This window comes from Oncorhynchus kisutch, linkage group LG28, assembly GCF_002021735.2.
Source record: "Oncorhynchus kisutch isolate 150728-3 linkage group LG28, Okis_V2, whole genome shotgun sequence".
Taxonomy (NCBI): Eukaryota; Metazoa; Chordata; class Actinopteri; order Salmoniformes; family Salmonidae; genus Oncorhynchus; species Oncorhynchus kisutch.
In genome coordinates, this window is record NC_034201.2 from 24,412,464 (window position 1) to 24,484,552 (window position 72,089).

Sequence of the window (72,089 nt, forward strand, 5' to 3'; positions counted from 1 at the left end):
CACAAGCTTCCCACATTAAGTTGGGTGAATTTTGGCCCCTTCCTCCCGACAGAGCTGGTGTAACTGAGTCAGGTTTGAAGCCTCCTTGCTCACACACGCTTTTTCAGTTCTGCCCACAAATTTTCTATAGGATTGAGGCCTGGGCTTTGTGATGGCCACTCAAATACCTTGACTTTGTTGTCCTTAAGCCATTTTGCCACAACTTTGGAGGTATGCTTGGGATCATTGTACATTTGGAAGACCCATTTGCGACCAAGCTTTAACTTCCTGACTGATGTCTTGAGATGTTGCTTCAATATATCCACATAACTGTCCCTCTTCATGATGCCATCTATTTTGTGAAGTGCACCAGTTTCCCAAGCTGTTTAAAGGCACAGTCAACTTAGTGTATGTGTAACTGCATTCTTCACAGTACCGTGTGGCAACAAACACTCACACGGAAACAAACACCCACCAACCAAAAGTGAAACCCAGGCTATCTAAGTATCATTCTCAATCAGAGACAACTAACGACACCTGCCTCTGAATGAGAACCATACTAGGCCGAACACAAAAACCAACATAGAAAAACAAACAGACTGCCCACCCCAACTCACGCCCTGACCATACTAAAACAAAGAATAAAATAACAGAACTATGGTCAGAATGTGACAGTATGAATACTTCTGACCCACTGGAATTGTGATACAGTGAATTATAAGTGAAATAATCTGTCTGTAAACAATTGTTGGAAAAATTACTTGTGTCATGCACAAAGTAGATGCCCTAACCGACTTGCCAAAACTACAGTTTGTGGAGTGGTTGAAAAACGAGTTTTAAGGACTCCAACCTTAGTGTATGTAAACTTCCGACTTCAACATCATATAATTTGGCCTCTCTAGCCTCTTTCTACACTTGGCATCCATCAAATGCTGCGCTGTGTGTGTGTTTACACAGATTCTGTAACTCCACAAGAATCTATTTTTTATTGATTTATTTTTATTTTTATTACCAACGTATAAAAGTCTGTATACATACAATAAGTACATAGATAGACAATAGTAACATATGCTAGGGGGTAGAACAAATTACAGATTACACAACGACTTTAAAAGAAACACACATATTGATTGTTTTAACAGCTTTCTTATTGGAATAATGTAGAATGGTCTTAATGTACTGCTCAAATTCCTTATAGAAAACACGGAAGAGTGTTTTTTTATTAGTGAATTTACATTTATGAATATGAAATTTTCCCATTAGCACAATTAGATTTATGAGGTAGAATTGTTTTTCTTTATCTTTATTATGGTTAAGGAAACCGAGCAGCACATTCTTCCATAGCAAACAAAAGTCATCAAGAATATTAACAATTATAAAACTGTGACTACCTTTCCATAATTGTTTTACATGTAGACAATGCCAAAATAAATGTGAAACTGTTTCTGGATGCTCAACACAAAAAGTACAATCAATGTTAATGTATTTTTTCTTCAGATAATGATTCGCAGGGTAATACTTATGGATCATTCTGAAATAGACCTCTTTGACCTTGTTAACAAGCAAATATTTGTGTGGTAATAACCAGACTTTTTTCCAACAGATATTAGTGACCAATGTATTCCAGTAACTTGTGACATGGGAGCAAGGAGAAACATATTTTTCCTATTGGAGAGTCAACTGGATATAGCGAGGGTAGGTCAAGAAGGTGAGGTCTGGCTACACCTCTAAATAACATGAGAGTTCCAGATGGAATAGCATCAAAGACTATGGCGAACTCTCTAGGTGTTACATTAATATTGTAACGAGATAAAAATTCCTCATAATTGAGTAACAGTCCTTCTGCATTAAAAAGTTGACTCACGAGCAGGATATTATAATTGAACCAGTTCTTAAAAAATAAAGACTTGTTTCTATACACAATGTCCTTATTGTTCCAAATGAAATACATATGCAGGGAAAAATTAACGACCACGCTATGAATACTTGTCTATGAAAAGCAGATCATTTTGCAGGAATCTTATCAATGTTATAGTTACAGAGTGACATGAAATTGAGGCCACCAAAACGGGAGAAGATATAATGAGGGATAAAATTCCAAATTGAAGTTGGATTCTTTAAAAAATGTTAAGCCCAATTTATCTTAAAAGTATTATTCAAAGTAGGAAAATCAAAAAAATTGAGACCACCATATTCATATGAGTTCATAACGACAGATTTCCTAATATAATGTGTACGATTTTTCCAGATGAAGTTGAACTCCACAAGAATCTCCCAAAGAATTTTGAAATTAAGTTTGCATTTACAATCGACCACTCCCCTTAGCAGTCGTCACTTCCGGTTATCGTTGCTTGAGCAGTTCGAGTCTTCCAATAATAGCTCCACTGCGGCATTGAGTTATCAGTTGTTAGTTTAGTATTACATTTTACAATCGGGCTATAGACCCGTCTAATGCCTCATGAATCGTCACTGCAGTAAAAATAAAAAGTGGGGAGAGCACGTGAATCAGATTTTTTTTTTGTGCATAAATAATAACTTTTTTTTTTTCAGGCCGTCTAATAATTTGTCTAGGTAAAAATGTATTTGAACGCGGATTTCACGATCGGTCATAATGGCAGCCTACATTTTGGTCTTTACATGGGAGATCTTTAAGAATTTTGAACGACGAACCGTTTGGGAACCACATATACTGGCTCTTTTACGTGAACTGCCAAATTATGTCATAATTTTGAATAACTAATTGAATGTGAATAATAATGTTGATCCATATTTGAGTTAAAGGGTCGTGGTTATGGTGAAGACAAAACTAAAACTATCCTGCTATGTCAGAATACATCAATAGTTGACGTGCGGGTGGGGTTAGAATCGACGCAGCTCAACCTTCGGGGCGGAGAGCGGGAGCGAACGACCGTACCGAGAGTCATCAGGATTAAAATATTCTGCCTTGGGGGTGGGGGGGGTGGGGGAGGACATACTATTGGCAAGCCGGCGACGAGATTGGGCCTGTGGTGCCTGCAACCCAGCAAAACATGGAGCTCGAGAATATCGTGGCCAACACCGTCCTGTTGAAAGCAAGAGAAGGTAAGAGATGTCGGAGCGCAGGGACGGATGACAAGCTTGACAGCTCCTCTCTCTTCACCGCCAGAACTAGCTCAGAACCTGGGGATTCCCCCAGGAAGCGCAGGCCATAGAGATAGGAGCTGGATGATTGCTGCACCTCTTTATTATTTGCAAAGCGTTAAGATAACTATATTAACATCCCATATGCTCTCTAAATACATAATATTTACTCGAGCTTAACCTTGGACATTGGTAGACTACAGAAAAGATGCGACTGTCAATCAAATTGCGTGACATTAGATTTTCCGGCATTCTATTCTACAGCATCCTTCTGTCGTTGTCGAAACTGCATGTTGAACAGAATTCCGTATTCAATTTGCAATGAAGAGCTAGCAACAAACATGCAAAATTAACGCCAGTAGACATTAATTTGTGGACCTTTAGTTGGCAATGACAGCGTATGTCAGTGCGCTCCATGTTAGCGGATTGTAGTGATGTTGGAAGGGTGTCAACATTAGGCCTATGTCAATTTGTGAAATAACAACATAAAGATGATCACTGAGTAAGCAGCGCTATAGACTCTAGCTGGTGTATCTAGCTGTTGCAGATAATGTAACTAGCCGAGATATTTGTTTCTAATTACTGTAGACCGATAATGTATCCATCGGAAACACAAATGACATCACGGTATATATCATCTTATCCCCCAGTCACAGATGATCTGATAGTGGTCCTACTATCAGATACATTGGAAGCAATGGCAGTAATGAACTAACTACAATAAAAGTCGCCTATCATGGGGGACAAAAGTAAGACATTTAATCCATCTTTTTGTTATACCTCTTTCATACTAAATCAATTAGTGCTAACACAATGAACAAAGGTCTTGTTTTAAAACTCTGGAATGTTTTTCCTGTTTACAGACTCATTCCATTCACAGGGTGGTTGACCCCAGTCTGATGAACCCCACTCTGGCCATATCAGTCACATGGCATATTTTGGACATATACAGTAAAAGAGAATAGTATAGAACAACTTCTATTTTTCCCAGAGGGAACATCGGTATCACCATCAAATAACATCATACTGATCTGTTAATTCATGTATATTTCCAATCAACCAATCAGATGTTTATTTGTGAAATGCGTTGTAATGGAAAACTAACCAAAACCATTGTACTGTATGTCAGAGGTAGCCTACAGCAAAACACAGTGTTCAAAATTGTATTGTCATCTCTGCTAGGATCAATACTGTACTCTCTATCTAGTCTCAGTGTAGGGTCTCTGTTTTTTTGATAGAGGAGAAGTATTGAATCTGCCATAGACATTACACAGACTTCTGTTTTCACGTCTCCTCTCTCTGGTCACATTGTTTGCCATTGAAATCCACATTAAATACCACTGTGAAGTGTTATTATATTTGGATGTAGGATATGTCAACCCTAAATTCAATTTACAATCTCTTCCGGGTGCCAGTCTTATTACATTTATCAGGCACAAAAGAGGCTGTGTTTTGCAGGAAAATGTGAAAAAAGGAACCAATTAATTGTAAATGATCAAATAATATATCTGAGAGACCAAACCCTACTCGGTAGCCAGGTGAAGTGGTATGATCAAATCCACATAATAATAGTCTACTTATTACTGCAAATCAGTGTTCTAGTAGAAGCACCTCTAATTTGTTTCCACTCTTATTGTTGTTGGTGGTAATAACACTGTAATTCTGTTATTATCAAATAGTAATAATGCATTAATACTTTCTCTCACAAACAACAGTTCAAGATGGAAAACGGTAGTAAAATTATTAGTAAAATTATACTTTCAGGAATATGTTTTTATATATTTTTTTATTTTTATGTTTAGCTCAAATAATATAATTTAAAAGTATGCATTAAAGGTGTTTGTAATGGAATGCATGTGGCAAAAACAAATCTAGACATTAATAAATTATGTTCTATAGCTTCCAAAGTATTTTTTAGTGTGGGATTGTCAAGATTGAGGCACAGTGGCTTCAACACAAGTTAGTCTTCTACTACAAGTTCTATGTACAAGTATGACAAATGACCAATGATATATATATATATATATATATATATATATATATATATATATATATATATATCTCATTGGTAATTTGTCATACTTGTACATCTCTTTGCCAGGCATAAACAATGTGCTCAGTGTCTCATTTGCATCTTGTTCGCTTCCCATTGTGATAAAACATTGTTAGCCAGACATACTGTCAATATGTTCACTTCCAACCACTATTTGAATAGCAAATGTTACTGGGCATGGCATCCAGTTCATGCACATGACACTTAAAGAGTTGGTTTCACCACCCAACCAAGATGGGGAACTTCACAGCGTAGGTAGCAGGCCTAGACCTATTTTGCTTGCCAATTTGTTTGTTGACGTACTGTAACTATACTGAACAAAAATATCAATGCAACATCTAAGGTGTTGGTCCCATGTTTCATGAGCTGAAATAAAAGATCCCAGAAATGTTCCATACACACAAAAAGCTTATTTCTCTAAAAATGCTGTGCACAAATTTGTTTATATCCCTGTTAGTGAGCATTTCTCCTTTACCAAGATAATCCATCCACCTGACAGGTGTGGCATATGAAGATGCTGAATAAACAGCATGATCATTACACAGGTGGATCTTGTGCTGGGGACAATAAAAGGCCACTTTAAAATGTACAGTTTTGTCACACAACACAATGCCACAGATGTCTCAAGTTTTGAGGGAGTGTGCAATTGGCATGCTGACTGCAGGAATGTCCACCAGAGCTGTTGCCAGAGAATTTAATGTTAATTTTGCTACCATATACCGCCTCCAACGTTATTTTAGAGAATTTGGCAGTACGACAAACTGCCCTCACAACCGCAGACCACGTGTAACCATGCCAGCCCAGGACCTCCACATCCGGCTTCTTCACCTGCGGGATCGTCTGAGACCAGCCACCAGGACAGCTGATGAAACTGTGGGTTTACACTAGAGGTCGACCGATTATGATTTTTAAATACCGATTATTGGAGGACCCCAAAAAAAAGCCGATACCGATTAATCGGACGATTTTTATTGTTTATTTATTGTAATAATGACAATTACAACAATACTGAATGAACACTTATTTTTACTTAATATAATACATCAATAAAAATCTATTTAGCCTCAAATAAGTAATGAAATAAATAAATAATGCAAAAACAAATTGTTGGAGAAGTAAAAGTGCAATATGTGCCATGTAAAAAAGCTAACGTTTGAGTTCCTTGCTCAGAACATGAGAACATATGACAGCTGGTGGTTCCTTTTACCATGAGACTTCAATATTCCAAGGTAAGAGGTTTTAGGTTGTAGTTAATATTGTATTTATAGGACTATTTCTCTCTATACCATTTGTATTTCATATACCTTTGACTATTGGATGTTCTTATAGGCACTATAGTATTGCCAGTAACAGTATAGCTTCCGTCCCTCTCCTCGCCCCTACCTGGGCTCGGACCAGGAACACATCGACAACAGCCACACTCGAAGCAGCGTTACCCATCGCTCCACAAAAGCCGCGGCCCTTGAATAACTACTCCAAGTCTCAGAGTGAGTGACGTTTGAAACGCTATTAGCGCGCACCCCGCTAACTAGCTAGCCATTTCACATCGGTTACACCAGCCATTAGGCTGATAGGCTTGAAGTCATAAACAGCGCTGTGCTTGCGAAGAGCTGCTGGCAAAGCGCATGAAAGTGCTGTTTGAATGAATGCTTACGAGCCTGCTGCTGCCTACCTTCGCTCAGTCAGACTGCGCTATCAAATCGTAGACTTAATTATAACATAACACACAGAAACACGAGCCTTTGGTCATTAATATGGTCGAATCCGGAAACTATAATTTCGAAAACAAAACGTTTATTATTTCAGTGAAATACGGAACCGTTCCGTATTTTATCTAATGGGTGGCATCCCTAAGTCTAAATATTCTTGTTACATTGCACAACCTTCAATGTTATGTCATAATTACGTAAAATTCTGGCAAATTAGTTCGCAATGAGCCAGGCTGCCCAAACTGTTGCATATACCTGTCACGCCTTGGTCTTAGTATTTTGTGTTTTCTTTAATTATTTGTTCAGGCCAGAGTGTGACATGGGTTTGTGTGTTGTGTTTCGTATTGGGGTTTGTAGTATTTGGGATCGCGGCTGATTAGGGGTGTTGTATAGGCTTGGCTGCCTGAGGCGATTCTCAATCAGCAGTCAGGTGCTTCTCGTTGCCTCTGATTGGGAACCGTATTTAGGTAGCCTGAGTTTCGCTTTGTCTTTCGTGGGTGATTGTTCCTGTCTCTGTGTAGTGTTCACCAGATAGGCTGTATTAGGTTTCACGTTCCATTTGTAGTTTTTTTTGTATTTATCGTTATTTCATGTACCGTCACTTTTTTCATTAAAGACATGAGTAACCACCACGCTGCATTTCGGTCCGACTCTCTTTCTACAAACGAAGAACGCCGTTACAATACCCTGACTCTGCGTGCAATGAACGCAAGAGAAGTGACACAATTTCATCTGGTTAATATTGCCTGCTAACCTGGATTTCTTTTAGCTAAATATGCAGGTTTAAAAATATATACTTCTGTGTATTGAATTTAAGAAAGGCATTGGTGTTTATGGTTAGGTACAGTCGTCCAATGATTGTGCTTTTTTCGCAAATGCGCTTTTGTTAAATCATCCCCCAGCGTTGCATCGATTATATGCAACGCAGGACACGCTAGATAAACTGGTAATATCATCAACCATGTGTAGTTATAACTAGTGATTATGATTGATTGATTGTTTTTTATAAGATAAGTTTAATGCTAGCTAGCAACTTACCTTGGCTTCTACTGCATTCGCGTAACATGCAGTCTCCTCGTGGAGTACAATGAGAGGCAGGTGGTTAGAGCGTTGGACTAGTTAACTCTAAGGTTGCGAGATTGAAACCCCCCGAGCTGACAAGGTGAAAATCTGTCGTTCTGCCCCTAAACAAGGCAGTTAACTCACCGTTCCTAGGCCATCATTGAAAATGAGAATGGGTTCTTAACGGACTTGCCTAGTTAAATAAAGATATATAAATATATATATATATTTTTAAATATATATATATTTTTTTACCAATTTACGATTGTAATCGGCCCTAATTAATCGGCCATTCCGATTAATCGGTCGACCTCTAGTTTACACTGTCATAAACCATCTCAGAGAAGTTCATCTGCATGCTCGTAGTCCTCACCAGGGTCTTGACCTGACTGCATTTCAGCGTCATAACCGACTTCGGTGGGCAAATGCTCCCCTTCGATGGCCACCATTATTAAAATTCTAATGGTGGCGGATTGTGCTATTATGTGTTTTTTTCCCACGTTATTTGTAACTTATTTTGTACATAATGTTTCTGCAACCATATTATAAGGCAAAAATTGCTTCTGGATATCAGGACAGCGATCACTCACCTCGGATAAGACAAAGATTTTTTCTTCAACAAGCAGGAGGCACAGGACACTCTCTAAACACCCGACAGGGCCAACATCCCCGTTATTTGCAAGAGGAAGAAACGCAGGTACAGGGGACACAGAGCAGGATGCCTCGTGAGGACACGCAAAAGGCGAGTGGGAAAGCTGCCGTTACCGTCAATATTACTCGCCGACATGCAATCATTGGACAATAAATTAGACGGGGTCCGATCACGAATATTCTACCAACGGGACATCAAAAACTGTACTATCCTATGTTTCACGGAATCGTGGCAGAATGACAACATGGATATTCAGATGCGGGGGCGGTCTGTGCATATTTTGTAAACAACAGCTGGTGCACGAAATCTAAGGAAGTCTGTAGATTTTGCTCGCCAGAAGTATAGTATATTGTGATAAATTGCAGCCCACACTACTTGCTTAGAGAGTTTTCAGCTATACTTTTGCATATTTAGTTAATATTGCCTGAAGTCCATTGCTTCCTAACAAAGACTGTAAATAATTTGCCAGAATTGTACATAATTACGACATAACATTGAAGGTTGTACAATGTAACAGCAATATTTAGACTTATGGATGCCACCCGTTAGATAAAATAAGGAACGGTTCCGTATTTCACTGAAAGAATAAACGTTTTGTTTTCTAAATAATAGTTTCTGGATTCAACCATATCAATGACCAAAGGCTCATATTTCTGTGTGTTATTATGTTATAATTAAGTCTATGATTTGATATTTGATAGAGCAGTCTGACTGAGCGACGGTAGGCAGCAGCAGGCTCGTAAGCATTCATTCAAACAGCACTTTCGTGCGTTTGCCAGCAGCTCTTCGCAATGCTTCAAGCATTGAGCTGTTTATGACTTCAAGCCTATCAACTCCCGAGATTAGGATGGTGTAACTGATGTGAAATGGCTAGCTAGTTAGCGGGTTGCGCACGAATAGCGTTTCAATCGGTGACGTCACTCACTCTGAGACTTGGAGTAGTTGTTCCCTTGCTCTGCAAGGGCCGCGGCTTTTGTGGCGCGATGGGTAACGATGCTTCGAGGGTGGCTGTTGTCAATGTGTTCCTAGTTCGAGCCCAGGTAGGGGCGAGGAGAGGGACAGAAGCTATACTGTTACACTGGCAATACTATAGTGCCTATAAGAACATCCAATAGTCAAATGTATATGAAATACAAATGGTATAGAGAGAAATAGTCCTATAATTCCTATAATAACTACAACCTAAAACATCTTACCTTGGAATTTTGAAGACTCATGTTAAATGGAACCACCAGCTTTCATATGTTCTCATGTTCTGAGCAAGGAACTGAAACTTTAGCTTTCTTACATAGCACATATTTCACTTTTACTTTCTTCTCCAACACTTTGTTTTTGCATTATTTAAACCAAATTGAACATGTTTCATTATTTATTTGAGGCTAAATTGATTTTATTGATGTATTATATTAAGTTAAAATAAGTGTTCATTCAGCATTGTCGTAATTGTCATTATTACAAATAAATAAATATAAATCCGCCGATTAATCGGTATCAGCTTTTTTTGATCCTCCAATAACTGGTATCGGTATTGGCGTTGAAAAATCATAATCGGTCGACCTCTAGTCCAAACACACCAAGACAGCTGTGAAGAGGGCACGACAAAGCCTATTCCCCTCAGGAAACTAAAAAGATTTGGCGTGTGTCCTGAGATCCTCAAAAGGTTCTACTGCTGCAACATCGAGAACATGGTTGCATCACTGCCTGGTACGGCAATTGCTCGACCTCTGACCGCAAGGCACTACAGAGGGTAGTGTGTACGGCCCAGTACATCACTGGGGCTAAGCTACCTGCCATCCAGGACCTCTACACCAGGCGGTGTCAGAGGAAGGCCCTAAAAATTGTCAAACACCCCAGCCACCTCAGTCATAGACTGTTCTCTCTACTACCGCTCTCTTTTTACTGTTGTTTTTATTTCTTTACCTACCTATTGTTCACTTAATACTTTTTTTGCACTATTGGTTAGGGCCTGTAAATAAGCATTTCACTGTAAGGTCTACACCTGTTGTATTCGGCGCATGTGACAAATAAACTTTGATTTGATTAGCACACTGGAGAAGTGTGGTCTTCACAGATGAATCCTGGTTTCAAATTTACTGGGCAGATGGCAGACAGTGTGAATGGTGTCGTGTGTGCGAGTGGTTTGCTGATGTTAACATTGTGAACAGAGTGCCCCATGGTGGCGGTGGGGTTAATGTATGGGCAGGCATAAGCTATGGACAACAAACACAATCGCATTTTATCGGTGGCAATTTGAATGCACAGAAATACCATTATGAGATCCTGAGGCCCAAGGGTGCGTTCTCAGTCCCCTCCTCTGCTCCCTGTTCACCCAATACTGTGTTGCCACACATCTCCAACTCAGTCATTAAGTTTGCAGATGACACAACAATGGTAGGCCTGATTACCATCAACGACGAGACAGCCCACAGCAGTGTTTCCCAAACTCGGTCCTGGGGACCCCAAGGGGAGCACGTTATGTATAGCACTACACAGTTGATTCAAATAATAAACTCATCGTTAAGCTTTGATTGTTTGAATCAGCTGTGTAGTGCAATGGCAAAAAACAAAACGTGCACCCCATGTGATCCCCAGGACTGGGTTTGGGAAACTTGCCTACAAGGAGGGGGTGAGGGCCCTTGCAGAGTGGTGCCAGGAAAATAACCTTTCCCTCAACGTCAAAAACAAAATGAAGGAGCCAATTGTGGACTTCAGGAGACAGCAGAAGGAGCACGCCCCCATCCACACGCAGTGGAGAAGGTGAAAATCTTCAAATTCTTCGGAGTGCACATTACTGACAACCTGAAATGGTCCATCCACACAGAAAGTGTGGCGAAAAAGGCACAACAGTGCCTCTTCATCCTCAGGAGGTTTGGCCTCTAAAGCCCTCCAGGACATCTACAGCACACAGTGTCACAGGAAGGCTAAAAAGATCATCAAAGACCTCAGCCACCCAAGCCACAGCCTGTTCATCCCACTGCCATCTAGAAAGCGGAGACAGTATAGGTGTATCAAAGCTGGAACCGAGACACTGAAAAACAGTGTCTATCTCCAGGCCATCAGACTGTTAAATAGTCACCACTAGCTGGCCTCCGCTCAGTGCCCTGCCCTGAACTTTAGTCACTGTTACAAGCCGGCTACCACCCGGTTACTCAACCCTGCACCTTAGACACTGCTGTCCTATGTACATTATCATTGAACACTGTTCACTTTAATAATGTTTACATACTGTTTTATCCACTTCATATCAGTCACCTTTATTTAACCAGGCAGGCTAGTTGAGAACAAGTTCTCATTTGCAACTGCGACCTGGCCAAGATAAAGCGTAGCAATTCGACACAATACAACAACACAGAGTTACACATGGAATAAACAAAACATACAGTCAATAATACAGTAGAACCAAAGAAAACAAATAGTCTATATACAGTGAGTGCAAATGAGGTAAGTTTAGGAAATAAATAGGCCATGGTGGCGAAGTAATTACAATATAGCAATTAAACACTGGAATGGTAGATCGGCAGAAGGTGAATGTGCAGGTAAAGATACTGGGGTGCAATGGAGCAAAATAAATAAATACCAGTATGGGGATGAGGTAGGTAGATAGATGGGCTGTTTACAGATGGGCTATGTACAGGTGCAGTGATCTGTAAGCTGCTCTGACAGCTGGTGCTTAAAGCTAGTGAGGGAGATGTGAGTCTCCAGCTTCAGAGATTTTTGCAGTTCGTTCCAGTCATGGGCAGCAGAGAACTGGAAGGAAAGGCAACCAAAGGAGGAATTGGCTCTGGGGGTGAACAGTGAGATATACCTGCTGGAGTGCGTGCTACGAGTGGGTGCTGCTATGGTGACCAGTGAGCTGAGATCAGGCAGGGCTTTACCTAGCAGAGACTTGTAGATAACCTGTAGCCAGTGGGTTTGGCGACGAGTATGAAGCGAGGGCCAACCAACGAGAGCAATGGTGGGTAGTGTATGGGGCTTTGGTGACAAAAGTAGTTCCTTTCTTTAAATTCTTTGGATTTATGTGTATTGTTTTGTATTGTTAGATATTACTGCACTGTTGGAGCTAGGAACATAAGCATTTCTCTAAACCCACGATAACAAATGCATAATATGTGTACACGACCAATACAATTTGATTTAAAGAGGTAGACTAAAATACAGTATGGCTACAAATATGGCTTTTTCTATGTCTACAACCTCTTGGTCTTCTTGACAAACATATTAATCACCCTGACCCTCTTCTTTATCTTGACGAATTTACAAGAGCACTTTTGTGTTTTTAGGGACCGTATGTATCTTTATGGGCCACTCAAGGCTACTTAGTGTTTTCCCATGTGTTATATTTTTCCTTTGTTTGATTAATCAACCACTGTTCTTTTGCAGGAGGTGGTGGAAACAGAAAAGGAAAAAGCAAGAAATGGAAACAGATGCTTCAGTTTCCCCACATCAGCCTGTGTGAGGAGCTCCGGGAAACTACAGGTACGTTTCCTCTCCTCTCCTCTACTTGCTAGCCCATTGATAGTGTGGCAGACCAGGGGGTTTGGTTAAGGCGTGTACATAGATCAGACACGGACAGAGTATGATTAGCTCGGTTTCAAGGGTGTTTTATTAAATATTACATCAAAAAGAAAAGAACAGGTCACCCCCATGAGACCCTCTCCGGGTTACCGTCTCCTGGGCTCCGGGTCTTCCTGTATCCTGTCGGGCACACAAACTCAACTCCCTCGGCTTAGCTCGGGTAACCGTATTCAACCACATGGAAGTCACCTCATTTCCCCTAGTCCTCTCCCTGTGTCCTGCCCTTCTGGCAGCTTTATGGGCCTCACACAGCTGGTGAGCAAGCCGCCCTTGATTACTCACCAGCTCCCAATCAGCCCCAATTAGTCCTGTCCGGAGAGCCCGGCGAGACCTGGCACGTCCAGCAGATGGAGCCTATAGCCGGCTATAGTATCCTGCCAGTCCCAGGAAGGACTTGACCTGTGTCTTGGTGCGTGGAACGGGCCAGTCACGTACCGCATGAACCTCCTGGGGCTTGACGTCCCCCCGTCCGATCAAATACCACAGGTACTCCACCTCCTCGAACCCTAGCTTGCATTTCTTGGGGTTTGCGGTCAACCCGGCTTGTCTGAGCGCATCCAGCAAGGCCTGGAGGCGCTTCAGGTGCTCTTCTCAACCTTGGCTGTGGATGATGATATGCCGCTACGTACTGCTGGTGGGGTCGAAGCACTCTGTTCATCAGCCGTCGGAATGTGAGCCAGTGGAGGTTCATGCGTGGAGACCGAACGGGAGCACCCGGTACTGATACAACCCGTCTGGTGTCGAAAACGCCATCTTTTCCCGGGAGGAGGCTGCCAACGGTACCTGCCAATAATCTTTGGTCAGGTCAAGGGTGCTGATGTACCGGGCCTTTCCCAATCAGTCGATGAGCTCGTCCACCCTCGGCATGGGATATGCCTCGAACAAGCTGATGTCGTTCACCCCCCAGAAATCGTTACAGAAGCGGAGGCTACAGTCCGGTTTGGGCACCAACACGATGGGGCTGCCCCATGCACTGTTGGACTCTTCCACGACCCCCATCCTCAGCATAGCCTCCACTTCCTGTTTCACAGCCTCCTTCAGGCCTCCGGAATCAAATATGGCCTCTTTTATACTGTCGCCAGTCACTCAACCCCCGGAAGTAGCTGTCCATCCACCGCTACCACTTCGGCGGCGGCAGCGTTCAAATTCGGATCCTCCCACTGGGCCATCCCGAATTGCCTCCTCAGTTGGCCCCCCACGGGGGTCTCGACTGGCCCCTCGAAATCGAGGAATGGGAGACTGGGCTCCTCTTCCAGGGGTTCCCCAGGGGGTCTAGGTTCTGGCTCCCCCTCCGACTCCGGACCCGTAGAGTCAGGTTGGTTAACCGGCGGCTTCCGGGCCGCACAGGCGATGGGTTGTCTCTTCTTCGGCTGGCTCATACTTTCTTCCTCAACTCGTGCCCCCATAGGGCTGCGAACAGTGGACAATCCCGTCACACTAGGAGAGGTACCGGCAGCTCTGGTACTGCACCCACCATCATTTGACAGCTCCCTTGTGGCATCACGATGTTGGTCCATACGATGGGATACCGTTTTGTGTCACCGTGAACAGAGGAAATGGACATCTCCCTACCCCGTTCGGTCTCCTGGTTCAGCAGGCTCTTGGTTACGAGCGTAACCATGCTTCCGGAGTCTAATAGCTCATCCGTGTCGTGTCTGTCAACCTTCACCGGGACCATGGGTGCAGTTGACTCGTGGTGCGCCCAACAGGAGGTGACATAGACCTACCTCACCTGCGGGGCTAGCTGATGGCATCAACTTCTCTCGAGCCGGGCAATTTCAGGCAATGTGCCCCCGGGCGCCACACTCAAAACACCCCCTTTGGTCTCCCTCTACCTGGGGTCGTCGGTGTCGGGTCGGCCCTACAACCGCCATCTCTCCACGGGTTTGCGGTCCTTTGGCTCTGCCTACTGTCGGTTCGGGGTACACTGCGGTGGGACTGTCCTTCCGTCCCTTTGGACGGGTAGCCGACTCATCTCGGCTCCCACACATCAGTGCTTGAGCTTCTCCACTGCTTTCAGGAGGCCCTCCAAGGTCTGGGGTGCGCATAAACTCACTGCCCTCTTCATGTCTTCATGTCATGCCATGCCCTGGTGACGCGCAGTAGGTCGCTCATCTGGGCTCGGGGGGAGGTGTCGGGTACGAACCTCCAGTCGTGGAACCGTTGAGCCCGATGGGCCAGGCTGTATCCGTAGCGGCTGAGTATCTCCCGTTTGAGTCCGTCGTAGTTATCCACCCGTTCGTCGTTCAGGTTCCAATACGCCTTTTGGGCATTCCCAGAGAGGAACAGGGCCAGCAGACTTGCCCACTGCAGCCTTGGCCATCCTTCCCGCAGTGGTGTGACCACCATTTGCCTCATGCAGCGCAACACATCTCCTTCACGTAGAGTTGATCAGGCTGTTGATTGTGACATGTGGAATGTTGTCCCACTCTTCAATGGCTATGCGAAGTTGCTGGGTATTGGCGGGAATTGGAACACGCTGTCATACACACCAATCGAGAGCATCCCAAACTTGCTCAATGGGAGACATGTCTGGTGAGTGTGCAGGCCATGGAAGAACTGCAACATTTTCAGCTTCTAGAATTGTGTACAAATCCTTGCGACATGGGGCTGTGCATTATCATTCTAAAACAAGAGGTGATGGCGGAGGATGAAAGGCACGCCAGTAGGCCTCAGGATCTCGTCACGGTATCTCTGTGCATACAAATTGCCATCGATAAATTGCAATTTTGTTCCTTGCCCGTAGCTTATGCCTGCCCATACCATAACCCCACCACCACCATGGGACTCACTGTTCACAGCATTGACATCAGCAAACCACTCGCCCAAACAACGCCATACACGTGGTCTGCGTTTGTGAGGCCTGTGGAACATTCAGCCAAGTTCTCTAAAAAGACATTGGAGGCGGCTTATGGTAAAGAAATGCAACAGCTCTGGTGGACATTCCTGCAGTCAGTATGCAACTGAAATGACTGCAACACTTAACAAAGAGCTGCACTTAGTTTCAGAATGGGTGGCAAGGAATAAGTTAGTCCTAAATGTTTCAAAAAACTGAACGCATTGGTATTTGGGACAAATAATTCACTAAACCTCAACTAAATCTTGTAATGAATGTGGAAATTGAGCAAGTTGAGTTGACTAAACTGTTTGGGGTAACCCTGGATTGTAAACTGTCATGGTCAAAACATATTGATTTAACAGTAGCTAAGATGGGGAGAAGTATGTCCATAGTAAAGCGCTGCTCTACCTTCTTAACAACACTATCAACAAGCCAGGTCCTACAGGCCCTTTTGTATTATTTTGCATTATAGATGTGGACTTCCTGACGGGCTGCCCCCAGGTGGTAAGGGTAGGGAACAATACATCCGCTACACTGATCCTTAACACAGGGGCCCCTCAGGGTGCGTGCTCAGTCCCCTCCTATACTCCCTGTTCACTCATGACTGCATGGCACGACTCCAACACCATCAAGTTTGCCAATCACACAACAGTGGTAGACCTGATCACCGACAATGATGAGACAGCCTATAGGGAGGAGGTCAGAGACCTGGTCGTGTGGTGCCAGGACAACAACCTCTCCCTCAACGTGATCAAGACAAAGGAGATGATTGTGGACTACAGGAAAAGGAGGACCGAGCACGCCCCCATTCTCAGTGACAGGGCTGTAGTGGAACCGGTTGAGAGCTTCAAGTTCCTTGGTCTCCACATTACCAACAAACTATCATGTTCCGAACACACTAAGACAGTAGTGAAGAGGGCACGACAAAGCCTATTCCCCCTCAGGTGACTGAATTGATTTGGCATGGGTCCTCAGATCCTCAAAAGGTTCTACAGCTGCACCATCGAGAGCATCCTGACTGGTTGCATCACTGCCTGGTATGGCAACTGCTTGGCCTCCATCCATGACCTCTATAACAGGTGGTGTCAGAGGAAGGCCCTAAAAATTGTCAAAGACTCCAGCCACCCTAGTCATAGACTGTTCTCTCTGCTACCACACGGCAAACAGTACCGGAGTGCCAAGTCGAGGTCCTTAACAGCTTCTACCCCCAAGCCATAAGACTCCTGAACAGCTAATCAAAGGGCTACCCAGATATCTCTTTTACGCTGCTGCTACTCTGTTTATAATCTATGCATATAATCTGTACATATTACCTCAATTACCTCGACTAACCGGTACCCCTGCACATTGACTCTGTACTGGTACCCCCTGTATATAGCCTCGCTTGTTTCTTTTATTTTCTAGTTTTTACTTATCTGTTTTTTTTCTTAACTTCTTAAAGCATTGTTGGTTAAGGGCTTGTAAGTAAGCATTTCACTGTAAGGTATATACACACCTGTTGTATTCTGTGCATGTGACAAATAAGATTTGATTTTAAATGATGTACTGTTTTATTTTTTGTTTTATGTGTGATGTAAGTGCCTTAATGTGTTTGGAGCTCAGGAAGAGTAGCTGCTACCTTGGCAACAGCTAATGGGGACCCCTAATAAACTTGCACGTTCCCTCAACTTGAGACAACTGTTGCATTGTGTTGTGTGACAACACTGAACATTTTAGAGTGGCCTTTTTATTATTTAATTGTCCCAAGCACAAGGTGCACCTGTGTAATGACCGTGCTGTTTAATCAGCTTCTTGATATGCCACACCTGTCAGGTGGATGGAATATATTGGCAATGGAGAAATGCTTGCTAACAGGGATGTAAACAACTTAATCCACAACTTTTTTTGTATTTGGAAAATTTCCGGGATCTTTTATTTCAGCTCATGAAACATGGGATCAACACTTCACATGTTGCGTTTATACACTGCTCAAAAAAATAAAGGGAACACTAAAATAACACATCCTAGATCTGAATGAATTAAATATTCTTATTGAATACTTTTTTCATTACATAGTTGAATGTGCTGACAACAAAATCACACAAAAATTATCAATGGAAATCAAATTTATCAACCCACGGAGGTCTGGATTTGGAGTCACACTCAAAATTAAAGTGGAAAACCACACTACAGGCTGATCCAACTTTGATGTAATGTCCTTAAAACAAGTCAAAATTAGGCTCAGTGGTGTGTGTGGCCTCCACGTGCCTGTATGACCTCCCTACAACGCCTGGGCATGCTCCTGATGAGGTGGCGCATGGTCTCCTGAGGGATCTCCTCCCAGACCTGGACTAAAGCATCTGCCAACTCCTGGACAGTCTGTGGTGCAACGTGGCGTTGGTGGATGGAGCGAGACATGATGTCCCAGATGTGCTCAATTGGATTCAGGTCTGGGGAACGGGCGGGCCAGTCCATAGCATCAATGCCTTCCTCTTGCAGGAACTGCTGACACACTCCAGCCACATGAGGTCAAGCATTGTCTTGCATTAGGAGGAACCCAGGGCCAACCGCACCAGCATATGGTCTCACAAGGGGTCTGAGGATCTCATCTCAGGACCTAATGGCAGTCAGGCTACCTCTGGCGAGCACATGGAGGGCTGTGCGGCCCCCCAAAGAAATGCCACCCCACACCATGACTGACCCACCGCCAAACCGGTCATGCTGGAGGATGTTGCAGGCAGCAGAACGTTCTCCACGGCATCTCCAGACTCTGTCACATCTATCACGTGCTCAGTGTGAACCTCCTTTCATCTGTGAAGAGCACAGGGCACCAGTGGCGAATTTGCCAATCTTGGTGTTCTCTGGCAAATGTCCTGCACGGTGTTGGGCTGTAAGCACAACCCCCACCTGTGGACGTACCACCCTCATGGAGTCTGTTTCTGACCGTTTGAGCAGACACATGCACATTTGTGGCCTGCTGGAGGTCATTTTGCAGGGCTCTGGCAGTGCTCCTCCTTGCACAAAGGCGGAGGTAGCGGTCCTGCTGCTGGGTTGTTGCCCTCCTACGGCCTCCTCCACGTCTCCTGATGTACTGGCCTGTTTCCTGGTAGCGCCTCCATGCTCTGGACACTACGCTGACAGACACAGCAAACCTTCTTGCCACAGCTCGCATTGATGTGCCATCCTGGCTGAGCTGCACTACCTGAGCCACTTGTGTGGGTTGTAGACTCCGTCTCATGCTACCACTAGAGTGAAAGCACCGCCAGCATTCAAAAGTGACCAAAACATCAGCCAGGAAGCATAGGAACTGAGAAGTGGTCTGTGGTCCCCACCTGCAGAACCACTCCTTTATTGGGGGTGACTTGCTAATTGCCTATAATTTCCACCTGTCTATTACATTTGCACAACAGCATGTGAAATGTATTGTCAATCAGTGTTGCTTCCTAAGTGGACAGTTTGATTTCACAGAAGTGTGATTGACTTGGAGTTACATTGTGTTGTTTAAGTGTTCCCTTTATTTTTTTGAGCAGTGTATTTTTGTTCAGTGTAAATTCATAGTAAAAGTCCCAAACACAGGAGGGAAAAGCTGCACTCTACACAACAAGAAAGACCACAGAGGTTTTCTAATGCCTCGCATAGAAGGGCCCTTATTGGTATATACAGTGGGGAGAACAAGTATTTGATACACTGCCAATTTTGCAGGTTTTCCTACTTACAAAGCATGTAGAGGTCTGTAATTTTTATCATAGGTACACTTCAACTGTGAAAACAAAAATCCAGAAAATCACATTGTATGATTTTTAAGTAATTAATTTGCATTTTATTGCATGACATAAGTATTTGATACATCAGAAAAGCAGAACTTAATATTTGGTACAGAAACCTTTGTTTGCAATTACAGAGATCATACGCTTCCTGTAGTTCTTGACCAGGTTTGCACACACTGCAGCAGGGATTTTAACCCACTCCTCCATACAGACCTTCTACAGATCATTCAAGGTTTCGATGCTGTCACTGGGCAATACGGACTTTCAGCTCCCTCTAAAGATTTTCTATTGGGTTCAGGTCTGGAGACTGGCTAGGCCACTCCAGGACCTTGAGATGCTTCTTACGGAGCCACACCTTAGTTGCCCTGGCTGTGTGTTTCGGGTCGTTGTCATGCTGGAAGACCCAGCATGATTTTAATCCATGACAGTTTAGTGTGTTACTAATGGTTTTCTTTGAGACTGTGGTCCCAGCTCTCTTCAGGTCATTGACCAGGTCCTGCCGTGTAGTTCTGGGCTGATCCCTCACCTTCCTCGTGATCATTGATGCCCCACGCGGTGAGATCTTGCATGGAGCCCCAGACCGAGGGTGATTGACCGTCATCTTGAACTTCTTCCATTTTATAATAATTGCGCCAACAGTTGTTGCCTTCTCACCAAGATGCTTGTCCTGTAGCCCATCCCAGCCTTGTGTAATTTTACCCAGATGTCCTTACACAGCTCTCTGATCTTGGCCATTGTTGGAGTCTGTTTGATTGAGTGTGTGGACAGGTGTCTTTTATACAGGTAACAAGTTCAAACAGGTGCAGTTAATACAGGTAATGAGTGGAGAACAGGCTTCTTTTTACCCCTTTTACTGAGTACCATTACTGAGTCTACATATTTTCAAGAACAGTGGTGGCTGGATCAGGTTATGGGTATGCTTCTAATCGTTAAGGACTGGGGAGTTTTCAGGCTACATTTTTTTACAAAAATGAAGCTAAGCACAGGCAAAATCCTCGAAGAAAGCCTGGTTCAGTCTGCTTTCCACCAGACACTGGGAGATGAATTCACCTTTCAGCAGTACAATAACCTAAACCACGGCCTGAAACAAGGCCAACTGTACACTGGAGTTGCTTACCAAGAAGACAGTTAATGTTCCCAAGTGGCCAAGTTACAGTTTTGACTTAAATCTGCTTGCAAAACTTGAAAATGGTTGGCTAGCAATTATCACTATTGGTAGATGGGGAAAAAAATGGAATATCCCTTTGAGCATGGTGAAGTTATTAATTACACTTTGGATGGCATATCAATACACCCAGTCACTACAAAGATACAGGCATTCTTCCAAACTCAGTTGATAGAGAGGAAGCAAACCATGATGCCAATGGTGACTTTAAAACAGTTACAGAGTTTAATGGCTGTGACAAGAGAAAACTGAGGATGGATCAACATCATTGTAGTTACTCCACAATATTAACCTAATTGACAGAGTGAAAGGAAGGAAGTCTGTACAGAATACAAATATTCCAAGGGGTCAAGGGGTATGAATACTTGATGAAGGCACTGTAAGAGGTGGAAAAGTCCCACACAACAATAACTAGAGGCTGAGATTGAAGTTTGTCCACTGTAGATCTGAGAAGGGGGATACTTAGTCAGTTGCACAACTGACTGCATTCAACCCAAAAAGTTTATTCCGCCTTTAACCCAACTCCTCAGAGAGGTGAGTGGGGAATCAGAGAGGTGAGGGGGGAATCAGAGAGGTGAGTGGGGAATCAGAGAGGTGAGGGGGGAATCATAGAGGTGAGGGGGGAATCAGAGAGGTGAGTGGGGAATCAGAGAGGTGAGTGGGGAATCAGAGAGGTGAGTGGGGAATCAGAGAGGTGAGTGGGGAATCAGAGAGGTGAGTGGGGAATCAGAGAGGTGAGGGGGGAATCAGAGAGGTGAGGGGGGAATCAGAGAGGTGAGGGGGGCTGCCATAATCAACGTCATCAGCGCCCAGGGAGCAGCAGTAGTTGTTGGGAGTTAACTGCCTTGCCCAGGTGCAGGATGGCAGATTTTTCCAGTTTGCCAGCACAGGGATTTAGTTACTGACCCTTAACCGCTAGGCTACCTGCCGCCCAGACACTGGGTCTGACATAAGTCAAGTTGGGGTTGGTGATGACGGACTGTGTTATGTTATGAAGTAGTCTGATGGCACGTGGCCATACAGTGCTTTCAATGGTGGAGGAAATCCCCACCTCATCCCCTCAAGACAAGAAGCATACTGTATGTATAATTTAGTACAGTTGGAATGCAGGCCTGTATAATATGCGTCAGTTATCGTATTATCTAATCAGGAATCATTATTCAATCATCCCATTATTTTGTTAGGAAGTACATTAGTTATTGGCTATTTTGTGCACAAAGAAACATACAGTATATTGGCGTTGTGTTTATGGCGATTGACAATCTTATATTTGTGGCTGGTGCTGCTGGTGGTGGTCAGGAGTTGTTGAACATGGATTCACACCAACACAGATCAGCTAACTGCACAGTATTTTGTAATCATGGGGCTTGCATTGTATCCTGTGGAACACGTGAATGATGAAGATAGGCTGCTGTGGTAACTTTTGTTTTTCTCTTTTCCGATAGTTTAGAGGCATTGTCGGCAGCTTCTCTAAAGCGACACAGAGAGGGTTTATAAATCCCTCTCATCCATCGCTCTTTCAGATGGATGATTATGAAGTGAATCCTGTTTAACTTGTAAATGCTGAGTGCATTTTATCATTGACTACAGCCATGAAGCAGTGGCAGACATAATGTAACCATGCTTCAATTTTACCACAGAGGAAGCTGGGCAGAAAGAGGAAGATGACTCGCATGTTTGTTTTAATTCACTCTGCCGTTCAAAAAGAAAATGGTGGCAAATGTTTATAGGTCACTGGTTTGGAACACAAACTAGACACAGAACACACACAGTTTTGCTGTGAGATCTCACTAACGATAATTGACATGTCTTACAATATGTAAATGGTAGAGAAAAAAAGTGTTGCATATTTGAGTGTTTGTTCTGCAGCAGTTCTAAGAGATTGTGTTTTGTATGAAACTAATGCAGTGTAAATCAAAGTAACACAATTAAATATAAGTGGAAGCTCAAAGCCCAAACTTTCGGATGAGATGGCTGTTTTCAAGGCTGTCGTTACAGTATTTAGCCTACACCCAGTCTGGGACATTTTTACAACACCAGGTTGACACTATTGACTCATTGCCCCTAGTTTGACATAGTGAGATTTTGCAAACAGTGGGATTGTGGCTCCTCTTCCTAGTTCTTACCTATTTTGTTCATAAGAGTAGAACAATTGTATGGATTTGAGCCCAATTTCTGAAAATAGCCTACTTTCCTCCATTGGTCAGGGTCAAACAGTAGGTTGGGAGGTAGTGGTGAACAAAGAAAGAAAACAAATATTAAGGTTAAAGGAAGTCATATGATTTCCTCATTATTGTAATGTATCTCCATAAGGCAGGAGATTAGGTTGAGATGCATATCATCATATAGGCTGAGGCTCCTGGCCAAGGGCCTTTTGGGTTATGACTCCAGCTCCTATTGTGGCCTTCCATACATACAATAGACACATTGATTGTTCTCAAGTCTTAAAAAATATATATTGTCACCCTGAGGCCATGAACAATTATCATTGTTATGTATTTTTTTTGCTGGGCTTTCAAGCCACAGCAGCTAGATCTACAGGACCAAGCTGGCTTCTAGGCCTACATCTCAACGCTGTCAGACAGTTTTGCCATGCTGTGCTGAATTGTGGGAATGGTGGTGGTAGAAAACATGCGGGTGAAGTAGTCTTGACTCTAGTGGTGTATTGTTCACTTACGCTCTTGGTGCTCCACTGGAGTACAGTAGTACAACATTTCAGCTGACGCTCAACTTTCTTCAATCAGGAAGTAAAAACAGCACTTCATGCAAGTTCTTCTATGGTGCATTTAGGATATTTCTGAATATTTGGTTTCACTTAAATCCCTTTATCTACTTCCCCAGAGTCAGATGAATTCATGGATACCACTTTTATGTCTCTGCATCTAGTATGAAGTTGGAGGTCGTTTTTAGCTTGCTAGCAGTCACCATAGACTTCCAGTCATTGCACTAATGCTAATTAGCAATTGCGCTGACGCTAGTCAGCAACTTCCTTCAAACTGCACGCAGAGACGTAAAAATGGTATCCACAAGTTCATCTGACTCTGGGAAAGTAGATTCATTGCCAAAATCGCAAAGTATCCATTTTAATGTAGAGATTACCCACATGAAAAAATATTTTTTATATTTTTTTATATATTTTTTCTCTCACCCAAATATCCCATAATGACAAAGTGTAAACATGTTACCTATATACCAATAGGGGCCCTTCTATGCGAGGCATTGGAAAACCTCTGTGGTCTTTGTGGTTGAATCTTGTTTGAAATTCACTGCTCAACTGAGAGGCCTTACAGATAATTGTATATGTGGGGTACAGTTTACTCCTGAACGTATTTAGGCTTACCATAACAAAGGGGTTGAATACTTATCGACTCAAAACATTTCAGCTTTTCATTTAGAATAAATTGGTAAAAAAATAAGTAATCTACATAATTCCACTTTGACATTAAAGGGGTATAGTGTATAGGCCAGTAACACAAAATCTCAATTTAATCCATTTAAAATTCAGGCTGTACATACAGTACATCATAGGGCATAATTACAGGCCTGAGTGGATGACATGTGGATTTCTCTCATTGTTCCCTGGTGTTTACCCTCACCAGATGCTGTCTGATACACAGCCACAGAGAGAGAGCCACCTCCCCCTGAGATTGTGCGGGATAAACACAGACAGGCGGCCGATTACCAACTCATAGCTTTTCTTCTGCATGCAGTTTCCACAGAGTGTCGAGAAAGAGAGCGAGAGAGGGGCTCAGGAAACCCTCAACTTCCATGTTTACCGGCGAGGTTTGACAGAGAAAAAGAGTCTGATGCCCTCAGGAGAAAACACATGCACACCTCCAGTTTATTTTTGTGTCCTTCGACCCTCCCAGGAAACTAACGTCACTTTACCACCCCAACGGGCCAGAGAGACACGAGAGACACGGACTGAAATTACATTTATCATTTCCGCTCCTCTTCCTAATAAGGGACCCATGGGTGGCCTGGAGTAGCCATCCAATCGTCCGGCAGTCAATAAAGCTTTGTGCACTCTCTGTAGCTGTTAATGAGCACTGGCTTCAGGTTTACCACACTGCCGCTCACACTCTCTGCCTCCCTCCTCTCTCCAGACATTTGACTCTGTTATCAGAGAATTGCCCCTATTGATAGTCAGAGCAGCATGCAGAGAGAGAAGATGGATCAAGGCAGAGTGCAGTATCAGGCTATTAGCCCCAATGCAATATGTCGCAGAATCCAAATAGCTTACTGTTTTAATGGCTGTAATCTTGTGGGATGAATTTCACAATTGGAACATCACTACACGGTTTTTAAGAGCCCATCATTGATGTAAACATGAAACCTGTGAAGTGTATAGTCGTTGAATGTATTAAATGTCATCAAATGCAGTGATTTATTATATGACTTCAATTCTTCTCTCAATCTTCTGACTCACATTTTGGTCGAGTCAGGTGGTCTTGTAACAGGGCCAAAAACCATCCATCCATTGAAAGCAACAATAGATGTGAGAAAGGCCAGGGCTCAGAAGGGGATCTGCATGATCTCTTCCAACTATCTTACTGTCAATAGAGCCTCTGTCAAGGACTGAATGAAATTGCATTGTGGCTAATGCGATTATCTCTATGGAACAGCCATTAGGGGGTCAAATCTGGTTTTGTCCTTCTCACCGTTCCATTGCAGAACCCAATCAGAGACCACATACACTGACAGAACACATAGGGCCCTATAGATACACAACAGAACCACAACAACCGACAGATGATGAACATGTTTCAAAATGATTTAGTGGAAAGACATGGGTAGTTCTATTTTTGTAGTGACATTAAAGGGCAAATCTGTAATTTGATCGATGACAAATAAGACATTGTCGACCCAAATAAGAAAAGTTTGTTGCTAAATTAGTCTGCAACATGATTTAAACCTTAGGGTGCATCACTGGACATCTCTACAGTATTATCTCATAACAGAATTAACTTCTAACAAAACTAAATGAATTAAGTTATAAATAAACTTAAATGAATTTCATTAAGGCACAGTAGAGCTTTTGTGTTTGAGTTGAGAGCATGTAAGGTAACTTACGGCACATATAGGCCTAACACTTCCAAAACAATGTATGCTCCTGAAAAATACCAAAGGATGTTCTCCTTTTGCATATTCAGAGAATGGAAAAGGAACATTCTCTGCCGTCGTCTTTATGAACAGCTAGCTATAGCGGTGTGCATGTGCACGTGTGCTGGTATGTGTCTACAGCTGCTCTCTGGTTACCGAGACGAGCTTGGAGTAGCTCTCAATGTATTTAGTCACGGTTGCTATCAATAACGGCTACCTGCACACGTCCTCCTGGATCCATCATACAGCCTCCTGGATATCCTTTGTGTCTACCTGAGCGACAGATGCAAATCGCCATTTCCCTCCGGCAATTTGTCATTCACCAGACACACACATACGGTAAAGAGGAAATGGGGCCTAATAACTTGGATACATGCATACATGTAGAATACCTCTATATATTACTGTTTAGTTTAAGTAGTTGAAGATGAGATTGTTCTGTGTGTGTTGGGTATGTTTAGGCCTTATTCATTACCATTGCTCCACCTACAGAGAGAGGTTTGGTAGTTTGATACCATAGTACTCATACATTTGCTAATATGCTCTGTGTGTGTGTGTGTGTGTGTGTGTGTGTGTGTGTGTGTGTGTGTGTGTGTGTGTGTGTGTGTGTGTGTATACAACGTGTTTAAGTGCACAAATGCATTTGAGTAGGCGTGAGCACGTGTATTATGCACAGTATATATTTGTATATATTATATTTTTGTGCTTGAGTGTTTTCATTCTACCCTGAGAGAGGTCCTCATTGACTCCCTCTCTGTCTTGTCTTGTGTCCTTCAACAGAGAAAGACTACATCAGCCTTTGTGAGCGGCAGCCAATCGGACGCACGCTCTTTCGGCAGTTCTGTGAAACCCGGGCTGAGCTGAGACGCTGTGTCAAATTTCTGGATGCTGTGGTAAGAAAGACAGACAGGCAGGATTAAAACTCTTGTGTTTGTTTTTCCTCGAGATGCACATCTTCAGAAGGACTCTGAATTGGCTTATCTAGATGTATTAGGGGAAAGTGTAGGAGGGGAGGGAAGTGTAGGAGGGAAGGGAAGGGTAGAAGGATAGTAGGGGTGGGATGGGTAGGAGGATAGTAGGGAAGGGAACGCTAGGATGGGAGGGAAGGGTAGGAGAGGAGGGAAGGGTAGGAGGATAGTAGGGAAGGAGAGGAGAGGAGGGAAGGGTAGGAGGATAGTAGGGAAGGGTAGGAGAGGAGAGGAGGGAAGGGTAGGAGGATAGTAGGGAAGGGTAGGAGAGGTGAGGAGGGAAGGGTAGGAGGATAGTAGGGAAGGGAAGGCTAGGATGGGAGGGAAGGGTAGGAGAGGAGGGAAGGGTATGAGAGGAGAGGAGGGAAGGGTAGGAGGATAGTAGGGAAGGGTAGGAGAGGTGAGGAGGGAAGGGTAAGGTAGGAGGGAAGGGTCAGAGGGGAGGTGAAGGGTTGAAGGGAAGGGGAGGAAAGGGTCGGAGGGGAGGTTAGTAGCTAATGGAATACAGGAACTCGTGACTTCTGGGAGAAAAGTCATTATACCACCCTCCGCTGCCCTTCCCCCTCCTCTTCTTTCTCAGTGAATGTGCCCCGCGCTACGCTCTTGTGGAAGAATGTTTAGGTCACATTTGTGGTGTTCTTCCCACCAGTCCCTGGGGGGGGGGGGGTAAAGGGGGGGGGAAATGTTGGAGGGTGTGGGGGGAGGGTGTTTGTTGTTCAGATCCCCCTCCTAATGGCTCAATGATAAACCTGGACTTCCTATCTCCACCCTGGCTGACCCCCGTGGCATTCTTCTAATATACTGTTCTGGAGCACACATATACCACACTCATTCCTGCATGCACGCATTCACACACACTCAGTCATAACCTATCCACTTTACCTCCTTCCCTCTAACACATTATAACTGGCACACGTGTATGTTGATCTGAGGAGTGTTGTTGTAGCTAGATCCTCTCTGGTTTATTAACAAATGCAAAAGCCTACAAGTATAAAAAGGCTTAATAGGAGGATGCTACTAGCACAGCAAAAATAGTGAATGGAAGTAGAATGATGAATAGATGGCTGAGTTTGTGAAATAAGAGATAGCAGACAGTCTTCTCCGACTTCATAAGTAGTGAGCACGTCCTTTTACTGCACAGTCTCCTTCCTGCCTCTCACAGAGCCTGGGCTACATGAGAGAGAGCAAATGAGATTTGTACTGTCTGAACTGTCACTAACCATTATGGACAAGTTGTGCTGCGAGTCCAGCGGACGCACTTTAAAGTGAGGCTCTTGGCGTACTGTAAATCATGCTGCTGGGTGGAGGATGGCATGACACAAGGGCCTGATGCTGTTGTACTTGGCGGGATTTAGGAATCAACAACCCAGAGAGAACTATGAATCAAAATGGTGGTTAGGAGTGGGACCCAGGTGAGTGACTCTGTAGAACTGTGCTGTAGTGTACTAGGGAGGTACTTACACTAGGGCTGGGTCGTGTTCAGTAGGCATGAAACCAAAACATTTTATGATGAAATAAACAATGTTCTTATTGGTAATCCCTTTTTCGACAATTTTTTTTGTTTCTATTTCATGCCTACTACAGTGATTTGGTAACGTGGTACCATTAGAGGTTGTACAGAAAGTACTGTGATTGTAGGCTACTAGCTATAGTGGAAAAGGTAGAACTGACCTATTGGAGCAGATGTCACTGTACAGGTGTGTGCTTGTGCATCTGTTTGAATAATGTATGTTACTGTTTCTTCCCCCCACCAGGCAGAGTATGAGGTCAGTCCAGATGAGAAGAGGAGGGAGTGTGCTCAGGAGCTCCTAGACAAGTACTTCAGCCCAAAGGTACAGTAGAATAACCTATTCTCAGGCAATGAGTGATTTCATGTCAAATATTCAATAATGTTGATGTGTGGTTTCCCAGAACCAGACTAAACCTATTCCTGGACTAAAAATCACTTTCAATTGAGATACTCCATCGAGCATGCTTTTTAATCCAGGAGTGGGCTTAATCTGGGCCTATGATGTCATATATACGTAATTCACATTGTATTGTGTTCCATCGCCCTGTAGTCAGAGGATCACATTCCTGAGTTGGGAGAGGACATGGTGGGTCAGTTTACAGAGAGGCTGGAGCAGGAGCCCTGTAAAGAACTCTTCAATGAGTGCACCAGGTGAGTCTGTCTCTCAACACAGAAACACAGTAACAGAGATTACACTAACATATAATACTTACTCAGCATATGGGATGTATTCAAGATCAGAAAAGGTAGATATTTTAAGATCATTTCACCATTATTCAACAAAGGAAGTCTGTTAAGAATAAAGGGTAATTTTCAGGGAGTTTTCCTATAAACCGTCTACTGCATTGTGCAACATCCTCTGAACAGTTGTCCACACTGGGCATGTCAATAGCATGTTGAGGGTATGTGGCTGCTGATGAATATTGTTCTAATTAATCACCCGTAGCCACTTCAATCACCCGCCATTCCGCTCAGCATTGTTTCTATTTTTGAGCATTCTCACAACTGTTCCAACAACACTACGACCCTGAACAGACCTTTTGTGTCATTGCTGCCTCTGGTTGTGGTTAATGAATGTTTAGATGTGAACTGATGTTTGGGGTATAGTAGTCAGAGAGATGGGCCCATGGCGTAGCAGCATGGTATATGTGTAGGGCATGGGGGTCTTCTTGACCATGTGACCTGACCAGGAAGAACTCTGGGCCTTAGGAGGGACCTAAGGCCCAGGTAATGGGCTGTCTGTTTTCTGACTGCCTTCTGTCTCTCTGTCCTCTGTTTTAGACTGATCCATGACTACCTGAGTGTGGCTCCCTTCGCAGACTACATCGACAGCATGTACTATAACCGATTCCTGCAGTGGAAGTGGCTGGAGAGGTACAGACAGACAGACTTATAAGACTGAGAAAACCCCCACACAGCGCGAGTGATTAAATGTCACTGTTACTTCACACCGCCTCCATATACAGTGCCTTCAGAAAGTAGTCAGACCCCTTGACTTTTCCCACATGTTAGTCTTATTCTAAAATTGACGAAATTGTTTTTTCCCCTCATCAATCTACACACAATACCCCAAAATGACAGAACAAAAACAGGTTTGTAGAACATTTTTCAAATTTATATATTTTTTTAAACAGAAATATCACATTTACATAAGTATTCAGACCCTTTACTCAGTACTTTGTTGAAGCACCTTTGGCAGTGATTACAGCATTGAGTCTTCTTGGGTATGACGCTACAAGCTTGGCACACCTGTATTTGGGGAGTTTCTCCCATTCTTCTCTGCAGATCCTCTCAAGCTATTTCAGGTTAGATGGGGAGCGTTTCTGAACAGCTATTTTCAGGTCTCTCCAGAGATGTTCGATCAGGTGCATGTCCGAGCTCTGGCTGGGCCATTCAAGGACATTCAGAGACTTACCCCGAAGCCACTCCTGTGTTGTCTTGGCTGTGTGCTTAGGGTCCTTGTCCTGTTGGAAGGTTGACCTTCGCCCCAGTCTGAGGTCCTGAGCGCTCTGGAGCAGGTTTTCATCAAGGATCTCTCTGTACTTTGCTCCGTTCATCTTTCCCTCGATCCTAACTAGTCTCCCAGCCCCTGCCGCTGAAAAGCATTCCCACAGCATGATGCTTCCACCACCATGCTTCACCGTGCCGGGTTTCCTCCAGATGTGATGCTTGGCATTCAGACCAAAGAGTTCAATCTTGGTTTCATCAGACCAGAGAATCTGTTTCTCATGGTCTGAGAGACTTTAGTTGCCTTTTGGCAAACTCCAAGCGGGCTGTCATGTGCCCTTCTGAGGAGTGGCTTCCATCTTGCCGCTCTACCATAAAGGCCTGATTGGTGGAGGGCTGCAGAGATGGTTATCATTCTGGAAGACTCTCTCATCTCCACAGAGTAACTCTATAGCTTTATCAGAGTAACCATGGGCTTCTTGGTCACCTCCCTGACCAAGGCCCTTCTCCCCCGATTGCTCAGTTTGCCCATGTGGCCAGCTCTAGGAAGAGTCTTGGTGGTTCCAAACTTCTTCCATTTCAGAATGATGGAGGCCACTGTGTTCTTGGGGACCTTCAATGCTGCAGAAATGTTTTGCTACCCGTCCTCAGATCTGTGCCTCGACAAAATCATGTCTCAGAGCTCTACAGACAATTCCTTCGATCTCATGGCTTGGTTTTTGCTCCAAGATGCACTGTCACCTGTGGGACCTTATATGAACAGGTGTGTGCCTTTGCAAATCATGTCCAATCAATTGAATTTACCACAGGTGAACTCAAATTAAGTTCTAGAAATATCTCAAGGATGATCAATGGAAACAGGATGTACCTGAGCTCAATTTCGAGTCTCATAGCAAAGGGTCTGAATACTTATGTAAATAAGTTATTTCTGTTTTTATTTTTTATACATTTGTAAACATTTCAAAAAACCTGTTTTCACTTTGTCATTGTGTGTAGATTCCGCTCAATACGGAAGTGGTCAGATGATGCAGATTCTAAGCTACAGAACTGTTTTGCTAGCACAGACTGGAATATGTTCCAGACGACTGTGACCAACTGGCAAGTGTCTTCACTGACATTTTCAACCTGTCCCTGACCGAGTCTGTTAAACCAGCATGTTTGAAGCAGATCAGCATGGTCCCTGTGCCCAAGAACACTAAGGTAACCTGCCTAAAGGACTCCTGACCTGTAGCACTCACGTCTGTAGCCATGAAGTGCTTTCAAAGGCTGGTCATGGCTCACAACACCATTATCCCAGAAACCCTAGACCCGCTCCAATTTGCATACCACCCCAACAGATCCACAGACGATGCAATCTGTATTGCACTCCACACTGCCCTTTCACACCTGGACAAAAGGAACACCTACGTGAGAATGCTTTTCATTGACTACAGCTCAGCGTTCAACATCATAGTGCCCTCAAAGCTCATCGCTAAGCTAAGGACCCTGGGACTAAACACCTCCCTCTGCAACTGGATCCTGGACTTCCTGACGGGCTGTCTCCAGGTGATAAGGGTAGGTAACAACAAATATACCACACTGATCCTCAACATGGGGGCCCCTCAGGGGTTCGTGCTCAGTCCCCTCCTGTACTCCCTGTTCACCCATGACTGCATGGTCAAGCATGACTCCAACACCATCATTAAGTTTGCCGACAACACAACAGTGGTAGGCCTGGTCACGGCAACGATGAGCCAGCCTATAGGGAGGAGATCAGAGACCTGGCAGTGTGGTGCCAGGATAACAACCTCTCCCTCAATGTGAACAAGACAAAGGAGATGATTGTGGACTACAGGAAAAGGAGGGCCGAGCACGCCCCCATTCTCATCGACGGGGCTGTTGTGGAGCAGGTTGAGAGCTTCAAGTTCCTTGGTTTCCACATCCCCAATTAATTATCATGGTCCACACACACCAAGACAGTTGTGAAGAGGGCACGACAATGCCTATTCCCCCTCGGGAGACTGAAAAGATTTAGCATGGGTCCTCAGATCCTCAAACAGTTCTTCAGCTGCACCATCGAGAGCATCCTGACTGCTTGCATCACCGCCTGAAATGGCAACTGCTCGGCCTTCCGACCGCAAGGCACTACAGAGGGTAGTGCGTACGGCCCAGTACATCACTGGGGCCAAGCTTCCTGCCATCCAGGACCTCTATACCAGGTGGTGTCAGAGGAAGGCCCTAAAAATTGCCAAAGACTCCAGCCACCCTAGTAATAGACTGTTCTCTCTGCTACTGCACGGCAAGCGGTAGAGGAGCGCCAAGTCTAGGTCCAAAAGACTTCTTAACAGCTTCTACCCCAAACCATAAGACTCCTGAACGGCTAATGATTATTAGCATTATTGTTGCTCTTTAATTATTATTATTTTTTTTATTTTTTTATTACTTCTGTTTATTTTTGTAAATACTTTCTTAACACTTATTTTTCTTAAAACAACATTGTTGGTTAAGGGCTTGTAAGTAAGCATTTCATTGTATTCGGGGTATGTGACAAATAACATTAAATAATATTTAATCCATTTTAGAATAAGGCTGTAACGTAACAAAATGTGGAAAAAGTCAAGGGGTCTGAATACTTTCCGAAGGCACTGTACCCTCTACCACTTAGTGGGGCTGTGTTTTTTGTCACTCGGCTTAGTGTACAAAACATTAAGACATTTGTTAGGGCATGGACTCTACAAGGTGTTAAAAGCGTTGACGCCAATGCTTACCAATAACCGGGAGGTTAGTATGTCTTGGGGCTATGATCTTTGATCATGATATCCGTAATCATGGCAGTGTCCACATTAATGTCAAGTGTTGAGAAGCATATTCTATTCTTATTTACAATAAAAGTGACTGCAAAAAGGACACTACATTATTTACCATTCATTTCTATGGGGCACAAAATAATCAGAAACACAACCAAAACAAACTGCAAATGCATTCAGCAAGATTGTAGAGTCGCAACCTTTATGGAGTTATTGCGTGCTTGGAATATGGGAACAAATACTACACTTTTGACTACTTTATTGATAAGAATCTTTATGGGTGTCAATCATTTTTAACCCTACCTTTGAGAAAAAAAAATATTACTAATTAAACCAAATCTATTTTTCTGAGCAATTTGTATTATTATAAAATATCATAACATCCCAATTGTTTTGAGCATACAATATAATATATAATATAATCAGTATTTCAATTATTTATTTTATACAGTCATTATTGCACATTCCAGTTTTGGTATTGTTTATATCCATACTCATGCTTGTCCTATATGGGTCATTTAAAGACCTTTATCCCAGCAGGCCAATCATGCATGGGATGCAAATAAGTATTTTGGGGAACAGATTTATTTATGTAAATACATGAGTCCTGGTCTCTATATTTAATACATTAGCAAACAGAACATGTCTCCAGTCTCCAGCTTAGCAGAGACAAGGCTTCTGCAATGGTCTTCCTATAAGAGTCATCGGTGTGACTAAAGAGATAAGTTTATCCTTACTCTTTCATCACGGTGTGTATCCCAAATGGCACCCTATTCCCTTTTTATAGTGCACAACGTTTGACCAGGGCCCATAGGGCACTAGTCAAACGAAGTGCACTATATAGGGAATAGTGTCCCATTTGGGAGTCTGGGATGCAACTTTGACTCACAGTAAATAAGCTCAAGTCCATTTACAAGATAAGACAGAACGTATTAAACAAGAGGGTTTTATTCCCCTATTGCTGTCCTTTGACAGAAGTGTTTTTAAAGCAAACCTTTTGTAAAAGTGACTTACAAAGTCAAATGTGTATGTTCAGATGCATTGCTGCTGTACAGTCAATGTATGTCGATAAGGTGTATCCCAAATGGCACCCTATTCCCTTTTTATAGTGCACAACGTTTGACCAGGGCCCATAGGGCACTAGTCAAACGAAGTGCACTATATAGGGAATAGTGTCCCATTTGGGAGTCTGGGATGCAACTTTGACTCACAGTAAATAAGCTCAAGTCCATTTACAAGATAAGACAGAACGTATTAAACAAGAGGGTTTTATTCCCCTATTGCTGTCCTTTGACAGAAGTGTTTTTAAAGCAAACCTTTTGTAAAAGTGACTTACAAAGTCAAATGTGTATGTTCAGATGCATTGCTGCTGTACAGTCAATGTATGTCGATAAAGTTGAGCACATTTTCCCACAAGGGACAATAAAGTTGTTGTTTTGTATTGTGTTGACCCTTTTTCTGTGTTCTCACAGGCAGCCAGTCACTAAGAACACATTCCGACAGTACAGGGTATTAGGGAAGGGAGGCTTCGGTGAGGTAAGGTCTGCCTCTGTCTCTATGTCTCCTTAACTAAAGCTTCCTTTCATTTAGAATTATATTTTACAAGTGGATAATAAGAAATAAAGATAGTGGTCTCTTATAATCTTCATCATCAGACCCTCAAAGGGATGAATTTATAAATGATCAACAAGGACCAACAAAGACCTCAGTGTGGATGTGATTTGATGGGCCCATTATCAACTGTGTCTTTGTGTGTTTTTGGGATACAATTGCCATTAACTGGTGTCCTCTTGAGCTTTCCTCATGTTAAATGGCCTGAGCCATGGTCATGCCTCCATGACAGTGTATTTACTGGGCGAGAGTAGACATTGTGGTGTTCAACTATGAAAAACCTACAATATGCAGTTAACTTGCCTTCTCTATTTATCTTCTCCCCCTCTCTCTCTGTCTCTCTTTCATCCACTCTTCATGTCAGGTGTGTGCGTGCCAGGTGCGTGCCACAGGGAAGATGTACGCATGTAAGAAGTTGGAGAAGAAGAGAATCAAGAAGAGGAAAGGAGAGTCCATGGCCTTGAATGAGAAGCAGATTCTAGAGAAAGTCAACAGTAGGTTTGTAGTAAGTATATGAGCTACCCACTTACCTCCTACTATGTGTCACATTATGTACAATATATGTACAGTTGAAGTTGGAAGTTTACATACTCTTAGGTTGAAGTCATTAAAACTCGTTTTTCAACCACTCCACAAATGTATTGTTAACAAACTATAGTTTTGGCAAGTCGGTTAGGACATCTACTTTGTGCATGACACAAGTAATTTTTCCAACAATTGTTTACAGACAGATTATTTCGCTTATAATTCACTGTATCACAATTCCAGTGGGTCAGAAGTTTACATACACTAAGTTAACTGTGCCTTTAAACAGCTTGGAAAATTCCAGAAAATTATGTCATGGCTTTAGAAGCTTCTGATAGGCTAATTGACATAATTTGAGTCAATTGGAGGTGTACCTATGGACGTATTTCAAGGCCTACCTTCAAACTCAGGGCCTCTTTGCTTGACATCATGGGAAAATCAAAAGAAATCAGCCAAGACATTAAAAAAATTGTAGACCTCCACAAGTCTGGTTCATCCTTGCGAGCAATTTCCAAATGCCTGAAGGCACCACGTTCATCTGTACAAACAATAGTACGTAAGTATAAACACCATGGGACCACACAGCCGTCATACCACTCAGGAAGGAGATGCGTTCTGTCTCATAGAGATAAACATACTTTGGTACAAAACGTGCAAATCAATCCCAGAACAACACAAAAGGACCATGTGAAGATGCTGGAGGAAACAGGTACAAAAGTATCTATATCCACAGTAAAACTAGTCCTATATCGACATAACCTGAAAGGCTGCTCAGCAAGGAAGAAACCAATGCTCCAAAACCGCCATAAAAAAAGCCAGACTACGGTTTGCAACTCCACATGGGGACAAAGATTGTACTTTTTGGAGAAATGTCCTCTGGTCTGATGAAAGAAAAATAGAACTGTTTGGCCATAATGACCATTGTTATGTTTGGAGGAAAAAGGGGGAGGCTTGCAAGCCGAAGAACACCACCCCAACCGTGAAGCACGGGGGTGGCAACATCATGTTGTGGGGGTGCTTTGCTGCAGGAGGGACTGGTGCACTTCACAAAATAGATGGCATCATGAGGAAGGAAAATGATGTGGATATATTGAATCAACATCTCAAAACATCAGTTAGTTAAAGTTAAAGCTTGGTCGCAAATGGGTCTTCCAAAGGACAATGACCCCAAGCATACTTCCAAAGTTGTGGCAAAATGGCTTAAGGACAACAAAGTCAAGGTATTGGAGTGGCCATCACAAAGCCCTGACCTCAATCCTATAGAACATTTGTGGACAGAACTGAAAAAGTGTGTGCGAGCAAGGAGGTCTACAAACCTGATTCAGTTACACCAACTCTGTCAGGAGGAATGGGCCAAAATTCACCCAACTTGCTCCCACAGTTGATTTCTTCAAACCAAGCTGCTTACCTATTGCAGATTCAGTCTTCCCAGTCTGGTGCAGGTCTACAATTTTGTTTCTGGTGTCCTTTGACAGCTCTTTCGTCTTGGCCATAGTGGAGTTTGGAGTGTGACTGTTTGAGGTTGTGGACAGGTGTCTTTTATACTGATAACAAGTTCAAACAGGTGACAATGATCCCAAACACACCGCCCGGGCAACGAAGGAGTGGCTTCTTAAGAAGCATTTCAAGGTCCTGGAGTGGCCTAGCCAGTCTCCAGATCTCAACCCCATAGAAAATCTTTGGAGGGAGTTGAAAGTCTGTGTTGCCCAGCAACAGCCCCAAAACATCACTGCTCTAGAGGAGATCTGCATGGAGGAATGGGCCAAAATACCAGCAACAGTGTGTGAAAACCTTGTGAAGACTTACAGAAAATGTTTGACCTCTGTCATTGCCAACAAAGGGTATATAACAAATTATTGAGAAACTTTTGTTATTGACCAAATACTTATTTTCCACCATAATTTGCAAATAAATTCATTAAAAATCCTACAATGTGATTTTTCTGGATTTTTTTTCTTCTCATTTTGTCTGTCATTGTCACGCCTTGGTCTTAGTATTTTGTGTTTTCTTTAATTATTTGTTCAGGCCAGGGTGTGACATGGGTTATTGTGTTGTCGTATTGGTTTTTTTTGTAGGCATTGGGATTGTGGTTGATTAGGGGTGTGTTGAGTGTAGGCTTGGCTGCCTGAGGCGGTTCTCGATCAGGGTCAGGTGCTTCTCGTTGCCTCTGATTGGGAACCGTATTTAGGTAGCCTGAGTTCGCTTTGTATTTCGTGGGTGATTGTTCCTGTCTCTGTGTAGTTTCACCAGATAGGCTCAGTCACTTTGGATTTTATTTTTTCTTTGTTTTGGAAGAGAAGAGAACGAGTGCCATTCTCCTTGCGGAGATGGTGCTAAATACATCAACACGGTCGGTCCCTGGGATTGGGCTGGCCAACACGATTCGTTTTGCTTGGAAGGAAAAGGAGTTGGAGCCTTTAGGACGGGAAACTTTTGGAAGGATAATATTGATGGGGATTCTAAAGCTGACGGTGAAGGACGTGTTTTGTTTCCAAGGCAACTCGTTGGAGGGAGCATACGACGTGGCACTATATACAGAGGAGAAACACGATGATATCCTGAGAGGGGCAAGAGCAGTGGGAGGCGAGAGGCCGATGAGCCACTATGAAATAACAAGCCTGGCGAAGAATAACTTTAGGGTTGTAACTGTCAACATTTACAACCCATACGTTAAGGATGAAGAGGTGAGGGCCTTTCTGGGGAGATACATGGATAACGTCTCCTCAGCAAGGCACCTCAAAGCTCCCTTGGGTTTTGGAATGGGAGGAGAGGCTTCCAGGCCCTCCTCAGAGAGGACCCAAAGGGACATGGTGGCTACCTCCATCCTCCTGCTATGTTCTCCCTAGGGGCTGACAGGGGGACGTTGTTTTATGCACGTCAGCCCCCATTTTGCAGGCGCTGTATGGCCTACGGCCACATATTCGCCTCGTGCAGCACAAGAAAATGCAGATTTTGTGGATCTGAGGAACACGAGGCGAAGGATTGTGACAAGCCTAAGGCGTGCCACGGGTGTGGCTCGTCAGCACACCTGTGGCGGGGGTGCCCGGCTCGTCAGAGGTCATATGCGTCTGCGGCTGGGGGGGGAGCAGGAGCGGGGGATGGGGGAAGAAGAGGAGGGGAAGGAAGCAAGCCTCATGACCAGAGTACAGGTCCAGAGGGGAAAGCCGCAAGGAAGGAGGAGGAGCAAGAAGCGGCGGATGGAAGAGAGAAGGAAACGGAAGGCACGGGAGTAGGAGAACCAGGAAAAGCGGCGGAAGAAGGCAACCGAGTGGAGGAGCATGAGAGAGAAGAAAGCGAGGGAGGAGTGTTGGAGAAGGAGACGGTGGAAGAGCAAGTGGACTGGGGGGAAAGTGCCCTGGTGGAAGAGATGAGGGGTATGGTGGAGGAGCTGGTGGGGGGGGGGGAGGGTGGTATCTCTCCACTGCCGCCATCACCAAAGAAGAGAATGAAGAGGAGGGTGCGATTGGCCGACAGTGAGAGGGAGGGGATGGCCAAGAGAGTGATGGGGGTGGGAGAAACCTCTGGGTTGCTGCTGGTTTCCCCAGGCCCTCAACTTCTGTTGGGTGGGGACACACCTAACAAGACTCAGGACTGGGTACAGGAGGAGGTGGGGAGTTTTTTGTTTGGGGACTCAGCCTCCCCGATTTTTTTTCAATCCAGCTGCAGCACTGGGGAGGGGGAGGATTGTGGGGGTAGACCCAGGGTGCAGGGCACCCCGGAGCCAAACACTATTCCTGCATCCTGGGTTGGTGAGATGGAGGAAGAGGGGGGGATGTCGGGAGTACGGATGGTGTTTTCACCGGTAGATATGGAGCAGGGGAGCATCGGGTGAGTCTCCTGTTTTTGATTTTTTTTCTGTCTGGGTTTAGAATTTGAGTGTATTACATGTTTTTATTTGATTCTTTCATGGGGTCTAATTTTACTTTTGTTACTTTAAATGTAAGGGGTTTAAGGGATTTTGTTAAGAGGAGGGCGGTTTTTAGTTATTTGGAGGGTGTGGGGTTTGATTTTTGTTTTTTACAGGAGGTTCACCTGAGGGATGGAGGGGATGTTAGTAGGTTTAAGAGGGAGTGGGACAAGGGGGAGTCGGTTTGGGGTATTGGGGGGGTGCACTCATCGGGGGTAGGGATTTTGTGTGGGCACAGACAGGTAAAAGTGGAGGATTCTTTTGTGGTAATGCAGGGGAGGGTTATAGGGGTGGATGTCACGATAAGGGATTGTAAATTTAGATTAGTGGTGGTGTATGGGCCACAGGTGGTGGCAGACAGGAGGGAGATGGTGGACTGTGTGACGCCCCTGTGTGTCACAAATAGGAAATTAGTGATAGGGGGGGATTTTAATACAGATTTAGGAATAGGGGGATAGCAGTGCAGGCGCCATTACCAGGCTAATGGCTTGCCATGGTCTGGTTGATGGTGGTCTGCACACTACTCCGAAAATGGCCGGTCCTACATGGCGCAACTCCAGGGGGGTTGAGCGGAGGCTCGACTATATTTTTGTACCCAGGTCTTTGGGTAAGTTGTCTGGGCGGCTGTTGCCTGTTTTCTTTTCGGATCACGACGGGGTGCTCCTGCAGGTGGGGTCGCCAGTCTGCCTCTTTGGTAGGGGGTACTGGAAGTTAGATCGGGATGTGCTGGAGGAGCAGGCTTTTGTTGACGGGTTTTATGATTTCTTTTGGAGGCTTGAAGGCCTCCGGTCCATGTGCGAGGGGGTGTTAGAGTGGTGGGAATTAGTTAAGGTGAGGATTAGGGCTTTTATAATAGGGTATTGCAAGAGGAAAAAAAGGGAGGAGAGGAGGGAGGTGGATCGTATCCAAAGGTTAATTGAACTCGAGTATGAGGCAGGCAACCTCGGCGGGTCGTTTGACTGGGAGAGATCCGCTACCCTAAAGGCGCAGCTCAGGGAGTTGCAGGAGCGGAAGGCTCGAGCTTTCCTGGAGCGTGCGCATAGTGGCTTTCTAGAACACAATGAGACTTGTTCCGCTATGTTCTTTAAGTCGGTTAGGGCCAGACAGAGTAGGAAGGTAATGCATGGCATTAGGGAAGAAAATGGTAGTATAGTTAGAGAACCAGAGGATATGGTCAGGGTGACAACTGATCATTTCCAAGGTTTATTTAAGGAAAGGGAAATAGATGTAGAGCAGGGAAATGTGTTTTTAGAACACTTGTCCAGGCGGTTGCCGGAGGACATTAGAGAAGTGATGGAGGCCCAGATTTCACTAGAAGAGGTTGAGAGCGCTCTTAGGAGGATGGGAAAATGGAAGGTGCCTGGGATGGATGGGCTGCCGGCTGAGTTTTATCTCAAGTTTTGGGGTATACTTGGACCAGTGGTCCTCGAAGTCTTGAAGGCCATCCTTGAGACGGGGGTCCCGGGGGGATCAATGGCTGTTGGTGTGCTGTCACTTTTATATAAGAAGGGGGAAGTAACAGACCTTGGCAACTGGCGGCCTTTGACCATGCTGTGCGTAGATTACAAGCTACTTGCAAAGGTTTTAGCAGACCGGTTGCGCACAGCCCTTCCCTACGTCGTTCATGAGGATCAGACGTGCGGGGTAGAGGGCCGCTCTATTAGATGGAACCTACAGTTAATCAGGGACTCCATCGCTTGGGTTGAAGATAGAGGACTGCCTTTAATGGTAGCAGCGCTAGATCAGGCGAAAGCCTTTGATCGCGTGAATAGATCCTTTTTATTCAGAGTGTTAGGTCGATTAGGATTTGGGGAGAAGTTCATAGGATGGATTCGTACATTATATGTCGGAGCGGGGTGCCGAGTTAGTGTAAATAGTCACTTGGGTGACGTTTTTGACCTCTCGTCTGGGGTCAGGCAGGGGTGCCCACTCTCGGCTCTCCTCTTCGTTCTGTACATGGAGCCTCTGGGGGCTGCCATTAGGGCAGACACAGGGGTGGAAGGCTTGTTGATCCCTGGAAGTGGTGGGCTGCGTGTTAAGATGACGCAGTACGCCGACGACACTCGTGCCTGACAAGTTCCCTTGCCATCTTTGGGGATTTCACCCGAGCGTCGGGAGCGGTTCTGAACCATGCAAAGTCTTCCGTCAAGTTTTTCGGTAGATGGCGCGGTAGAACGGATGTGCCCGGGGGGTTATCTCTCTGTGAGGGGGCCCTGAGGATTCTCGGGGTCCATTTTGAGACCTCCGGCTCAGCGACGCTAAACTGGAACATGCGTATCGCAGTGGTACAGAGGAAGCTAGCAATGTGGAAGGCTAGGTATTTGTCTTTTATGGGCAAAGTCCTGGTCCTAAAGGTGGATGTGTTGCCGTCTCTTTTGTATTTGGCGTACGTCTACCCATTGCCGGCTTGTCTGAGGAGGCCTCTAGTGAGGCTTGTGTTTCAGTTCATGTGGAGTGGCAGGTGCGAGTGGGTCGCCAGGGCACGCATGCTCTGTCCCATCAGGGAGGGAGGTAGGGGGGTACCACATTTCCCCCTCAAGCTGGACGCAATTTTTGTTTCTTTCTTGTTAACGGAGCTTGCTCATCCAGTGATACACCCGTCCGGTTACCTACTGCGGGTGTTCTTCTCGTATCAGGCGAGAAGCGTAATGGTGTGGTCTAACACGGGTCCTCGGGCGGAACAGCTGCCGTGGCACTTTGGTCATGCGGCCAAGTGGCTGCGTGCACACCCTGAGGTTGAAGTTGCCCGAGTAGGTTTAGATCACAAGCACCTGTACGAGGAGGTCTTAAAGGCAGGGAGTCCAGCGCCTGTAGTGGGAATCTCGGAAGTGGTCTGGGAGGGAGTGCAGGCGCGGGGTCTGGACAACAGGCTCAAGGACCTGAATTGGTTGAGCCTCCATATGTGCTTGCCGGTACGTTCCATCTTGTACCGGTATAGTTTGGTGCAATCCCCCACCTGTCCAAGATCCTCTTGTGGCAGGGAGGAGACTGTGCGCCATGTCTTTTGGGACTGTGCCTTTGCCGGAGTAGTATTGGCTAGGGCACGGGTGTTGTTAGGTTTGGTAAGGGGGGATTTTGTATTGACGTGGCCCAGGTTAGAGAGAGGTGTGGGGAGAGCGAGAGGGACGGATAGGGACAGGTTTCTGCTCTGCCTTCTCATGAGTCTCTTTAAACGGGGGCTGTGGGAAGCCAGGCAGAACATGGTGAAGACAGGGAGAGATTGGGGGGTGGAAGGGATAGTGAGGAGGGTGGAAGGAGATTTGAGGGGGAGGATGAAGAGGGAGGAGAGGAAGTGGGGGCAGCATGCTGCTCGGGAGAGGTGGAAGGGGGGTTTAGGGCTGGGTGTCATTTAGATTTGTAAGGGGATAGATTAGGGACGGGGAGATAGGGAAAGGTAGTTTGTAGGGTGACGGGGAGGGAAGATGCTCCCCTGAGGTTTGTTTGGGGTTTTTGTTTTGTTTAGTTAAATTAAAATACCATTGTTGGAGTATGTATGAAAATTATGAGTTGTAAAGAATGAATGGTATTGAAGGTAATAAATTATTTTTTATAAAAATAAAAACAATAGGCTGTAATTAGGTTTCACGTTCCGTTTGTTGTTTTTTGTATTTATTAAGTTATTTAATGTATCGTCACTTTCTTCATTAAATATCATGATTAACCACCACGCTGCATTTCGGTCCGACTCTCTTTTGACAAACGAAGAACGCCATTACAGAATCACCCACCACATACGGACCGAGCGGCGTGGTAACAGGCAGGAAAAGCGAAAGGAGGACGTTATGGACAGCAATGGCATGGAGTATACGACGTGGGAAGAAATCGAGAGGTGGGCGGCCGACCCAGAGAGAGTGCAGGAGCCCGTATGGGATTCGCTAAAGCAGTGCGAAGAAGGCTATAGGCGAATGGAGTTAGAAAAACAGACACGGCGGCGCAGAGCGAAACCCGAGAGTCACCCCAAAAAATGTATTGGGGGGGGGGGCTCAGAGGGAGAGTGGCTGAGTCAGGAGATGGACCTGAGCCAACTCTCCTTGTTTATCGTGAGGAGCCAAGGTGGAGACCAGAACCAGAGCCGGTGTTAGAGGTGAGCGAAGATGAGACTGTGAAGGAGTTAATGGGGAAAGTGGAGTGGAGAGTAATGAGGGAGTTGCTAGCTTGGTGCTATAGATATCATATTCGTCCGACGGATCGTGTCGGGGATTTGATGGCACCTGAGTTAGCGCTCCATACTCGTCCTGAGGTGCGTGTTAGTCGGCTGGTGAAGTTGGTGCCAGCCTCACGCACCAGGCCTCCTGTGCACATCCCTAGCCTTGCACATCCTGTGCCACCTCCACACACCAGTCCTCCGGTAGCAGCTCCCCGCACCAGGCTTCCTGTGCGTGTCCTCGCTCCAGTATCACCAGTGCCCGCACCACGCATCAGGCCTACAGTGCGCCTCGCCTCTCCAGCGTTTTCCTCCTCTCCTGCGCTGCCGGAGCCTCCTGCCTGTTTGAAGCAGCCTGAGCTGCCAGTCTGCAAGGAGCTGTCAGTCTGCAAGGAGCTGCCAGTCTGCAAGGAGCTGTCAGTCTGCAAGGAGCTGCCAGTCTGCAAGGAGCTGCCAGTCTGCAAGGAGCTGTCAGCCTGCATGGAGCAGTCAGAGCTGTCAGTCTGCATGAAGCAGCCAGAGCTGCCAGTCTGCAAGGAGCTGCCAGTCTGCAAGGAGCTGCCAGTCTGCAAGGAGCAGTCAGAGCTGTCAGTCTGCAAGGAGCTGCCAGTCTGCAGGGAGCTGTCAGTCTGCAAGGAGCTGCCAGTCTGCAAGGAGCCGCCAGTCTGCAAGGAGCTGCCAGTCTGCAAGGAGCTGCCAGTCTGCAAGGAGCTGCCAGTCTGCAAGGAGCTGCCAGTCTGCAGGGAGCTACCAGTCTGCAAGGAGCTGCCAGTCTGCAAGGAGCTGCCAGTCTGCAAGGAGCTGTCAGTCTGCAAGGAGCTGTCAGCCTGCATGGAGCAGTCAGAGCTGTCAGTCTGCAAGGAGCTGCCAGTCTGCAGGGAGCTGTCAGTCTGCAAGGAGCTGTCAGTCTGCAAGGAGCTGCCAGTCTGCAAGGAGCTGTCAGCCTGCATGGAGCAGTCAGAGCTGTCAGTCTGCAAGTCTGCAAGGAGCTGCCAGTCTGCAAGGAGCTGCCAGTCTGCAAGGAGCTGTCAGCCTGCATGGAGCAGTCAGAGCTGTCAGTCTGCAGGGAGCTGTCAGTCTGCAGGGAGCTGTCAGTCTGCAAGGAGCTGTCAGTCTGCAAGGAGCTGTCAGTCTGCAAGGAGCTGTCAGCCTGCATGGAGCAGCTAGATCCGCCAGTCAACCAGAATCTTCCAGATCTGCTAGTCAACCAGAATCTTCCAGATCTGCTAGTCAACCTGAATCTTCCAGATCCGCCAGCCAGCCAGGATCTACCGGAGCCTACTACCTACCTGAGCTTCATCTCAGTACTGGGCTTCCTCTCAGTACTGGGCTTCCTCTCAGTACTGGGCTTCACCTCAGTTCCCGGGCTGCCCCTCAGTTCCGGGCTGCCCCTCAGTTCCGGGCTGCCACTCAGTCCCGAGCTGCCTCAGTCCCGAGCTGCCCCTCAGTCCCGAGCTGCCCCTCAGTCCCGAGCTGTCCCTCAGTCCCGAGATGCCCCTCAGTCACGAGCTGCTCCTCAGTTCTGTGGGGTTCTGGGTGAGGACTATTAGGCCATGGTCGGCGGCGAGGGTGGATTATCCCAGGACGCGAAGGGGAGGAACTATGACATTTATGGAGTGGGGTCCACATCCCGAGCCGGAGCCGCCACCATGGACAGACGCCCACCCGGACCCTCCCTATGGTTTTGAGGTGCGTCCGGGAGTCCGCACCTTGGGGGGGGGGGTTCTGTCACGCCTTGGTCTTAGTATTTTGTGTTTTCTTTAATTATTTGTTCAGGCCAGGGTGTGACATGGGTTATTGTGTTGTCGTATTGTTTTTTTTTGTAGGCATTGGGATTGTGGTTGATTAGGGGTGTGTCGAGTGTAGGCTTGGCTGCCTGAGGCGGTTCTCGATCAGGGTCAGGTGCTTCTCGTTGCCTCTGATTGGGAACCGTATTTAGGTAGCCTGAGTTCGCTTTGTATTTCGTGGGTGATTGTTCCTGTCTCTGTGTAGTGTTCACCAGATAGGCTGTATTAGATTTCACGTTCCATTTGTTGTTTTTTGTATTTATTAAGTTATTTCATGTATCGTCATTTTCTTCATTAAAGATCATGATTAACCACCACGCTGCATTTCGGTCCGAATCTCTTTTGACAAGCGAAGAACGCCGTTACAGTCATAGTTGAAGTGTACCTATGATGAAAATTACAGGCCTCTCTCATCTTTTTAAGTGAGAGAACCTGCACAATTGGTGGCTGACTAAATACTTTTTTGCCCCACTGTATGTCCAAACTTTTGACTGGTACTGTATGTAGTATACACTGAGTGCACAAAACATTAAGAACACCTTCCTAATATTGAGTTGCTACCATACCCTGTTCAAAGGCACTTAAAATCTTTTGCCTTGCCCAGTCATCCTCTGGATGGCACACACACAATCCATGTCTCAATTGTCTCAAGGCTTAAAAATCTTTCTTTAACCTGTCTCCTCCCCTTCGTCTACACTGACTGAAGTAGATTTAACAAGTGACATCAATAAGGGATCATAGCTTTTCCCTGGATTTACCTGGTCAGTCTGTCTTGGAAAGAGCAGGTGTTATTAATGTTTTGTATTGTAATTCAACTGAACTACATTCATATATGATGCACCACTTACTCATTTTTCCTTGTATAGATGTCAAGTTGACTGACCTCAATGAATTCAACTGTTGACCACAACTAAACTGTTGACCGCAACAAAACTGTTGACCCAACTCAGCTTTTGACAGCAACATTAAAAATGTTGACCATTTGAGTCTAGATGGCTCTTCCAGACTACTGTCTAATAACTCAGATCATAATAATAATAAGAAGAATAACACTATTAATTAAAAGATAACATCAGGGTTTGATTCAGTTGGGTTTGTTTTCATTTCAAGTGACCCCACACATAATTTCAACATATTTTAGTTGTCCAAAATAAATGGTCCAATGTGCTAGCCAAAAGTGGCACAAATGCTACTCTCCTTCTCCTACCTCATAGCTTTGTTAATTGTGTATATTAGAAGTAGTAGAAATATGATTTTCAAACTGGTCTCTTAGCCAAGTGTCCTATTCATTAGGGCACACCATAGCAGAATGAGAGAAACGTTTTGCAACAAAATGCAACAAAAAAAACACTTCTTATTGAACAAGTTCAGGTAATGACTCCACATTTTAGTCAGTTTTGTTTTGTTTTCATCTGTTTGGTGCCTAATGCATACGGCCATGTTGTCTGTGTGTCTTGAAGGTGAGTCTAGCGTACGCGTATGAGACAAAGGACGCTCTGTGTCTAGTGCTCACTCTGATGAACGGGGGAGACCTCAAGTTCCACATCTATCACATGGGAGAGGCCGGCTTCGAGGAGAAGAGGGCTGTGTTCTACTCTGCAGAGCTGGCCTGTGGCCTGGAGGACCTGCACAGAGAGAGGATCGTCTACAGGTGAGGCTACACACAGGCACACTCACACACAGGAACAGACACACACACACACACAGAGAAATACACACACACACACACACACACACACACACACACACAAGGCTGTTCTGATAGAATGGTTCAGCGGGTACTCGACTTCCTGCGTACAAGGCTACAGGAACTTTATGGAGCATATTTAGTGTTTACACAACTATCAGCTTACAAGAGTGGATGGAGAGAGAGATAGATAGGAGGGAGTGAGAGATTGGGAGAACAATAGATGGCAAGACGTTGGGAGAGAGAAAGAGAGACAAAGGAAGACAAAGAGCAGAGAGCTTTCAAAGTTTTGTAAATCTGTCTGTCAGCTGCTCACAAGGCTGATGGAAGAGAGAGAAGTTAGTTATTGGTTTTATAACTCCTGGTATTGCTGTCTTTTTCCAGGGACCTGAAGCCTGAAAACATACTATTGGATGACCATGGTGAGTAAAGATAGAGATGGAAATAATATAAATGCCCACTATACAAGTAAATAAATGTTTTATGGACCATCCCTGGTCCTGGAGACCACCCCATGGTCCTGGAACAATGTTATTGGTCCAGCCGAGCACTACTTTAAAACACTTGATTAAACTAATCAAGTTCTTGATGATTAATTGAATAATATATCAGGTGTGTTAGTGATGGGCTGGAACAAAAGCCTACACACACTATAGCTCTCTGTAACCAGAGTTGGTACAGTAACTACTGCCTTTACTGCATGTGTGAACCGAGGCTGTCGTTCTGTAATTCACCAATAGAGGGAGTACATTGTCTATCACAAGACCTCTCTCAAGACCGGAGGGCTCCTGCTTTCTTTCAAGGTTGTCAATGAAGCCTGCGGCCACTGAGTAGTGCTCTTTAGCAAACAACATAAGGTTTCCAAGGTACATGGCTTTCATAAGATTTACTTATTTACTTTACTCCAGGATGCCCTGATATACATAGTCTGTGGTCCAGACTCCAGACTGGAGATAGCATGTTATATGACATATGGTTGAATGTCACAGCGTTGAGGTGTGTTATATGTAAGACCGTATGTCTTGTTTTGTTGCATCGTGATTGGCCATATCCATTGATATGCATAATCTGTGGGGATAGCATGTCATATGACAAATCAGGTTAAGTGTCACAGCCTTGAGGTGTATTATGTTATGTGTCTGTGATACTGTATGTATGTTGTTTCATGTCATATTCAGAAATCTCGATTGAGATGCATCTTTTGTGGGGATCGCATGTGATATGACATAAGGTGAACTGTTTCAGCATTAGGTGGTAGTGTACTGTAACAGTGCGTGTTGTGCCGTGTTCCTTTAGGTCATATCCGGATATCAGACCTGGGCTTGGCAGTCCACGTTCCCGAGGAAGAGTCCATCAAGGGTCGGGTGGGCACTGTAGGGTACATGGGTAAGCACCATTCAACACCATTCAGCAAAAGATATTCAACACTTTTTTTCAAATACTGTTACTGTACTGTATAATGAACAGTACAAATGTAAATGGTACTTTCATTATCTGTAATCATGTCTCTGGGTGTACGTGGGTCTACGTGTGTATACACGTGCATGCGTGCCTGTGGGCCGATCATCCTAATGTGTGTGTGTGTGTGTGTGTCTGTGTGTGTGTGTGTGTCAGCTCCAGAGGTGGTGAAGAATGAGCGCTACACATTCAGCCCAGACTGGTGGGCGCTGGGCTGTCTGCTGTATGAGATGATCGAGGGCCAGTCTCCCTTCCAGCAGCGCAAGAAGAAGATCAAACGTGAGGACGTGGAGAGGCTGGTCAGAGACGTGGAGGAGGAGTACTCAGACAAGTTCTCAGAGGACGCCAAGTCCCTCTGCAAAATGGTACCTGACTACAGTACCTCCTCATATTGTCAACATGGGATCATGCTTTGTTGTCGGTTGGCACAGGCATTTGCTTTGCATATCAAAATATATCTTTAGGGTAATAATTTATTTGTAAAGGCAGCGTCATGTTTTCCACAGATTTTCATTCATGATGTACATGCATGAAGGACGCTTTTATTCAGGTTTTCTATGGCTTGTAATGTCATAAGCAAAGAAGGTTGTCTGTCATGATTTTAAAACTAACTCCAAACACATACAGCAGATCAGTGCATAATTCAACAGTATAACAATATAACATATTTACTTTGTTGCTTAGTAACACTGCTGTCACTCTCTCATGTCTCTGCCCAGCTGCTGGCTAAAGAGCCCAGTGAGAGGCTGGGCTGCCAGGGGGAGGGGGCTACGGAGGTGAAGGCCCACCCCATCTTCCGATCCATCAACTTCAAGAGGCTGAAAGCTGGCAGGCTGAAGGCCCCCTTCACCCCTGATGTAAGGAAACATCATGGTAGTCTTCTCGTATAGGATGAATCAGCTGCCTCCACTTATTGATGTTATAGTGTATGTGCACGGATGTGTTTATATGCCATATGTCCTTATTAATCCCCTCAAGAGTAGTTAAGAAGGCATTGTCAGAGCACAAGCACATGATTACATAAATGTACAGTGCATGCAACACAGGATGTTCAGCAGACATACATTGTTGTTTGCTTCCCCAGCCCCAGGCCATTTACTGTAAGGACGTGCTGGACATTGAGCAGTTCTCCACGGTCAAGGGGGTGGAGTTGGAGCCCAAAGATGACTCATTCTACTGTAAAGTGTCCACAGGCAGTGTGTCCATCCCCTGGCAAATGGAGGTCAGAGGTCACACAATAACACACGCACCAAAAGGAAGCAACCTGTACTCAATCTTTTCATCTATGAACCTGTTTCACATCACGTAACGTCCTGGACAAGTCAGTTAATTGTAACTTGTCTCATGCAATATGAAGACTCTCATATTCAGACGCTAGACACTATCCCCCAGGTATACAACCAAGCAATATTTAGGAAAGGCCCAATATAGAGGCACTAGGTCAAGCCACAAAGACCCATATTTACTAAGGAGGTCAGAAAACATGTTTTTGTAGGCTAATGGGGTCGTAGTCCAGAGAATACTGCAGGCTACTGTCTGTAGCAGTTTAGACCGACACCGGGCCAAATGAGATAGCAGTGGGTTATAAAAGAAACTTGTGATTTGTATCAAAACAGCTGCTTTGGCACCAATAAGACACAGGGCTCTGGTTAAAAGTAGTGCACTGTATAGGGAATAGGCTGCCATTTGGGACAAAGCCTTAGAAAGTATCAAATTAAGTCTTCTGAATCACTGATGTGGTTAGATTTGACATCAGCCTGTTTTAAAACACCACATTTACTTTGAGTCATTTCAAAGACAAAGAGTGTCAGTCAGTTATTTTGCCATCAGCTATGGCCGACAGAGACACTGGCCAAATGACTCCTATTTTAGTGCTCTTCCCCTTCCTATCAAGATGGCCTTCACTTTCATCACACTGATGTTCTGATCAATATCCTGGCAAAAAACACTCAGGGTGCATCCCAAAAAGCACCCTATTCCCTATGTAGTCCAGTACTTTTGACCAGGGCCCAAGTAGTGCACTATGTAGGTAATAGGGTGCCGTTTAGTACGCCGTCTCAAAGTCTTTTACCCTGACATGTCCCTTTATCAGTGAAGCTGTTATTTACCCTGACATGTCCCTTTATCAGTGAAGCTGTTATTTACCCTGACATGTCCCTTTATCAGTGAAGCTGTTATTTACCCTGACATGTCCCTTTATCAGTGAAGCTGTTATTTACCCTGACATGTCCCTTTATCAGTGAAGCTGTTATTTCCCCTGACATGTCCCTTTATCAGTGAAGCTGTTGTTTACCCTGACATGTCCCTTTATCAGTGAAGCTGTTATTTACCCTGACATGTCCCTTTATCAGTGAAGCTGTTATTTACCTTGACATGTCCCTTTATCAGTGAAGCTGTTATTTACCCTGACATGTCCCTTTATCAGTGAAGCTGTTATTTACCTTGACATGTCCCTTTATCAGTGAAGCTGTTATTTACCCTGACATGTCCCTTTATCAGTGAAGCTGTTATTTACCCTGACATGTCCCTTTATCAGTGAAGCTGTTATTTACCCTGACATGTCCCTTTATCAGTGAAGCTGTTATTTACCCTGACATGTCCCTTTATCAGTGAAGCTGTTATTTACCCTGACATGTCCCTTTATCAGTGAAGCTGTTATTTACCCTGACATGTCCCTTTATCAGTGAAGCTGTTATTTACCCTGACATGTCCCTTTATAAGTGAAGCTGTTATTTACCCTGACATGTCCCTTTATCAGTGAAGCTGTTATTTACCCTGACATGTCCCTTTATCAGTGAAGCTGTTATTTACCTTGACATGTCCCTTTATCAGTGAAGCTGTTATTTACCTTGACATGTCCCTTTATCAGTGAAGCTGTTATTTACCTTGACATGTCCCTTTATCAGTGAAGCTGTTATTTACCTTGACATGTCCCTTTATCAGTGAAGCTGTTATTTACACTGACATGTCCCTTTATCAGTGAAGCTGTTATTTACCTTGACATGTCCCTTTATCAGTGAAGCTGTTATTTACCTTGACATGTCCCTTTATCAGTGAAGCTGTTATTTACCTTGACATGTCCCTTTATCAGTGAAGCTGTTATTTACCCTGACATGTCCCTTTATCAGTGAAGCTGTTATTTACCTTGACATGTCCCTTTATCAGTGAAGCTGTTATTTACCCTGACATGTCCCTTTATCAGTGAAGCTGTTATTTACCTTGACATGTCCCTTTATCAGTGAAGCTGTTATTTACCTTGACATGTCCCTTTATCAGTGAAGCTGTTATTTACCTTGACATGTCCCTTTATCAGTGAATCTGTTATTTACCTTGACATGTCCCTTTATCAGTGAAGCTGTTATTTACCTTGACATGTCCCTTTATCAGTGAATCTGTTATTTACCTTGACATGTCCCTTTATCAGTGAAGCTGTTATTTACCCTGACATGTCCCTTTATCAGTGAAGCTGTTATTTACCTTGACATGTCCCTTTATCAGTGAAGCTGTTATTTACCCTGACATGTCCCTTTATCAGTGAAGCTGTTATTTACCTTGACATGTCCCTTTATCAGTGAAGCTGTTATTTACCTTGACATGTCCCTTTATCAGTGAAGCTGTTATTTACCCTGACATGTCCCTTTATCAGTGAAGCTGTTATTTACCCTGACATGTCCCTTTATCAGTGAATCTGTTATTTACCTTGACATGTCCCTTTATCAGTGAAGCTGTTATTTACCCTGACATGTCCCTTTATCAGTGAAGCTGTTATTTACCCTGACATGTCCCTTTATCAGTGAAGCTGTTATTTACCCTGACATGTCCCTTTATCAGTGAAGCTGTTAAACTATGGATTTGGGGTTTGAGGTTGTGATCAGATTGTTTTTTCTGGTTCCAGATGATTGAGTCCGAGTGCTTTCAGGAGCTCAACGTGTTTCATACGGATGGGACAGTTCCCCCGGACCTGGACTGGAGAGGACAGCCCTCGCCTGCTCCTAAACAGGGGCTGCTACAGAGGCTTTTTGGGAGACAGGTTAGATCCTCAACCTTATTAAACCTAGAACATCAGCGTTGTGTGTATCATCGATTCTACATTATATTTTATACTTGATTTGTTAGGTCTCTGTATGTTTTGGGCTGTAGGTGTATGGATTCTTATTGACTATGGGTATTTTTTGATAAACCAGAATGCACCTATTGTAGCACGATGTACTACATCACCCATAATGCTCTGTGTAAGATATCACAATGAGCAGTATGGGTACTGTAGTACATCATATCAAATATAGCCCTTTTTACATCAGCAGATGTCACAAAGTGCTTATACAGAAAACCAACCTAAAACCCCAAACAGCAAGCAATGCAGATATAGAAGCACAGTGGCTAGGAACAACTCCCTAGAAAGGCAGAAACCTAAGAGGAAACCAAGCTCTGAGAAGAACCAGGCTCTGCGGGTTGGCCAGTTCTCTTCTGGCTGTGCCGGGTGGAAATTATAAGAGTACATGGCTATTAAGGCCAGATCGTTCTTCAAGACGTTCAAACATTCATAGATGACCAGCAGGGTCAAATAACAATCACAGTGGTTGTGGAGGGTGCAACAGCTCAGCACCTCAGGAGTATATGTCAGTTGGGGTGGAGGGGGCAGCAGAAGAGAAGAGGGAGAGAGCGTACATACATTCACACAGGACACCAGATAAAACAGGAGCATTTCACCAAATAGGACAGACTGACCCTAGCCCCCCGGCACATAGACTATTGCAGCATAGATACTGGAGGCTGTCACTGTCTCCCTGTCCGAAGATACCTTCGGACAAGGCCAACCAGGCAGGATATAACCCCACCAACTTTGCCAAAGCACAGCCCCCACACCAATAGAGGGATATCAACAGATCACCAACTTATTACCCTGAGACAAGGCTGAGTATAGCCCACGAAGATCTCCACAACCGCACGAGCCCGAGGGGGCGCAAAACCCGACGGGAAGATCATGTCAGTGACTCAACCACTCAAGTCGAGTATAGCGAAAAAAGCCTGGCACGACGTGATGCACCCCTCCTAGGAACGGCATGGAAGAGCACTCATTAACCAGTGACGCAGCCCCCGTAATAGGTCAGAGGCAGAGAATCGCAGTGGAGAGAGGGGAGCTGGCAAGGCAGAGACAGCAGGGCGGTTTGTCACTCCAGAGCCTTGCCGTTCACCTTTGCACACCTGGGACAGATTACACTCAATCATAGGACCTACTGAAGAGATGAGTATTCAGTAAAGACTGAAAGGTCGAGAACGAGTCTCGGTCTCACATGGATCATTCCATAACAATTGAGCTCTATAGCCTGCCTTCAGCTGTTTGCTTAGAAATCCTAGGGACAATGAGGCCTGCGTCTTTTGACCGTAGCGTACGTGTAGGTATGTACGGCAGGACCAAATTGGAGAGATGGGTAGGAGCCAGTCCATGTAAAGCTTTGTAGGTTAGCAGTAAAACCTTGAAATCAGCCATTGCGTTAACAGGAAGCCAGTGTAGAGAAGCTAGCACTGGAGTAGTATGAGCTCATGTTTGGTTCTAGTCAAGATTCTAGTATCTGTGTTTAGCACTAACTGAAGTTTATTTAGTGCTTTATCCGGGTAGCCCGGAGAGTAGAGCATTGCAGTAGTCTAACCTATAAATGACAGAAGCATGGCTTAGCTTTTCTGCATTATTTTCGGACAAAAAGTTTCAGATTTTTGCAATGTTAGGAATATGGAAATATTCTTGATATGTTCGTCAAGAGTGATCAGGGTCCAGAGTAACAGTTTTATTTGAGACGACTGTACAACCATCGAGATGAATTGTCAGATCATGCTCCTGAAGCTTACATTATGGTTTCCTGTCTCCTTAACAATACTTGTCCTCATAAACTTATCTTTGGGCCTCCTGATAATTGCCTGCTCTCTGTCGCCCTCTGTCAGGACTGCTGTGGAAACTGCAGCGACAGTGATGAGGAGCCCACCAGGCTGTGACTGAGCACCCTCATCCCAGCCTCACCGAGGATCTCATTTGTTTACAAATTTTGCACATTTGTATTTTTAAGATAGTTCTATATAAATATTGGCATGTATATTTTCAATATATAGCCATAAAGTCCATGTTATTTAAATATAATCATGTTTCAGAATCCGTCCACATTTTCATGCATGGCAACAACAGCTGTGACCATACTGTCATCCCCACATCTCATTTGTTGATGTTGTTCTCAGCCGATATCGCAAGCCTCTTTTTCTTTCTCCTTTTCTTTGTCTTATAAAAAGTGTCGACTGGGCTCAGATTGCGAACAATTTTTATTTTATTTTAAATGTATATTCAAAATATATATTATTAATATTTACTTCGTGCAATTCTAGACAATCAAATTAGGATATTTGTGTGAAGCGTAGGCTTAAAAGGAAATTGAAGACTGAGGTGAACTCTTAGTATGAGGTGATATGTACATTTTAGGGTTCTATCTAGAGACATTTGATGTAAGCCAAATAGATATGACTGAACGATGCATATGTAAGTGCAAAGAAGTGTACCATATATGTGACCTCTAAAGTCCCAAATGTGTCTTCCTAAGAATCTGGGTTTAGGTAAAAAGCATGTTAGTTCCCAACCACATTATGAGCTAGAGAAGGGAATTTTCTAAAAACGCCCTGCGTTATAGTACAGTATTTCAATTGCCAAAAGGGACCTTTTCGTAACACGTGGATAGCCGAGAATGGCCTTGGAGTTTCCTATACCATGGCATCCTCTAGATTGCTACACTTTTGTCACAGAGCTCCTGAGTTTAATTTAGCGGTGCACTTATGACCAAACTGGTTTGTTTTAATCCTCAAAATATTTGAATAATTAAGTCCTTCCCATTCAAGGTGCTTCAGACCATGCTGCCTCTCTCTCTCTCTCTCTCTCTCTCTCCTGTCTCCTCTGCCGTTGTTGTACCTCATGTGTTCCTTTGCCATGCTGATGTGTGTCTGTGCATTATGTAACTCAGTGGGATTCTCCTTGTGGATGTGGGACTATAATAGGACTGAGCTCCCTGACAGACTATGGTATCCCCCGCTGAACCCTCCTGACCAGAGACTCTATCAGACTGAGGAAGAGGGGTCAAAGGGGAAGGGAGAGGTTACGGAGAGGTTAAGCCATCTCCATGGAAACCTCGGCACTCCCAACGGAAGTGAAAGAGACGTCCAAAACTCCTCTTACCATCTCCATCTCTCATTGAATTGTGTTTTATTGTGTGTGATTCTCAGATGAACTTGCCTACATTCCAGTCAATACCGTACTGTACTGTGTAAAGTTATGCTACTTTTGTTTATTTAGCAATATGACTTTTTTTAACCGGTGTAAAGTTAAAACCACAACAACAACAGCTCCACCGTGATACTAGGGCAGGACTTCTAGTCGGATTATTATGACTTTTCTTTACAATGTGCTCCTGAGTCAGGCTTACACATTGAGAGAGGAGGGAGGGCCTCTCTGTCACACCTCTGACACTTTCTTCTTGAAATGCACTGATGTTTTGTGTGTGTCCATATTTTACCATAACCACTAGACCAGTGTTTCACAAACTCTGTCCTGGGGACCAGCGGGGTTACATGTTTTGGTTTTTGCTCTAGCATTACACAGGGTAGCCTAGTGGTTAGAGTGTTGGACTAGTAACCGAAAGGTTGCGAGTTTGAATCCCTGAGCTGACAAGGTACAAATCTGTTGTTCTGCCCCTGAACAGGCAGTTAAACCACTGTTCCTAGGCTGTCATTGAAAATAAGAATTTGTTCTTAACTGACTTGCCTAGTAAAATAAAGGTAAAAAATTAAATAAACACAGCTGATTCAAATAATCAAAGCTTGATGATTTGATTTGAATCAGCTGTGTAGTGGAAGGGCAAAAACCCATACGAGAATGCCTTGGGATCCCCAAGACCTAGTTTGAGAAACCCTGTACTAGGCTCTGTCCTGGTTATGATGAGTGAACGTGCTACTGTACAAGGGAGTTCTTGGAACGTTCTCGGAACATCAGGAGGATGTCTAAATCTCTGTTAGTATTCCAAGCCCAACAGGAGAGCACAAAGCAACAGGTTTTGACAGTGGGTATGAGAACAGTTCAATTTACCAAACATATACTTGATTTTTAACTCTGTAAAGAATGAAATAGACCCACTGGGCAATAACTGAATTCAACAACAACAAAGAAATCTATGTGATGACGTTGAATCAACGTGGAAACTGATTGGATTTGCAAGAAGTCAGCAACGTCAGGGAATTCTGTCTTTTTTTCACCCAACTTTTTTCATCTAAATCCAATGACATGGTGACATTTTTTGTTGATTTCTCATTGAATTCATGTTATTTGACAACGCAATCAAATGTAAATCAAAACAAGGCAACAGTAAACATGTTGTCCCTACTAATGATGCTGCACCCCCTTGGGCCAATTAGTAACAACAATTCAAGCTCAAACGGGACAGGAGATATGCTTGTTCAAAGTTTGGAATGTCAGTTAAATACTAGCGCTGTTCCCTATGTGAAAAGACTATCTGTGAAGTGAAAATGGCAGTTAACGTCTGTTAGTGCCAGACAGTCAAGTCATGGCCTTGTCCAGTTCGTGTGTCACATACCTTACTTTGACTTCAAAGGGTTCAGGGGCATTTACTTACGCTTTTAATATTTATCTGTGTGTTTGTTATATTGTGTTACACACCTTCTGTGATTCTACAAGCCTTTCTGGTGAGCTACAGCAGCTGTAAAAAGCTATTTGCTGCACCATGTGCTGAACTGAAATGCTAGGCTATGCTAATGCTAGGCAGTAAAACTGGTCTTGTCTTTAGTAAGGTGCTTCCTTCCTAACATTATCCTGCCATCTTTATCTACCTGTACAATACTTCTACATTTTATTTCAGTTATTTATTTTTTTATCATGTGCTCAATGTTTTTACCTATGTGTTCGCTTCCAAACTGCTTTCAGTGTTCTGTAAATGTTTTTGGTGTGTTGCCATACGCTTGACATTTTGCCAACTATGTTCAGACTGCACTAAGCCCTCACACCTTGGAGGCACACTTTGTGTTACACTTCACTTGGAGAACATGTTTGAGTATGAGGTGGAGGGGGAAAAAAGTATCTGAAAGTCCATACAGTGGGGCAAAAAAGTATTTAGTCAGCCACCAATTGTGCAAGTTCTCCCACTTAAAAAGATGAGAGGCCTATAATTTTCATCATAGGTACACTTCAACTATGACAGACATACTTATTTTCCACCATAATTTGTAAATAAATTCATCAAAAATCCTACAATGTGATTTTCTGGATTTTTTTCTCTCATTTTGTCTGTCGTACTTGGTGTACCTATGATGAAAATTACAGGCCTCTCTCATCTTTTTAAGTGGGAGAACTTGCACAATTGGTGGCTGACTAAATACTTTTTTGCCCCACTGTATATCCTTTAAATACCATATTAAATCAAGCACTTGGTATTCTTTGTCTGATCTATTGTATCGAAGTCCACTTCCCCACTTTTGTTACGTTGCGTGTGTGATACCTCCCTGAACCCAGGAAGGTTGGAGACTTTATTCGTGTTAACTTCCTCTGACTCCATTGCCTTCCCACACTGTCTTCTGCAAGACCAAATGTCGTACTGTGTGTCACTAGAGACCAGTACGTAGGTCTCTGTTGTCCTACTGTGTTTACATGCCAAATGGAAGCAACCGAGAGGATAATGATGATGATCAAGATCAAATGTTGATAATGATGAAAGTGGACTCGTTGACGATAATAATGAGGAAGATGTGAACATGTGCCATGTACATGCTATGTATCACTCTGATGTGATGTTTGTTTGAGCTCTTTTGTTCTCTCTCTCTCTTTCCGTTCTATCAACTCGTACTGTCTGCCTCTAACCTGTCTCCGTAGGTGCCTGTGAACATGTACATTAGTCAGGGCCAGTCAAACTGGACCTCCATGTAACAAAGTATTTTACTTCAATAAAACGTTTTTTGTTTAGCTTTGGCGTGTCTTGTGTAATTCAATCTTGCAAACGAACACAAATATTAATCCAACATGCAACAATTTCAACGTTTTGACTCAGTTACAGTTCATATAAGGAAATCAGTCAATACAAATACATTCATTAGGCCCTAATCTATGGATTTCACATGACTGGGCAGGGGCGCAATCATGGCTGGACCTGGCTCCCCAGTGGGAGTGCATAGGCCCACCCACTGGTGAACCAGGTCCAGCCATTCAGAATACATTTTTCCCTACATAAGTGCTTTATTACAGACAGAAATTCCTGCAGTCAGCATGCCAATTGCATGCTTCCTCAAAACTTCGGACATCTGAGGCACTGTTGTATGACAAAACAGCACATTGTAGAGTGGCCTTTTATTGTCCCCAGCACAAGGTGCACCTGTGTAATGATCATGCTGTTTAATTAGCTTATTAATATGCCACACCTGTCAGGTGGATGGATTATCTTGGCAAAGGGGAAATGCTCACTAACAGGGATGTAAACACATTTCTGCATATGGACAATTTCTGGGATCTTTTATTTCAACACATGAAACATGGGACTTTATATGTCTCGTTTATATTTTGGTTCAGTGTAGATGACAGTTGCCTGTGTAACAGGTAGGATTTGTAACCGGTAGCTCTCGCTCGAGAACCAAAATTAAGTTTTAACCATTAGACCAAAGGAAAATCCCTCTGATCTGAGGGCAGCTATTGGGCTTATGAATCTCAGGTAGGGCTACCAATCACGAGAGTGTGATTGCAAATGGCCTCCGCTGCACCTGCATTCATTTGGGCATCAGATTTTCGAGAAAAGTTGGAGGGATAATTCATTTGGAGTAAAGCTGCACTTCATTGGTGCCGCAGGTGCATCACCTGATATTATAAGCGTCAGGCTGCTCAGGTGTTGGTACCCACCGTCCATTTGAACCATTTCTCCCCGTAGGATCATGATGTGTATTGTGTAGCTCCCACATCACTGCATGCTATTCCACCAGAGAGCCTCTCTGTCCCAGCACTTATTTTTACCAATACAGTACTGATAAAGCCTTCATCTGTCTGGCTCTCCTCTTCTCCAAACCATCATCTGTGCCCCTCCCTCCCTCACACCTCTCTCTTTCTCCTCTCTCTCACTCCTCACCAGCCTCCCCACTGTTGCCAGGCAACACTCTGTAAGAGGGATCTAAAATAAATAAATGCTTGAAATAGACTTCTGTTTTTTAATATTGAAAGGAGGCCTGGTGCAGACTGTCTTTATGGCATGAATGTATCATCAGGGTAGGCTGGGGTGTTGCTCGTGTTGTACGCATCAGGAGAGAAAGAAAGAAAGAGACTATGCAATACAATGTTTTTGTCTTTTTCTCTCCCAGTTGTGGATCATCAAGGATGTTGAATGTATTGTTTTTACTTAGACATTGGCTGATTGGGAGTGTGTGATTGGCACCCCTCGATCCACTTAATCACTCTCTCTCTCTTAGTCTCTCCATTTCTCTCTCCACAACAACCCTGAAGCATACAGTATAACCCCAGAACCACCCTATCTATCCCGTCTCCCAACTCTCCTCCCCTCTCAACGGTTGAAGGTTTATGTGTGAAGTCAGTCAGTTAGTGATTAGAGCAGATGACTATGATGATGTAGAGCACAGCTAAACCCATATTTAGGCACAGCTGCGGTCCCTTCAGGTATAGAGACCTTAAAGATTTTACAGCAATTGAACAACGTTTTTGAACAAACCCTTTTAATTCAAATGTTTGTCTCCATTCAATCACGTTCATCTGTATCACCTACAGTGCTGTGAAAAAATATTTGCCCCCTTCCTGATTTCTTAATTTTTTGCACATTTGTCACACTTAAATGTTTCATTAATCTGCATTGTGCTATCTGCAACTGGAATGAGATGTTCGACGAGAAGGTGTCCACATACTTTTGATCATGTATTGTATATCTCTATGTCTGTGTGGGTGGGTGCTTGAGTGAGTGCATGTGTGCTAAGGTGCACAGAATCCAAGCAGGTGGTCAGTCCAGTTCAAGTTTTCAGCAGTCTGATGGCTTGTAGATAGAAATGGTCTCTGAGCCTGTTGGTAGCAGACTTCTCCAATACCGTCTGCCCTACAATAAGGGAGAAAACAGCTCATGGCTCGGGTGTGTGGGGTCCTTGAAGATGCTGCGTGCCTTCCTGGATGCGTGGTAGCACGGTCCCAGTGATGTACTTCACCACCCTCTGGAGGACCTTGTGGTCGTGGATGGAACAATTCCCGTACCAGTCCGTGATGCAACCAGTCTTGATGCAAACACTCTTGATGCTGCAGCGATAGTATTACACCGAGTCATCAGAGTTTGTTCTGCTGACATTGACCGCTGCGGTACGGGCTCGCAGCGCTGTACGGATATCTCCGTTCATCCAGGGTTTTTGATTGGGATATGTCCATATCGTTATTGTAGGTACAACAAAACATGGGAAACACATTCCCTTATCAACCTCCTATCAGGGTGATAAGAGAGCTGGTTATGGCTCACACTGATATTTGGTGTCTGTGCGTTAACCAAGGCCATGGTGGGCTGCCGAAACCAACAGTGTTCCATCATGTGGATGGGGCAAGGCTAGGGATTGTCTTAGAGACCTATGTATCTAGGTGGCGACTCTTCTTCAGACTATATCACTTACTGTGATTCACTTAGTGTGCATCAAGTCTCTTTGCAACTAATAAATAATAAGAAACTAAAACCACTGAGCGTTTCATTTCTATGGAAGAGACACTACATTTCATTAGCCTTCTGAGTCACTCTCTATGACTGCGTCCCAAGTGGCCCCTACCCTGTGGGCCCTGGTCAAAAGTAATGCACTAAATAGGTAATAGGGTGCCATTCGGGAAGACCGCATGTTGTGCCCTGAGGTATTCTCCATTTACTGGGAAATTAGAACCTCACCTGAGTCAACTTCCAGGGAAATACCCATGAATAAAGTTCAGGAGGAGAGAGAGTGAGCAGGACCCAACGTCACGACACAATGCTTTCCATTGTGCCCCGGCCTGGCCTCCCTGATGCTGCTGTGTCACTGATAGTATCTATCTGAATTACACCTCCATGTGCCACGTGTCACAGTCACACTCAGTCACAACAACCAATCACAATGGACAGTTATAATGACTTTGATGTCACGCCAGTGAGCACATGATCAGCGTCTCTGACTGGGAAGTTACATTTTTTATTGCTCTCACTCACTAGGTCACGTTAGTCACACACCCACACACACACACAGACACACACATACAAGCCACATTCTCCTATTCCTCATAGGACGATACTGGAAATATCCTGTGTCGCTAGTTTGCTGCGTGGACACTTTATGGATGTTTAGTCAGGCGAAGGTCACATAGCACTGTGATTTCCCACACTCATAATGGTTAACCCCTGCTGTGAAATGAAAATATCACTCCTCCTCAATATGTGGGAAATGGGTTTCCTTCATCTCAGCCTGACACTGCAACCGACCACTAAGGCCACAGTGTAAGTCAGCCTAGCAAAACACAATCCATGTGGGGGGTGGTCCTTGATGATTTGTACAGTCCCCTCAATAATAGACCGAAATAAAATTGTATTGGTCATGTACACATATCTTGTAGATGTTATCGCAGGTGCAGCGAAATGCTTATGTTTCTAGCTCAAACAATGCAGTAAAACCTAACAATACAAAACATTAGACACAAATATCAGAAATATCAGAATGAGCTATGAGCTATGAGTCCGGAATATAAATATGCAGCATATGTGTATAATGGTGTGAAATAGAAAGTATGGACAGTATATGAATAGAAAAGGTGTGTACAGCAGTAATTATATAGGATCAGCCTTGACTAGAGGTATACAGCACATACATATGAAGTGGGTTAAACAGTATGCAAACATTACTAAAGTCTATAAAGTGCAGGGTAGAGTACTGGATGGTAGCCGGCTAGAAACAGTGACTAAGGTTCAGGGCAGGGTACTGGGCAGAGGCAGGCTAGTGGTGACTATTTAATAGTCTGATGGCCTGGAGATGGAAGCTATTTTTCAGTCTCTCGGTCCCAGCTTTGATGCACCAGTACTGTCTCCTCCTTCTAGATGGTAGCAGGGTGAACAGGCCGTGGCTCGGGTGGCTGAGGTCCTTGATGATCTTCTAGATGGTAGCGGGGTGAACAGGCCTTGGCTCGGGTGGCTGAGGTCCTTTCTGATCTTCTTGCCTTTCTGTGACACCGGGTGCTGTAGATGTCCTGGAAGGCAGGCAGTGTGCCCCCGGTGATGCGTTGGGCTGACCGCACTACCCTCTGGAGAGCTCTGCGGTTAAGGACAGTGCAATTGCCGTACCAGGCAGTGATACAGTTGAGCATCTGTAGAATTTTATGAGGGTCTTAGGGGCCAAGCCCCAAAAAATTCAGCCTCCAATGGTTGACGTGGCGCTATTGTGCCTTTTTGATTCAGAGGGGTTGGGTTAAATGCTGAAGACACATTTCAGTTGAAGGCATTCAGTTGTACAACTGACTAGGTATCCCCCTTTCCCTTTCTTCACCACACTGTCTGTGTGAATGGACAATTTCAGGTTGTCAGTGATGTGCACACCGAGGAACTTGAAGCTTTTCACCCTATCCACTGCGGCCCCATCGATGTGGATGGGGGCGTGCTCTCTCTGCTGTCTACTGAAGTCCACGATCAGCTCCTTCATTTTGTTGACGCTGAGTGACTGGCTATTTTCCTGGCACCACTCCACCAGGGCCCTCACCTCCTCCCTATAGGCTGTCTCGTCATTGCAGGTATTCAGACCTACCACTGTTGTATCGTCTGCAAACTTGATGATTCAGTTGGAGACGTGCGTGGCCACACAGTAATGGGTGGACAGGGAGTACAGGAGGGGGTTGTACACGCACCCTTGTGGGGCTCCCGTGTTGAGGATCAGTGTGGCGGTGGTGTTGTTGCCTACCTTCACCACTTGGGGTCGGCCCATCAGGAAGTCCAGGACCCAGTTTCACAGGGCGGGGTTCAGACCCAGGGCCCCAAGCTAAGTGATGAGCTTGGAGGGCACTATGATAGGTATTCCTCTTCTCCAGATGGGATAGGGCAGTGCACAGCGCTATGGCGATTACGTCTGCTTCATCCGTTGATCTGTTGGGGCGGTATGCAAATTGTAGTGGGTCTAAGTTACCGGGTAAGTAAGAGATATGATCCTTAACTTAGATAGTTGTACAACTGAATGCCTTGAACTGAAATGCGTCTTCCATATTTAACCCAACTCCTCTGAATCATAGAGGTGCAGGGGGCTGCCTTAATCGACATCCATGTCTTTGGGGCCCGGGGAACAGTGGGTTAACTGCCTTGCTCAGGAGACAGTGCTAAAGGGTGATATTCATTTACAGTGCATTCGGAAAGTATTCAGACCGCTTTACTTTTTCAACATTTTGTTACGTTACAGCCTTATTCAGATTTGTAAAAAAATATTCCCTCATCAATCTACACACAATACCCATAATGACAAAGCAAAAACAGGTTTTTATATGTTTATTTTACTGTATGATCACACTCTGCGTAGCCGATGTGATCAAGACCTATAAACAGGTCAACATTCACAAAGCCGCGGGGCCAGACGGATCAAATCAAATCAAATCAAATCAAATCAAATTTATTTATATAGCCCTTCGTACATCAGCTGATATCTCAAAGTGCTGTACAGAAACCCAGCCTAAAACCCCAAACAGCAAGCAATGCAGGTGGAGAAGCACGGTGGCTAGGAAAAACTCCCTAGAAAGGCCAATACCTAGGAAGAAACCTAGAGAGGAACCAGGCTATGTGGGGTGGCCAGTCCTCTTCTGGCTGTGCCGGGTGGAGATTATAACAGAACATGGTCAAGATGTTCAATGTTCATAAATGACCAGCATGGTCGAATAATAATAAGGCAGAACAGTTGAAACTAGAGCAGCAGCACAGTCAGGTGGAAGTTGAAACTGGAGCAGCAGCATGGCCAGGTAGACTGGGGACAGCAAGGAGTCATCATGTCAGGTAGTCCTGGGGCATGGTCCTAGGGCTCAGGTCAGTTGAAACTGGAACAGCAGCATGGCCAGGTGGACTGGGGACAGGATTACCAGGACATGTACTCAAAGCATGCGCGGATCAACTGGCAAGTGTCTTCACGGACATTTTCTACCTCTCTCTGGCCGACACTGTAATACCTACATGTTTCACAGAGACCACCATAGTCCCTGTGTGAAGGTAACTTGTCTAAATTATTACCTAAATGATTTCTCCCCCGTAGCACTCACATCGGCAGCCATGAAGTGCTTTGAGAGGCTGGCCATGGCTCACTTCAACGCCATCATGCCAGAAACCCTAAACCCATTCTCAATCGCACTCCACACTGCCCTTTCCCACCTGGACAAAAGGAACACCTATGTGAGAATGCTTTCATTGACTACAGCTCAGCGGTCAACGCCATAGGGACCGCAAAGCTTATCACTAAACTAAGGACCCTGGGACTGAACACCTCCCTCTGAAACTGCATTCTGGACTTCCTTACGGGCCGCTCCCGGATGGTAAGGGTAGGCAACAACACATCTGCCACGCTGATCCTTAAGACTGGGGCCCCTCGGGGGTGCGTGCTTAGTCCCCTCCTGTACTCCCTGTTCACCCATGACTGTGTGTCCAAGAATGACTCCAAAACCACTGATGACACAACAGTGGTAGGTCAGATCCCCAACAATGATGAGACAGTCTATAGGGAGGAGGTCAGAGACCTGGCAGTGTAGTGCCAGGACAACAACCTCTCCCTCAATGTTAGCAAGACAAAGGAACTGATCGTGGACTATAGGAAAAGGAGGGCCGAACAGGCCCCCATTAACATCGATGGGACTGAAGTGGATCGGGTCGAGAGTTTCAAGTTCCTTGGTGTCCACATCACCAACACACTATCATGATCCAAACACACCAAGACAGTTGTGAAGAGGGCATGACAACACTTTTCCCCCTCAGGAGACGGAAAAGATTTGACATGCGTCCGCAGATTCTCAAAAAGTTCTACATCTGCACCATCGAGAGCATCCTGACCGGTTCCATCACTGCCTGGTATGGCAACTGCTCGGCATCTGACCATAAGGCTGGGGCAAAGCTTCCGGAGATCCAGTACCTACACGTATATACTAGACGGTTTCAGAGGAAGACCCCAAAAAATTCATAGACTGTTCTCTCTGCTACTGTACAGCAAGTGGTACCAGAGCGCCAAGTCTACGACCAAAAGGCTCCTTAACAGCTTCTACCCCCAAGCCATAAGACTGCTGAACAACTAATCAAATGGCCACTCTTTCATTTTTACACTGATGCTCCTTGCTATTTATTATCATTATTGTTCTGTACATTTATTTTGTTACTTTTTGATTGAATTTTCATTTTTTTACTTTAGTTTATGTATTAAATATAAATAACTTGATTCCTTGAATACATTGTTTGGTAAGGGCTTGTCAGTAAACATTTCACTGTAAATTCATGTTGTATTCGGTAAATGTGTATATTCTTTTATTTTATTTGAGTGTATGTTGAGGCGATGGGTTCCCCTACAGGAACTCCAACCCCCCCCCCCCCCCCCCCCCCGTTCAGCTGAAAAGGTGGCGCAGGGAATGCAAAAATATTATTTAGAAATATTCAACCTCCACATATTAACAAGTCCAATAGCTCAGATGAAAGATAACACCTTGTTCATCTACCCAGCGTGTCAGATTTTTAAAATGTTTTACGCCGAAAACACAACATATATTTATGTTAGACCACCACCAAACCAAAGAAAAAACGTAGCCATTTTTTCCAGCAAAAGATAAAAATCACAAAAGCAGGATAAAAATAAATCAATCACTAACCTCTTGAAAATCTTCATCAGATGACAGTCATATGACATGTTACACAGTACATTTATGTTTTGTTCGATAATATGCATTTTATAACCATAAATCTCGGTTTACATTGACACCATGTTCAGAAAATCCTCCAAAATATCTGGCGGAATTATAGAAAGCTACGCCAGATAACAGAAATACTCATCATAAACTTTGACTAAAGATACATGTTCTACATATAATTAAAGATACACTGGTTCTTGATGCAACCGCTGTGTCACGTTTTTTTTTTACGTTACGGAAAAAGCCTAACATTGCAATAATCTGAGACGGCGCTCAGATGTAACAATATTTCTCCGCCATGTTGGAGTCAACAGAAATACAAAATTACAACATAAATATTCCCTTACCTTTGATGATCTTTCATCAGAATGTAGTGCAAGGAGTCCTAGTTCAACAATAAATCGTTTTGTTTCATAATGTTCAATTAGCAGCATTTGCTACCACTTTCAGCTCAAATGCCCAAATAATTACTTCTGTTCCAGGATAACTTTGTATCAAAACTTCCAAATGACATATTACAGGTCAAAGAAACTGGTCAAACTAAGTGCAGAATCAATCTTCAGGATGTATTTTATATGGTAGAGTAGGTCAGGGCGTGATAGGGTTTTTTGTTCTAGTTTATATTTTCTATGTGGGTTTCTAGGTTTGATTTTCTATGTTGGTTATTTGTATGATTCCCAATTAGAGGCAGCTGTCATGCCTTGGTCATTGTATTTTTGTGTTTTCGTTATATATTTGGTCAGGCCAGGGTGTGACAGGGGTTTATGTTATTGTATTTTCGTATTGGGGTTTGTAGTATTTGGGATCGCGGCTGATTAGGGGTGTTGTATAGGCTTGGCTGCCTGAGGCGGTTCTCAATCAGCAGTCAGGTGATTCTCGTTGCCTCTGATTTCGTGGGTGATTGTTCCTGTCTCTGTGTAGTGTTCACCAGATAGGCTGTAATAGTTTCACGTTCCGTTTGTTGTTTTTGTATTTATTAAGTTATTTCATGTATCGTCACTTTTTTCATTAAAGACATGAGTAACCACCACGCTGCATTTCGGTCCGACTCTCTTTCTACAAACGAAGAACGCCGTTACAGCAGCTGGATATCATTGTCTCTAATTGGGGATCATACTTAAGTATCATTTTTTCCACCTGTGGGTGATGGGATATTGTTTATGTTTAGTTGCCTGTTAGCACAGCATTTGTCGTCACGGTTCGTTTGTTCTTTATAGTTTTGTATTTTGCTTAAGTTTCACTTTATTCATTACAAGTATGTGGAACTCTACATACCTTGGCCTTGGTCCGACCATCATTATTACGAACAACGTGACAAAGAATTGCTCTTCCTCTGTTCTGTGCGTACTCTCAAGAAAGTACACTTTTTTTTGTTTCAGAAGAAGCTGTCCGTAGCTAGTTACTTACTAAAACTGTTGTAACACTGTAAGGTTTTTATTCTAAGAAAAACTAAAATGGTCTGTTATATTCCAAAATATTCTTAATGTACAGTGTATTCGGAAAGTATTCAGACCCTTTGACTTTTTCCACATGTTGTTACCTTACAGAATTATTCTAAAATGTATTAAATCATTTCCTCATCAATCTACTAACAATAATCCACACTGACAAAGTGAACAGTTTAAAAAAATGTTTTGCAAATGTATTAAAATTTTAAAAAAGAAATACCTTATTTACATAAGTATTCAGATCCTTTGCTATGAGACTCGAAATTGAGCTCAGTTGCATCCTGTTCCCATTGATAATCCATGAGATGTTTCTACAACTTGATTGGAGTCCACCTGTAGTAAATTCAATTGATTGGGCATGATTTGGAAAAGCACACACCAAACCATGAGGTCAAAGGAATTGTCCGTAGAGCTCTGAGACAGTTTCGTGTAGAGCTCCGAGACGTAATTGTGTCGAGGCACAGATCTGGGGAAGGGTACCAAAACATTTCTGCAGCATTGAAGGTCCCCAAGAGCACAGTGGCCTCCAGTATTCTTAAATGGAAGACGTTTGAAACCACCAAGACTCTTCCTAGAGCTGGCCACCAGCCAAACTGTGCAATCAGGGGAGAAGGGCCTTGGTCAGTGAGGTGACCAAGAACCCGATGGTCACTCAGAGAGCTCCAGAGTTCCTCTGTGGAGATGGGAGAACCTTCCAGAAGGACAACCATCTCTGCAACACCACCAATCAGGCCTTTATGGAAGAGTGGCCAGACGGATGCCACTCCTCAGTAAAAGGCACTTGACAATTTGTTTGGAATTTGCCAAAAGGAACCTAAAGGACTCGTAGACCATGAGAATCAAGATTCTCTGGTCTGATGAAACCAAGATTGAACTCTTTATCCTGAATCCCAAGCGTCATATCTGGAGGAAACCTGGCACCATCCCTACAGTGAAGCATGGTGGTGGCAGCATCATGCTCCGGGGATGTTTTTCAATGGCAGAGACTGTCAGACTAGCCAGGATCGAGGGAAAGATGAATGGAGCAAAGTACAGAGAGATCCTTGATGAAAACCTGCTCCAGAGTGCTCAGAACCTCAGACTGGGGTGAAGATTTACCTTCAAACAGGTCAATGACCTTAAGCACACAGCCAAGACAATGCAGGAGTGGCTTCGGGACTCTGAGTGTCCTTGAGGGATGAGCTCTTGATAAGATCTGCAGAGATACAGGTGTGCCAAGCTTGTAGCGTCATACCCAAGAAGACTCGTGGCTGTAATCGGAGTCAAAGGTGCATCAACAAAGTACTGAGTAAAGGGTCTGAATACTTATGTAAATCTGACATTTAAATATTTTATTTTATTTAAATGAGCAGAAATGTCCAAAAACGTGTTTTTGCATTATTATTATGGGGTATGGTATGTATATCTCAATGGTCATCCCCAAAGCCAACACCTCCTTTGGCCGCGTTTCCTTCCAGTTCTCTGCTGCCAGTGACTGGAACGAATTGCAAAAATCGCTGAAGCTGGAGACTTACATATCCCTCACTAACTTTAAACATCAGCTATCTGAGCAGCTAACCGATTGCTACAGCTGTATAGTCCATCTGTAAATAGCCCACTCAATATACCTACCTCATCCCCATATTGTTTTTATTTACTTTGCTGCTCTTTTGCACACCAGTATCACTACTTATACACCATCATCTGCTCATCATCTGCTCATCTATCACTCCAGTGTTAATTTGTCATTGTAATTACTTTGCTACTATGGCCTATTTATTGCCTTGCCTCCATTTGCACACACTCCATTTGCCCACACTGTATATAGACTTTATTTTTCTTTCTATTGTGTTATTGACTGTACAGTTGTTTATTCCAACTGTAACTTTGTGTTGTTGTTTCTGTCGCACTGCTTTGCTTTATCTTGGCCAGGTCGCAGTTGTAAATGAGAACTTGTTCTCAACAAGCTTACCTGGTTAAATAAAGGTGAAATAAAATAAATAAATAAAAAAGATTGAGGTAAGAAAACTATTTAATTAATTTGAGAATAAGGCTTTAACTTACAAAATGTGGAAAAAGTCAAGGGGTCTGAATACTTTCCGAATGCACTGTACTTTAAATCTAGATAGATAGAACTTATACATTGTACATCGTGTTTTCAGTCATAACTATTCTAGAACATGCACTTTTAAACCCACCCCTCAGCTACTCTCAGTCCATCCCACCTATCTCCATAAACCCACCCCTCAGCTACTCTCAGTCCATCCCACCTATCTCCATAAACCCACCCCTCAGCTACTCTCAGTCCATCCCACCTATCTCCATAAACCCACCCCTCAGCTACTCTCAGTCCATCCCACCTATCTCCATAAACCCACCCCTCAGCTACTCTCAGTCCATCCCACCTATCTCCATAAACCCACCCCTCAGCTACTCTCAGTCCATCCCACCTATCTCCCTAACCCACCCCTCAGCTACTCTCAGTCCATCCCACCTATCTCCATAAACCCACCCCTCAGCTACTCTCAGTCCATCCCACCTATCTCCATAAACCCATCCCTCAGCTACTCTCAGTCCATCCCACCTATCTCCATAAACCCACCCCTCAGCTACTCTCAGTCCATCCCACCTATCTCCATAAACCCACCCCTCAGCTACTCTCAGTCCATCCCACCTATCTCCATAAACCCACCCCTCAGCTACTCTCAGTCCATCCCACCTATCTCCATAAACCCACCCCTCAGCTACTCTCAGTCCATCCCACCTATCTCCATAAACCCACCCCTCAGCTACTCTCAGTCCATCCCACCTATCTCCATAAACCCACCCCTCAGCTACTCTCAGTCCATCCCACCTATCTCCATAAACCCACCCCTCAGCTACTCTCAGTCCATCCCACCTATCTCCATAAACCCACCCCTCAGCTACTCTCAGTCCATCCCACCTATCTCCATAAACCCACCCCTCAGCTACTCTCAGTCCATCCCACCTATCTCCATAAACCCACCCCTCAGCTACTCTCAGTCCATCCCACCTATCTCCATAAACCCACCCCTCAGCTACTCTCAGTCCATCCCACCTATCTCCATAAACCCACCCCTCAGCTACTCTCAGTCCATCCCACCTATCTCCATAAACCCACCCCTCAGCTACTCTCAGTCCATCCCACCTATCTCCATAAACCCACCCCTCAGCTACTCTCAGTCCATCCCACCTATCTCCATAAACCCACCCCTCAGCTACTCTCAGTCCATCCCACCTATCTCCATAAACCCACCCCTCAGCTACTCTCAGTCCATCCCACCTATCTCCATAAACCCACCCCTCAGCTACTCTCAGTCCATCCCACCTATCTCCATAAACCCACCCCTCAGCTACTCTCAGTCCATCCCACCTATCTCCATAAACCCACCCCTCAGCTACTCTCAGTCCATCCCACCTATCTCCATAAACCCACCCCTCAGCTACTCTCAGTCCATCCCACCTATCTCCATAAACCCACCCCTCAGCTACTCTCAGTCCATCCCACCTATCTCCATAAACCCACCCCTCAGCTACTCTCAGTCCATCCCACCTATCTCCATAAACCCACCCCTCAGCTACTCTCAGTCCATCCCACCTATCTCCATAAACCCACCCCTCAGCTACTCTCAGTCCATCCCACCTATCTCCATAAACCCACCCCTCAGCTACTCTCAGTCCATCCCACCTATCTCCATAAACCCACCCCTCAGCTACTCTCAGTCCATCCCACCTATCTCCATAAACCCACCCCTCAGCTACTCTCAGTCCATCCCACCTATCTCCATAAACCCACCCCTCAGCTACTCTCAGTCCATCCCACCTATCTCCATAAACCCACCCCTCAGCTACTCTCAGTCCATCCCACCTATCTCCATAAACCCACCCCTCAGCTACTCTCAGTCCATCCCACCTATCTCCATAAACCCACCCCTCAGCTACTCTCAGTCCATCCCACCTATCTCCATAAACCCACCCCTCAGCTACTCTCAGTCCATCCCACCTATCTCCATAAACCCACCCTCAGCTACTCTCAGTCCATCCCACCTATCTCCATAAACCCACCCCTCAGCTACTCTCAGTCCATCCCACCTATCTCCATAAACCCACCCCTCAGCTACTCTCAGTCCATCCCACCTATCTCCATAAACCCACCCCTCAGCTACTCTCAGTCCATCCCACCTATCTCCATAAACCCACCCCTCAGCTACTCTCAGTCCATCCCACCTATCTCCATAAACCCACCCCTCAGCTACTCTCAGTCCATCCCACCTATCTCCATAAACCCACCCCTCAGCTACTCTCAGTCCATCCCACCTATCTCCATAAACCCACCCCTCAGCTACTCTCAGTCCATCCCACCTATCTCCATAAACCCACCCCTCAGCTAC

The 72,089-nt window shown here is 44.5% G+C and overlaps 1 protein-coding gene across 1 annotated transcript; it reads left to right on the forward strand.

Annotated features, from left to right (window-relative positions):
- The first annotated feature begins 2,336 nt into the window (after positions 1 to 2,336).
- Positions 2,337 to 58,333, forward strand: grk6 (G protein-coupled receptor kinase 6). The gene is made up of 16 exons (XM_020464370.2): positions 2,337 to 3,060; positions 12,956 to 13,051; positions 26,784 to 26,896; positions 28,726 to 28,803; positions 29,032 to 29,132; positions 29,763 to 29,855; positions 34,687 to 34,750; positions 35,190 to 35,330; positions 46,649 to 46,839; positions 47,260 to 47,297; positions 48,172 to 48,261; positions 48,490 to 48,698; positions 49,053 to 49,190; positions 49,418 to 49,555; positions 52,229 to 52,363; positions 54,274 to 58,333. Exons 1-16 carry the CDS (start codon positions 3,009 to 3,011, stop codon positions 54,322 to 54,324), a joined length of 1,728 nt encoding a protein of 575 aa, XP_020319959.1. The 5' UTR covers positions 2,337 to 3,008; the 3' UTR covers positions 54,325 to 58,333.
- Positions 58,334 to 72,089: the final 13,756 nt, after the last annotated feature.

Coding starts and splice junctions, on each gene's coding strand:
- grk6 (XM_020464370.2), top strand. CDS start 3,009: ATGGAGCTCGAGAATATCGTGGCCAACACCGTCCTGTTGAAAGCAAGA. Junction 29,133..29,762: donor CTCTTCAATGAGTGCACCAG/GTGAGTCTGTCT, acceptor CCTCTGTTTTAG/ACTGATCCATGACTACCTGA. Junction 49,556..52,228: donor CCATCCCCTGGCAAATGGAG/GTCAGAGGTCAC, acceptor TTCTGGTTCCAG/ATGATTGAGTCCGAGTGCTT.